This window comes from Anser brachyrhynchus, assembly GCF_964034855.1.
Source record: "Anser brachyrhynchus genome assembly, chromosome: 2".
Classification (NCBI taxonomy): Eukaryota; Metazoa; Chordata; class Aves; order Anseriformes; family Anatidae; genus Anser; species Anser brachyrhynchus.
In genome coordinates this window covers 158,269,115-158,341,203 of record NC_137695.1, presented here as the reverse complement: position 1 = coordinate 158,341,203, position 72,089 = coordinate 158,269,115, and the positions used below count along the sequence as shown (strand labels likewise).

The window sequence follows — 72,089 nt, the reverse complement described above, 5'->3', positions numbered from 1 at the left end:
TGTTTTTATTTTATTGTTATAACTTTTCAAATCTCTGGCAGTGGCCTAGGATTTTACATTTGCTATTTGCTGTACACATTATGAATAATAAAAAAGACTGTGTCCCAAGTATTGTACTATCTTGAGAAGACTTTCCTGAAATATAGACCCTCAGGTACTAGTTTTCCTTTTCTGTAGCTGAAGACACAGGTAGAGACAGATAGTGCTCGGAGGGTTGTATGGTGATTCAAGGTTGGAGTTCTGAGCATCAAGTCTGTCATAATAAAAGTTTCTATGTTCTGCCTCTGATGCTTGATAATGAATTCACTGCTCAGTGAAATTAATTCTTCTGGGAGATGATTAGACAAATCACATCCCATCTTCCTATCAGCTCAGCCCTAAAGAGACCTTCCATTCCATACAGCCACTCAGTGAATGTAATTAATTCCAGTGTAAATACAGTAAGACAAAAATGATATTTGTGTCTTCCTGCCTGGTGATGGACTCATACCTCTTATGTGGTCCATGAGGATGATAGCATTGCTGGCAAATTTAATACACTTGAAATGTGTTGTTCTTTCTAAGGAGCTGTAATTGTTTTTCAGGCAAAGCATCATAACCCAAAACATTTTATTGCTCTGCATATCCTGATTTTCAATTTCCAGTATAGGACTAGTGAGTGCCAGTAAAAGATTTCTACAGCTAATTCTACTGTTCCATTCCTGGAAGAATAACCTAATAATTATAAGTAATTTGATGCCATGAAGGGAGGCCCAGCCAAGAGCTTAAGGCTACGTAACGACACACTGCAGATAGAACAGGAAAGTCATGATCTACCTTTGTGAGAAGATTCATAAAACACAACTATTAGAGAGAAACCACTGTGAGACCAATCTGGCAATCCGACTCCATGTACCTTGAGAATAAAATGAGTAAAATATGAAAAGCTTAGAGATAAAATGAGATCATTTAACAAGAGACGTCATGAGGAAAAAGGAAGCTTCTGAGTGCACCGTTAGTAAGAACAAGAACAAAGAAAGTGCTCATTGTGCTCAAATCATTCTGTGTCATGGAGAAACTGTCAGCAGATATTGTCAGGAAAGCCAGAGTGTTTCCTTTTGTGTGTTATCAGTCTTCACACACACACACACACACACACACACACACACACACACAAAAGGTAGGAGCAGTGACTAGTTCAATAAATACTAACATGAAAAAGCATACTTATATTATAATACAGAAAGAACAGTAGATAGTCTTTTTTTTTCTTTTTCTTTTTTTTTTTTTTTCCCCCAAAATCAACTGGACGTGTTAAATTTCTTCCTACATTCATTTACTGATTTAAACTCAGATCTTCAAGATCTTGTGGAACAAAAGGAGAAAAGGAGGCTGGAAAAGAAAACATCATAAAGCCTGATTTATAAAATGATTGGAAAAAAAAAAAAGGAGAAAAAAAAGAGTGAAAACTTAAGTTCCTTGCAAAAATCCAAGAGAATAGCATTGAACAGACAGTGTCGAAGTACACAGGATGACAATGAAATGGATTTGTCAAGAACAAACCAATGTAGCTTCCTTGTATGGCAAGATAAGAAACATTGTGGAGCATTGTGAAAGGGGAAAAGCCTTCAGTCTTCTCTTCAGTGGAGCTTTGTAAATGTGACATGACATTCCTATCAGTAAACTAGAGAAACATGAACTAAACAAAATTACTCCAAGGGAAAGTAAATCTGACTAAAACCTGTGTCCAGAGAACATGGCAAAGTCACACTGACAAATAGATTGTTGTATCAAATAAGGTTCTTGAGAGATCTGTGCTGGGTAGAGCTCAGTGCTGCCATTAATGTCCTGGATAATGGAATCAAGAGTAGGGTTATTAATTATGAACATGGGAAGGAATTGTGTAGGAAGAACTGATGCTGCAGGACACAGTGGTTAGTTAAAATGCTCTTGACAAATGTGAGAAATGGTCTCAAAAAAAAAAAAAAGTGGCTGAATATTATTCTAGATCAGCATATATCCTCAATTTGGTAAAACTAATTATTAAAATGCAAGCTGGGGGACACCTAGCAAGGTAGCAGTTTTGCTGAAAAGTATCTGGGAATTGTAGCAGATCTAAGACCAAATGCAAATAAAAAATGTCATGCTCTGGCAAAAATGACAAGGGTGTTATGGGCGTATGTGAGAGGCAGAACTTGCAGAAAAGTGGCTTTATGTTTTGTTGAGCGCCGTTAAAATATATCTGAAATATTGGGTCCAGTTTGAGGTTTCTTTTTTTGTTTGTTTTTGTTTTGTTTGTTTGTTTTGTATGTGTTTGTTTGTTTTTAAAGACAAATAACAATAGTTATTAAAGCAACAAAAAAGTTATTAAAAGCAACAAAAGTTATTAAAGCAACAACACACTGAATAATGTGAGACAGGTCACTGTATTTTTTATGGAGAGAAATTCGGGACGCCACCTAAGTACTTTTCAGGAGCTTGATGAATCTGAGCATGTATTCCCAGCAGGCATATGCACAGAGAAATATACAACTCATAAATCCATATATACATGGCTGGCCACACAGATCCAGACAGTTAGACATCTCCTCACTCACACAGACACGGGCGACACCAACAACCTTATCCTGCTCCCATCTCGTGGCAGTTTAAGGATGAAGGGCATATGGACAGATGAGCCCCCAAGGTCACAGTCTTGCTGGTGGTGTCCTGTGCACCCATCAAGACACACACACAGGATGAATTGGTTAGCAACTTAGACACAGATTTTGATCCCCTTATCCCTCTATTTTCCTATGCTTTTTCCTCCCAGAATTATCCAGACAGACTTCTTTCCCTGTCACTATTCCTCTCCTAAACATCCTAAACCTAAGCCTTGTGGAAACCCCAAATGCTCTTTTATCTGCATCCCATAATGTGCCCCATACCTCCGAAGCAGTGACCCCTTAGTCTATGAGCTGACCCTCTCCCATTGACCCACTGGGCCCTTTGGGGCTGAAAGTCTCCTGGGACAGCTCTGGGGTGATCCCTAGGCACGAATTGTTTTCTGACTGGGTCACTGGGGCTCCCCCACTCCCCTTGTTCTTCTGGGCTCCTCTGTGTGTGGGGGGATGGTCTTTTGATGAGCTGATAGCTCCTGTGTTAGGCGTGGGAGCAGCCGGGGCACGGCATTGTTTAGGGCCATGCACCCTCAATTGATCTGCCATGGGCTATTGTGGGTGTGAAAGTAAACTTTTTTAATTATATAACCTGACAGTACTAAATAAATATGCATTTGAGTACTTACAGATTGTCCTGAATGGAGCCCCCAGTTACAGAAAAAGAACATTAGTTTTTCCACTTATTTTTGGAAACGCTGAGTTAAAAAAAAAAAAAAGTTTGAATCACCAGCTGTTAATGAATGTACAGATGTTGAATACAGACAGCAAGCTAATACCCTTGCATGCATACTGGAAACTCAACTGTTAATTTTGCATATTGCACAACTTTTGCTGATGTAGGATACAAACACATAGTAACTGTCTCTATGATTGCCATGTTCCCCTAAATGTCCAGAGTGCCCCTCTTCTGGCCAGTCCCTCCCCACTTCCACTCCTCTGCCAGCCGTAACTTTACCAAGGCCATGGTCTGTATTTCCATGAGAACTTACATGTATTTTGTACTGCAGAATTTCCTTGTATGAGCACGTAAAAGCTTGAAAAAAGTCTATCTGAAATCTCTATTTGCCCTTCCAGGCCAGTAGCTGACAGTCAACTTCCCCACAGTCCACAGAGTAGCCATAAAGGTATAAAAAATGAAATAAATAAAAATGGAGCATTGAATACATATCTACAGCCATTTAGGTTCTCCCACACAGTGAAAAACCTAGCAAACATTATCCTCTGTAGTTCCCCTCTACCTAAGTATTGGACATATTTCTGGTCACAAGTGAAGAGGTGTTGTAAGGTTAATGCTTTATTAGATTGCTAGGTTATATGATGTCAGCAATTTGTCTCAGAGTCGTGTCTCCTCCACCCTTTTTCAGGAGGATAATTTTGCCTCTGGTTCAATGGGACATCAGAGCACAGTGTAAGCTCTCTTGTGATTTGCTTCTCAAGGGCAGGAGGGCTTGCCTAACAAAACAGTCCTCCCTGAACTAATTCAGAAACTGTTTAATGTGCTTAAACGTATACAAATTTACTGGGAGCTGACAGTGCAGTCACACCAGGCTCAACTCTTGCAAAGGGACTCAGCATTCTTTCTCAAAAGAGAAACCAAGTCAGAAGAAAGTCTGGGGCCAGATGATGCTGCCAATGAGCAAGAAATGTATTGGTGTGTAGAGAGAACTGGAAAGTGAAATGGTTCCTTCTGAACGCTTGAAAAGAAACACCTAAGGATCTTGGAGAAGCAGAGATAAGCCAGAAACCGTAGGCTCCTGGAGACAAACTTCAGCAATAGGAAGAGTGGTAGGAAGAGCAATCAAATCCATCTAAGTTTTCGGCATTTTCTTGGCTTGTCTTACAGGGAGCCTACTCTCTAACACTCAGGTCTTTTGGTTTTAATTTACCATCACTGCCATTGACCTTTAGGCTGTTTTCTTCTGATGTATCTTGCTTCCATAGGAACAAGGTTCAACCTTCACAAGTCAAGAACCATGAATTGGAAAAGAATCCCATTAATTACTGTCACTAAAAGTGTCAATGCTTCGTTCTTTTCTTCTTCCCCTCTCTGCAATCCCTTGACCTTTCTTGTGTAGCAAGTTTATGACATGTACAAAGCTATCTCAAGGTAATCAAACCCATATTTCTCAGGCACTGAAGTTCCTCAATATCATTTCTGCTCTAACCATATCAGTAGCTAATTGAATTAATTACAGCCAATCCTTAAAATGCAATCTGGCTTCACTGGGAAATCAACACCTGGGAAATTTGTCTGCTTTTGCCATCAATGTGATTTACAGACACATAACTTTCTTTAGTGTGTTTGTTATGAAGTAATACTTAGACAAATTTGGGCATTAATGAAGTGTGATGATGGGACAAGAAAATGTACAAGAAGAAAAGAAAAAGAATATGATATGCTTGAGAGCAAGGACTCAGAGAAGTACCTTTCAAGTTCATATAACATTATGCAATGTTGTGAGTTTGATGTCTAAAGAAGAAAATTTTTCTCTCTCCAGAGCACTACAGATGGGATTTTATTGTGGCATACTTATTTGTGGAAGAAAAGATCACCTATTTGAGAATCAGATATTAAGTAAAAATGTGCATGTGACAAAAGAAAAACTACCCATCAATATGCTTGACTGAAATGCTGAGCCCTTTGGATACACAAAGGTCAACCTTGATATTGAGTTATGAAGTTTTTTATGTATACAGAGATTCTGCTGTGATCAAAACAAAATAAAAATTGTGAGGATAGAACTGAATAGCCTGGGATTAATAATCTTATTTTGCTGTGTCTTTGGCTGAGAGAGAGAAAAGAAGAATGAATTGTGAGCATTTAATCAATCAGATGTGTTTATATCTAATTGCTAATGTCAGATTTTCCAACAAAAACGGTAATGATATGAAAGTTGCACCTGCATCCAGTTCTTGCAGAGGACACAAAGAAGTGTGGTATTTGCAGGAGTGGTGCAAAATACTCAAAGAACCCAGGGAGGTTGTTGTGACCTCTCCGAACAGTTGTATTTGAACAGGTTTAAAAGAGAGGGTGCAGACCTGGTCAGAGGACAGTGGTCTGACTTCACAATATCATCTGTGGATGCTAAATCCTTTGATGTTTCCTTTCAATGAAAAAACAAAACCACAGTTGCACCTGGAAAAAAAATAAAAAAAATATAAAAAAAAATAAAAATCTCTGTTGTAACCTGCCCTCTGCAAGATAGGATACTCTCCTGTCTGGTGCAATACATATGTTCAGGTCTCTGGTCTTTCCCTCGAAGAAGAAATCATGTCATTGCAGAAAGCAATTTCAGGTTTTGGACTTCCTGTAGTAGACCTGACCTGACACAGCCTTAACATGCATAGGACTCAGACAGCATCAGATCTGGGAAGCTGGGCCAGCTCTAGCAGTCCTGGCAAATGAAACTTGTAGTTGCTTTACAGTCAGTCCTTCCAGCACCTTTTACTGCAGTACCCAGCACAACCTGCTTTCTGAGTTCACAAATTAGCTGGCATCCTGGAGATGAAACACTGTTGCTCCCGCGCTAATTGAAGACTCAATCAGTTTCAAATAGCAAGAGGCATTCTTTAGCCTTCGGAGAGCTCTGAATGACAAGGATAATGTAGCAGCACAGGGTGAGATGACTCGTGATTTGCTAACAAGGAGAGAAGAAATTATCAAACAGCAAGAGCATCCTCAAAGTACAACACAGATATTAAACAAGCTTAAATGTACAAGAACAGACACCAGGATTTGGTGCTGCAGTCGCATCAGGTTCTCCTATCACAGGTAGTACTTCATCTCCTTCCTACACAGACAAGCCTCATTAGGAGAAATACCTGAACCAAAAAGTCCTGCTGATAAATCCCATGCACTCGCTCTCCCCTTTCACATTTGAGGAAACTGATGGGCTGAGTAGGGGAAAATGCAATTCACTCCACTGCCTGTAGGAATGGCTTTAAAAGGCAGCTAAAATACAAGCTAATGGAACTTATCTGTTGGAGACTAGCATGAATAAAACATGTTTTGCTGCCTGCATGCATTTCTCCTAGCTGCCCTTCTGAGAAAGATCCCTGTTACACATCACTATTTGGACAGCAAAAAAAATAGGACCTGGATGACCTTGTTCTGCTGGGGGCAGTAGCAGACAATCCTTCCACAAAATAAGACAAGACTGTTTCTGACCCATGGGACACAGTTCAAAGGCAGAACTTTTCAAGCACTTTAAAGCTGACAATTCCTATCTGAATATGTAGGCCATTAAAATTAATGGGAGTTAATAACAATCAGATTTATAAATATAAATTAGTCACAAAATACTTCTAAGGAGTTGGACCTTGTTTTACGGATATCTTTTTCTATGTTCCCCATCCCTGCAAGAAGCCTGTTCAGTTAAATCCTGATCAAATTATTGCACTGGAATTACTATATGTATATATATATATATGCATATATACATTGGAAAGTTGGAGAAGTTGAAACATTTTATTTCATTATTGTTAGAACAACAAAAAAATATTATTTTCTAGTGAGTTGATTTTTTTCCCAAAGGTCATCTAAATTTAATAATAATAAGAAACAGAAAGAAAGAAAAACATGCCTTTGAAAATGAAAGATTTAACTTGGTTGAAAAGACTCTTTTTGAAGGAATGAGGGTTATGTTGTTGGGCGAAAAACTTGTTGCAGGTCAGCCTTGAAACAATGAAAAAAAAGTTTTGCTAGTGAGCTGAAATATCGATTACTGATACAGCTCTACTGCCAACAGATGGAATAAAGCACAGGGATGAGCCAAGGGGCTACAACTCATGAGCAACTACAGCTCAAAAACACCACTGCAATGTCTCTCTCATGGTACATTCAGATGTATAAACCTAAACAAAGCATAAGCCATATCCCCTGGAAGACCAAAAGAACAAGCACAGCAAATGAGGTCTCATCTTTAAATTGGGGAGCTTCCTCTTAGGCTTTTAGATTTTTCCACCTGTCCTTATTTTTTCATTAGATGCTCTAAGGACTTAGAGCTTTCCCCAAATGTTTCTTGTAGTTTCCTCATAGCACAGAAGGGAAGGTAAGAAACATGCACAGAAAGAGTATAAATTTCCCTAGCCATGTCTTGCTCTTACCCTAGTTAGCACCCAGCTACTTAGGGGCTGGTGGCAAACAACCAGTTTAATGCAACACCCAAACTCTTCTGTCATAGAGGAGAAATTACTACCAGAAAATTATGACTGGTTCCCAGTGCAACTGTGGAAGAAGCTGTAACATCCTCAGATCTGGTTCATCTTCATGAGACTGAATTGGCACTGTACATATTTGATAAGTTATATTTGATATTTGAAAATCTACATATCTGATGAGTTACCAAAGGACAGGGTAAAGCTCCCTAAGATTTCAACAGGTCACTGCTGGATGAAAGCCTCTTCAAAGGTTTTACCACTCACCTATATGAGCCTTGACCACCCATTTTTCAGGGAACAGATCCAAGAAATTCAAGAAGTGCTTGCATATGTGGGGAGCTCCCGCATACCTGGTATTTGAAACAGAAGACTGCTACCTCTTTCAGTGTCTCACACTGAAAATGACTGCTGCACCCAGAGAGAGGAGCTGCCCCTGCCTTCTGTCTTGCCAAGTACAATGAAGCAGCTTCTTGCTTCTTCTTAGTTTTCATGAATGCGTCAGCTTTTTCCAAGTTCATGTCTTTTTTTTTTCAAGAAAAACAGTAATAAAAACAACAACAAACAGAAAAAAATGACAAAAATAGAAAAAATGAAAAAACAAAACTCAGATTTTCCATTGAGCATAGACACATTTGTATCTATCATAACACCTGTTCGAGGTCTGACCCTCCATTGGGCAAGCTCTGTAAATTATGCACTAGGAACGTGAAAGATTTATTTTTTTGTTTACTTATTCATATATTAGGGCTTTTTACACTGTCTTGGGCTAACAGTTAGACTTGACGATCAATGATTGGACTTGATGATCTTAGAGGTTTTTTCCAAACTAGTGATTTTATGATTCTATGAAAAGGGTCATCAGATCTACAGCACAAGAAAGATGGAGGGAGAGAATAAACATATACGATCAGATTCTCAAAAGACAGGAAAAAAACCTACCCTGGTAGACCCTCCTTGTCTCCACTGCTTCCTCTGCTGCTGTCTCCCTTACTCTGCCCATGCTATGAGAAACTATTCGATATTTAATATAACCCAGGAGCATCTGTTGATTTGGGGACAACAAACCAGCTAATTTAATAACTCAGAGTGTTCAAGTGAAGAACAACACCTTACAATGTTTTTAATGCATTTAGAGACTGCAAGTCTGAGCCAGCTGAACCCTCTCCTACCTCTCTGTACATTTATGATCGTTATAAAACTCAAACACGCAGCCTGATTTTCCTCTCCTGAAGCAATAGCAGTTTTCTCTCTTTATTATTTTTGCTGTGTAAGTTTTACAAATGAAAGGTTTTGTTTGGGACTTCCTTGGTATGCAATAAATATCTCAAGAATTAGAAAGTTTTCTATAGCAATTTTCATCAAATGCCATCAAAGCTCCAAAAATGACATCAGGTGCTGAAAAAAAATATTTGGAGGAGTACATAACATGTTGTTTGAAGCAGGTGGCAATTATGGGTGTCCCACTAGACAGAATTTTGCCTGAAAAAATAAATCATCAGAATTTTTCAGAAAAGTAATAATGTTTCATTATGAAAGGATGATTCTGCTTTGAAATGAACTCAGAATTACTTTTTAAAAACATAAACAACCTGCCCAGTACAATGGCATGCTTTCTTTCTCCGTAAGCATCCTTGTTATTTTTCATTATGTTGTTCTGTTTCAACACTAAATATGTGAGTATGAATGATTGGACTGCAAATTATTTCATTTAGTTGTGGTGTGTGTTTGTGCATGGGTATGGGCTCGTGCATGTGTGTTAGATTTTTTTTCCAATTTTGTCTACCAAACCAGAAATCCCATTAGCTGCACAGTTCTTATCTTGGAGTCATGCAATGGCTTGGGACATATCACTTCACCTTCTGTGCTTCTGCTTCTTTCTTAATCTCCTTAGATTGTAAGCTCTTGGGATCAGGGTTTATTTGTTAAAAATTTTTACCATTCCCAGAAAAAATGTGGCCCTAATCTCCAGTAGAACCTTTAACTACTGTAAGAAAAATTTTAAAATAGTAAGAGTAACAATAACAACCGCAGTGCCCGAGAATCAGACTTGATTAGGAGACATCACTCTGTGCCACATGGCAGTTGACCTTCATCTCTTTTTCTATTTTTAATTTTTCTTGTCACTTAATGCTGAGGTACAGCCAATATATGAACACCATGCTGGAAAACTACCAATTAAAACTACAATTTCAATGTGCTGCTGTTTCAATGGGAGGCCTACTCCATATATAGCTACATAATTCAGATTCACCAAATATCATGCAGGGCTTTATAAGCCTGGCTGTGGTGCTTTAACACCAATGGGCAGCTAAGCACCACCACTCTGCTCTCTCCTTCCCCTTCCTCAGAAGGATAGGGGAAGAAAATGTGATAAAAAAGCTGTGGGTTGAGATAAGGACAGGGAGATCCCTCACCAGTTACCATCACAGGGAAAACAGGTTCAAAGTGAGGGAGATTAACGTAATTTATTGCCAACTACCAACAGACTAGAGCAGTGAGAAACTAAAAGCAAACTAAAAACACCTTGCTCACAGAGGCCACCCCTGCAGCCCCTGCTACCTAAATCTTGCCATGTAAACCCAGTACACTCTATCACATAGTGGTGGATTGCAGCAGGAAAAACAAACAAGCAAACATGGGGTAAAGTGAACAACTGGGAGTTTGCTATAGGTCTCTTTATTTTAGCAGTTTTCAGGTGAACAGCATTGAATAATAACATATGCCTCTCTAAGTTTTACCCTTTTTGCTAGGATTGGAAGAATTTATGATGCTTTCTTCACCAGTACTGTGGACTGTGTGAAGTTGATGATGAAGAACTTCTGATACAGAAAGTAAGGGCTTCTCACAAAACTGGTAAATGCACCCTAAGTAATGGAACATGTCAATTTTCCTGGTTATAAGATGTGTCATCTCAGTCATTGGTCAAATAATATGAACAAACACTGAATTTGGCTTGGATACCAGACTTTGGGGCAACTTCTGCATTCCCCCCTCTACAGAGGGGGAAGTTATAGTCTATTTTGGAGGGTCTAATGAAGGGGTTATATTCCCAGTGAATGATGGAGCCAAGAGTAGAACCTTTATCCTTTTCCAGTGTTATAGTTACTGAGCCACACTCTATTCCAGTCTGTGCTAGTAAAAATCTCTTTTTTTTTTTTTCATTCAAATGAAAATTCATAACAATCCACCATGTCAAATGTTCCAACTTTATGGAATAGAATAGAGGAGCCTTTTGACATTTGCCCATTTCTCACTACATGATCTCTATTGATCTTTTTTCTGAACAGCAAGTTAAAGAGCATCTTGCTGTTTACTGCAGAGTGCTGAGAACTAGATTGTTTTACAGAGACTATCTCTAACCTTGATAATAGCAGCTGCAGGGCAAAGACGCAAAACTCTTTGGAATTAAAGTCGCGAGCAGCACTATTAACAAGCATATGATTACAGTACAAATTGCCCTGAATAATTCAAAAAGAGTCCTAGCCAAAGTCTGATGGCAATCACAGCCTGGGAAGATATTATTAAAAACGAAACCTGCTGTCGGGGTCAATAATTCCTTCTCCTCTCCTCTCCTCTCCTCTCCTCTCCTCTCCTCTCCTCTCCTCTCCTCTCCTCTCCTCTCCTCTCCTCTCCTCTCCTCTCCTCTCCTCTCCTCTCCTCTCCTCTCCTCTCCTCTCCTCTCCTCTCCTCTCCTCTCCTCTCCTCTCCTCTCCTCTCCTCTCCTCTCCTCTCCTCTCCTCCCCTCCCCTCCCCTCCCCTCCCCTCCCCTCCCCTCCCCTCCCCTCTCCTCTCCTCTCCTATTTTCCCTTCCCTTCCCTTCCCTTCCCTTCCCTTCCCTTCCCTTCCCTTCCCTTCCCTTCCCTTCCCTTCCCTTCCCTTCCCTTCCCTTCCCTTCCCTTCCCTTCCCTTCCCTTCCCTTCCCTTCCCTTCCCTTCCCTTCCCTTCCCTTCCCTTCCCTTCCCTTCCCTTCCCTTTCCCTTTCCCTTTCCCTTTCCCTTTCCCTTTCCCTTTCCCTTTCCCTTTCCCTTTCCCTTTCCCTTTCCCTTTCCCTTTCCCTTTCCCTTTCCCTTTCCCTTTCCCTTTCCCTTTCCCTTTCCCTTTCCCTTTCCCTTTCCCTTTCCCTTTCCCTTTCCCTTTCCCTTTCCCTTTCCCTTTCCCTTTCCCTTTCCCTTTCCCTTTCCCTTTCCCTTTCCCTTTCCCTTTCCCTTTCCCTTTCCCTTTCCCTTTCCCTTTCCCTTTCCCTTTCCCTTTCCCTTTCCCTTTCCCATCAGCAATCAGAGAAGCCTCCACTTGATACACTATGAGATTCCGAAATTGCTAAACCCAAAATAACTGAAACAAATTCTGGCAACCACTGAAGGAATCATATCTCTAATAAGGGGAATGTTGATTTGTGCCTGGAGGTATAGACAAAGGGCTGCTAAAGCAAACTTCTTCTAACTATCAGATCTAATGGTGCAAATGCAGGAAGTCTCCTAGGTATTTTCTATGTCTTACTTTTTCCAGTTTATTTTTATTTTTATTAAGTGATTTAGAGCTACAGAAAAACACTGGATTGTCATCCCCAGAGACAACAGTCTTTATTTACCCACAACACATAGACAGCACAGCAGCAGCAGCTGTGCCTTGACACCAAGGGACCTCTGCTGGCACTGGTGGCAAGATGTAGCAGAACAGAATAGGCACCACTCAGACTCTTACACAAATGAAATGGCAATTAGTGCTAACCCTTTGCAGGATGGGCACTGGGGTGTTAGGATTTGGTCTGAGGCCACCAGCAGCAGGAGGGCTGAGATGGCACTGCCCTGGGCTAGGTCGGTGTGGACGTGAAGCCCTAAGGGGGACAGTGAAATCTCCCTTTGCAAATCACAGGTCTGTTTTCACCTCTGCTGCAGATCAGCCCTGTGTGGGGTGAGTCATGCTGTCTCAGTTGCCTTGGCCACCATCTATGTCTGTCTTTTTAAACTTTTTTGGGGGGACAGATTTGTCTTTTCTATATTTTTCTTTCCTCCTTTGTGCTGCACTTATCAGTATAGAGCCCAGAGGCTTGAAGGGGATTCTGGGTGATCTTCTGTGTTGTAAGACTAAGCATATTGCTTGTAAAAGGCAAGCGAGCCACAAAAATACTATCACTATGAGGACTTCTGATTCAGCAGAAAAATGACTGACAGCTCCAGTGATGGATTTTTGAGTTCTTGACATATATGTGGAGGGGGAATGAATAAAAGGAGGGAAAGAGAAAGCAGCTAAATGGGTATATTTGCAAAAAAGTGCCAAGCACTAGAGCTTGAAGGAAAGTTTTGACAACGTGAACTGATAGTAGAAAAATGGGGACGGGTATTTCTGTATTTGTAAAGGGTGATAACTGCTATAAACAGACAGGCAGACCTTAGCAGAATTCATGCAATGATTAGAACAACAAGATTTCCTTTCTGCTCTGGATCTACATGTACAGCTCTATAATTCCATTGCCTGTAAGGCAGTGCAGTAAACACCTGAGCTGTTAGAAGAGAAATGACTTGATAAAGCTAATTATTTTTCTCCCATTCAAGCTGTTTATTTCTGCATTGCATTTTGGAGTGCAAAACAAAGCACAGTTTGCTTGGTTTTGTTTTTTCTTGTGGCTGTTTTCACTTTCTGTTCCTCAAGCCTTGACAGTGCAATGTTGAGTTGTCACGACTGAGTATCTAAATAACCCATATTCTGTAGTCTACCTTGAGTAGAATCATACAGATCGAGCTAACTTGCTGAATTTCCCAATTAAAATTTAGTTTTACAGCAAGCAATTTTTCCAACTATTAGTCGATGTTGCAGTTAATGTCAAAGGCTCAGTTTAGGTTATTTTATCTCCCCACACTAAGAGCATCTTGTCAGAGCCACTTTGGGATGGATGACTTTCATCAGAACTGCAGGTTCTTTCTCCCACTCAGCCAAAATTTCCCAACTTTTAAGCACAAAACTCAGCTCATTTCCTCAGCCAAAGGGTAGAATACACCAGGGAAAGAACAAAAAGCTGTATGACTGACTTTAAATAAGTCTTGAATAAGTATTTAATTTAGAATTGAGAAGTCAATTATTGCGTTCTAAATTACATTTAAAAGAAAGAGATAGATTTAAAAAATCTCTATAGAAGACCGACATCCGATTACACTTTGACTAAAAGTCAGTAAATTTGTTTTCATAATCGTTAACACCTCTGTAACATAAAATATCTGTTCTGGACATAAGGACCTAGTAGCTGCTTCACTGGATCTCATGATGAATTGAGGCCAGTATCTATTTCCACTGTTGCCCACTGTTAGGTGCCTTAGAGAGAGGGACAGAAACTCTTCAGCTTACAGTTATAGGGCATGCTGCCCTGAAAAGACATTTGTACCCAATATTTGTGGCCAGTTTTGCTGCTGATAAACTGATAAATTTTCTGCTCTTGTCCACACGCTATCATAAAGCATCCCTCTTTTTCACTCTGTTTACAACTCCTTTCCTGTTTGTGATATATTTTTTTCAGAGGAATCTTTTTAAAAAGAAAGTTATCACAGGTTAGAATACAATCCCAAATCAAGTCTGGGGAGGGGAAGGTTGTAAACATATTTCTGTTGAGTTTATTGATGTACTGATAAGCTTATTCCAATACCACAACAAATACATAAATAACTATTTTTAATGTACGCTGCCATTAAAGTGAGAACCCTGGATTTTCTGATCACCTGGCTTACCAGACTCTGAAATCCTTATTTGTTTACTCAGCCTTGTCTAATTTCACTAAATGAGTGCCCTCTCTTTGCCCTTGATCATTTCCTCTTCTGTCTAATGATAAAATTGTATAAAGCAGCATCAGCCCTTGTGTGACTATCATCACTGGAAAAGAAAAAAAAAATCATTTTGCAGAGTCCCAAACTTTTTTTTTCTTCTCTCTTGGACACTTTTAGATCCTGCTTTATTGCAGTAGAGAGGTGAATGAGGGTTTTTCTGTGTCAAACAAATGGCGTGAGAACCACTCACTTTTTCAGGTACATATTTTCCTTTTTTTTTTTTTTTTTTCCTTTTTTTTTTTTATGCAGGCATCTGTCACATACCATAAAAAGAAGCTCGTGAAATGTTCATCTTCTTGAAAATGACCAGAAGTAATGGCCTCTTTGGTAAATGAGTAGTAGGAGTCCTGATATCCACAGGTCATTTTGCAGTGCTATCTATGTGAGATTGATGATGTAGTTCAAGCTTTAACAGATCATGGTTCAAATCTAAAAGTGTTAGGTCCAGTGCATGAAGAAAATAACCGAACTCATCTATACTTTTCATCTCTCTCAAACAGGCATTGTGGGAACATGAGAAAAAAAAAAAAAAGTTATTCCTATATGTTTTGACAACGTGACAAAGGTCACAGTCAGCCTAGAAAGGGAGAGGACTATAGCCAGCTGCCCACTCAGTTAATTAAGAAAAGCATTGTGTTGACAAGGAATTATTCTCTGCCTGTAAGTCACAGCAAACAGAGAGAGATTGAATTGTGTACCCAGACTTGTTCTAAACAGTAGTTCATAATTATTTACAAAGTCGTTGCTGAAGAACAGAAGGGCAGGGCTTACTTTGAACAAAGGAGACATACTCACTCAGACTTTCTATTTCTTTTAATAATCAATTTATGTAAATTTAAATACATTACATATGCATGTCTGATTTGCTGCTCATAATGATGACAATTGCAATTAAGCTCCCTGTTCTCTTGGCAGAGCAATAAGACAAGACAAAAATAAATAAATAATAGTATTTTTTGTTTCCTGTGACCTTTTTTAAGAACGTGCAGGTGAATTGGAAAATTGATCTTTTAAAACTCTAATTTTACTAAACATATAACATTTTAATAAACACATACATTTGTTAAAGTGTTTGCATATTTCCTTGGGGAAAAGAAAGGGATTAAACATCAGGAAAAAAAAATTGCAAAGGCTAACTTTGAAAACAAAACATCTTCCAATGCTGCAATTGTAATGACAATGAAAATAAACTTCTTTGTTTAGAGTAGTGATACACAAAGAGAGGAACTTTTCTCTTGCTGCTGCCTAATATAGTTCATGCTTCAATGGAGTTGTCCAAAAAATGGGAGTAAAACCTACTCAAATTTACATGGTTGGAAACAAGGAGTGGTTGGATTCATGTACATTATAGGGTCTTCTTAAATGTGTATGTGAGGAAAAGGAGAAGATGGGGAAGGGAAGGGGAAGGAAGAGAGGAAGGGATGAGCCAGTCACAAGTGGTAGAAATTCTGTAAACCATAAGCTAGCCAGGCTGAGGAAGGAAGAGGACTAGAATGTCCCTGCTCACCCAGTAAAAGCCATACTCTTCTGTTTCCCCATGCCTGTCATAGGCTCTGAATCATTGCTCCTTGAGCATTCAGAACCTTTACTCTTAATTCTCCCTTTCACTCATGCAGACCACCAGCTGGTCACATACATTCATTGAGTTAAAGTCCCTGCAACCTGCTGTTGACAAGGTTCCTCTACTGCCAGCTAAACCATGTGTTCCTCCATCCTTTGGCAATTCCTGATACATCTTTATGTCTGTTTTTTAGATCTGGCATGCCTTTCCTCACCAGACTCATGATGATGATGATGATTCCTGTGGGTCCAGGTTTCAGCTTTCCAGGGAGAAAGATTAATGAATGATGAGCTTTTTTGGAACACAGATGAGGGATTCTTCTCTTAGATACCTTACTGTGAATTCAGAGTGAGGCTTTTATACATCCTGGACAGAGATACTGATGAATAAAGAAGGACATGCTCCGATTTGTACACTCTATACTGTATCTAGTTTCAAGACAGTTGGATGTGCCTGAGAGTAGTACCTCTTTGTTCAGATCTTATATGTGGTATAAACATAAATAGGCATATTGATACCCAGGCATCTGTCCTATTGGTTCCAGATGTTTTATACTCTATGTTTTTACCTAGGAGATAGACAAAACCATCTCAAACAAACAATCATTTTTTTGCATTAGACAAGCTGAGTTATACCCTATAATGGAAACAAATTTGTTGAAATGGGAGGAACGAGACTACCTCATTGATTCCTCATCTACCTGCTGACATGGAAAATTACCCGTTTCCAGCAAATCTTTCATCTGCTAATTATCCCCATTGATTTTGGATGGGGAAATGTAGTGGCTGAATTCAGCTCTGTTCTGCAGCATGTTCTGCCAGCCAGGCCCTGTTTGCACTCTAACATGCAGAACAAAGGGAAAAGAGTCAGGAATTCAATTTCTTTCCCCCTTCCTGCCCTTCCCCTAGGATATCTGGGGTACCTTTTCATTTGACTCATAGCAAGTGGTGGTTCCTTTTGATTGCAAGAATAATTGTTTTTATCACACTGTGTAAACTGTGTATGCCACTGACACATAGAGGCAGAAAAATCAAAAAACCAATGTGTGGTAACGTGAGAGAAAACTGAAAATGGGAGAAAATAGCAGGATGACGTGGAGGCAAGGAAGAGATACTTCAGACAATATTGAGTAGCTTGACAAGGCTGCTCCAGTTATTTCTGGAAAGAGAAAATTATAAATCATTAAACTTAACATGATATTAGTCTATTTCATACTACAAGTTTTGGGACAAAAGTGGCCCAAACTCTGTTTGAGCTGGAGCAATGTAGCTCAAAGAAAGCATATCATTCATGTTGGTATAGAAAACAGAACTATGAAAAACATAATCAAAGGACTCTGGAATATTCCTTGTTAGTTAATAAGTTTATCAGTAAAGGAATTTATATATATACATATATATATATATACATAAAAAGAAACATAACAGTTCCAAAGAGTGAATCTAGTGTAGTAAAATGCCAACATACTAGATTGTGCCCTGAGCTTTATGGCTCAGGCAATTAGCTATTAATTAGCTCGAGCTGTTTGTTTTAGAAATTATATTTGCATGCCTTCTGTAATCCTGGTAACTTTCTGTTTTCTGTTCCTAAGGAGTTACTGTAGCAAAGATCACCACAGTAGAACCACATGTTGAGTGGGAAGAATTTAACTTCTTGAAGACTCTGAAGAAAACAGCACAAATTCTTATTCTTACTTCACTTTGCTGCCTTTTTTTAGTCTGAGATGAAAAGAACCTCTTATCTGCCTTCTCTAAATTGTTAGTTTCCTTTTCCTATATTTCTGTAAAATTCAGTCCTTTCTTTTGGTGACATTCTATTTTTCCATCACTAGTGGTATCCAAGTGCTTTTGCACTCCTTTGGTCATTCCTGCTAATTCAATTCAGCCTCTCTTTATACAGGATTTGTGTTCAATTTGATTTTGCCAGTACTAAATCTGTTTCAGGGAAGCTGCACTACTGATTTACATTAGGGTTTCCCTCAGTAGTCCATTGCTTGTGCTTTTTAATGTCCTTTTTGACTTCTTGACTTCCAAAACGGAATTTAGTACTGTCTGTAGATTGTAGTCTCCAAGATAATTCTCATAGCTCCTGTTACAAACAAGGGAGAACGAGTCAACAGAATTCTATACTGCTTCTGCTGACCAAATGTGAGTACTTTGGGAAGCAATGAATTGCAGAGAGGGTTTGTTGAGTCTTTATCCTTGGAGATCTTCAAGACCTGACTGGCCATGTTCCTGGGCAACCTGCTCTAGATGACCCTACTTTGAACAGAGGGGTTGAACTAGACGGTTGCCAGATGTATTTGTCAACCATAACGCTTCTATGATAATGACTTAGAAGATTTTTCTAGTAGTCCTTTGTGTGTGTGACCTTGCCAAAGGCCCTTCAGAAAACTAAATGTGATATTAGTAGCCTTTCTTTCTTTTGACACTTTCCTGGTATTTTTGAAGAATTTTAAAGGCTCTGATACATGTTGAGGAAGACGCTCATTACCTACCAGTAATTCTGTGATGCTTGGCAGCCTGTGAGTTCTTAATCTAGGGCATATATGAGATACTTTTTCCCCAGTGAAAAAGGACTCAAGCAGATTGAATTAGCTATCATTTGGAAGGAGAAACAAGCACCCAGGATCACATATTATGGATCAGCTAATGTGTCACTGATAATACATATAAAGGTTGAAAGACTAAAGAGACACTGTAGCCTTAGAGAATGAAACTGAAAAGTATATTATGTCATATGTTTTATCGTATTTATTTTTCCCTGTTCAATGATTATTTCAACCAATACACTAGGTAGAGCCTTGTAGTTTGCTGGATATTTAATTCCCAGAATCTCTCTTCAGTGTAGAAGTGAAAAAGTATAAATACATTCACAAGTGTAATAGAGATTGGTATTCATGTTGGAATATTTGCAGTGACAATATACTAGAAATAAATTCTAATGGAAAAGATACAGTATCAACACCCAGAAAATGCAGGTCTTATTTTTAGTTTGCTGCTGACTTCTTGTTCGACCTTTAAATTTCACATAATCACAGTTTGTATTCCCTTAGGGTTCTTTGTACATCTGTTAAGACTATACATTATAATCCATAGTCATCCAAAGTATGAATTCTCTCACTCTCTCTGAAGCGTTTATCATTACGGGGTAGGATGTTGGGTTGGATGAATATCTTACGTGTTCAAGATATCTTTAATCAGATACAAATCACCATCCTGACTTTAAGTCTGTCCCATGAAACTTGGATAAATAAAATCCAAGCTTCAAAATAAAGCCTCTCAATTTGACAAAGGAGTGTGCAATATGTATTTTGCAACTCTGCCTGATGAAGTCAGTAAGTTCCCTGTATACATCAGGAAAAGAAATTATTTCATGGAGGAATAGTAATATTTTTAAGCTGATTTATGAGCTGTTTCTTGCTAGTGAATGCTTTGCCTTGAAGTCCACTTGAAAGTGTTTTTCTTCTTGTTGTTGATAAATGCTTTACTATCATAATGAAGTCCACAGAATATGAGTGAACATCTGAAATCTTGGGCATCTATTGAACAGAGACAACACTCCATCATCCACTTCAGTAACGATATATGATTTAGTGACGTACTGGTGTATCTGAACTCATGTTTCTAAGGAAAAGTTTTAATATTGTCATACACTTATGGAGAAATGCTGTTAGCTCTAGTTTGCTAATTAGGAGTACACAATGCTTTCATGTCTGATCACATAACCCAGGGGAAAAAGAGTAGAGAATATATTTAATTTGAATTTTAAAGAATTAATGTTTTTCTTTCACCTTAAGACAAGTGGATCATTGAGTATGGGTATGTGGTAAATGAATGCAAAGACAGGAGTCTTCTTTATGGTATTAACACATTACACTTAAGATGAAGATTAAGCTAGAGTATATATCTGAAGAGTTTCTAAAACATCTCATCCAAAATGTAGAAATATGAGTTTAAGCTTTGCATCAAAGAACAGCCATTGTTTGCATCTGTAAGTGGCACTCCATGAATGTGAAACAGATGGACATACCACATGGTTGTCGGTGTTGAAAATGATATAGTTTATTGTTTTAGGCTACCTAGACCCTGATGAAATTTTGACCTTGATCCTTGAAGGAAAACTTATTTCCACAAATAAATTTCTGCTATTTTGTATTTGTTTAACACCACATTTAAATATCTTTGTGTGTGTGTATATATATATATATAAATATATATATAAATAATGCTTATTATTCTCCTCATTATGTAGACTTTTTTTTTTCCTGTTCTTGAACAGGCTTGATATTATAGGGGCAACCGAGATGTAAACGATGAAGAAACAATTAATTTTTCATGGTTTGGATTTCTAAATATTTGTTAAATGTTATGAATTCAAAGCACAGTTTACAAGGCTATATCTGTTGTTTTTAAAAATACTCTTTCATAGGAACATATAAAAAAGAATTAAATGTTCTTTTTGTTGTTGTTAAAAGTGTATTGAAACCAGAAAATATCAGAGTATTTTCTCCCACTTTAAACCCAAGGCTATTTCTGTAAACAAAATATTTTGTTTATTCTGGAAGTTTTGTGGAACATACTGTTTTATGACAAATATATTTGACAAAAGGCATATACAGTCAAAATTCGGAAATACGCCTGCAGACGTAAACTCAGCTAAGATTAATTTCATGTTTTGATCTAAAATGTATCAGAGAAAAACTTTAGGATTGCCATTTAGGATTGCCATTGCCATTTGCCATTTAGGATTAAAAATGTTACTCAAAAGGTATGTTACTTGGTGGCAGGTATATTGCCATGGGTTTGGTGCTTGCCTAGCAGAAAAGGACCTTGATTCTAAACAGGTTTTCTGCTTAGTTTTGTGTTACAGGAGATAAGAAGTGGTCATGTTATTGAAATTAAGCATTAGCTGCCTCATAGGGTTTCTAAATATATTGTGAGAACATTTCAAATTATAGATTGATAAGTAATACATGCTTTATTTTGAAGCTAGACAGGATCTTTTGTGACCTAAGTTTTCGTTTGTATAACATACAAACATTCTATAAAACAGCTATAATATTTACTTTGAGACATTTCTGTTCGTGTGTCTGTGTAACTACATTTCTCTAAGAAAGATCTCGTCTTAATGTAAAGATGAGTGAATTGGCTGCATCTCTGCCTGCATTTAATTAACTTCTCTGTTGAATATATATATATATATATATATATATATAAAATTCATACTCCAAAATTGCCTTGTTACTTGTTGTCTTGTTTTCTCACATCTGACTGCTTCATTGGATCTTGCTTTCTGCAGGACACCATTTATCAGCAATCTTTTCTTCTACCAGTGAAGGAAATTTTAACACATACTTACAGACCTTAATCAAGTTATTTGCTAATCTCCCCTTCAACGTCTTCAATGAGTTTCACACTCCAAGGAAGCTGAATTACTGTTTTTTAAGCCCTTTCTAGTGATCTAATTTATTTTTTACAGGGTGGATTTAGAAGTGTTTTCACTGATGACACACATTATCTTTGTATTGCTAATAGTTGTTTGCTGTCTAGCATGCTCAGTGATTATATTTATCACCATACTGCAGTCTGACTTGAGGAATTGTGGTAAATAGCCTATTAAAGACCTGGACAAAGCAGATGTGCTCCACGCTTCTATTTAATTCCCCAGTTTGGTATTAGCACATGCTCTGAACACATCTATGATGTATTAAATATGTCCTCACACACTTCAGTGTACTAATCTTCATGACATTCCGGTGAGGTAGGTCAATACTGGTCAAAACAGAGGTAAAAGCAAACTAAAACCAAACCAAAACAAACAAACAGAACCAACCAAACAAAACAAACAACCCCCTTATCTTTGAAAGACATTTAAGTAGGCAAAAGACATCATATTGGAAAAAAATAATATGCATGACTCAGGCAAGTCTATAGCAAAGAACTGGCACATGTTTCTAAAGACTCAGTCCTCAGCGCAGGATGGAGTAGGAGGGGAATCACGGTATAATTGGGGTAAATGAGAACAGGGAACTCAGGGTGTCCCCATACAACACGTTAGGATTAACAAAACCCTCCACAAAAAAAAAAAAAAAGGTAGTCTGAAACCCCACGTGCAGCAGAAATAGAGCTTGAAGAGCCCTTCTCTTTCCAGGAATTTGGTGCAATTTGAGTCAATTTTTCCTGGGGTTGGTTCCACAATACAACTCACCTACATCACTCAAAATTTGAATGCTTTTGGTCACTGGGCCCTCCCACAATGCTTCCAGGCTGCACCCTGCAAGAATGGCCTGGGGATATCCTCCTGATGTCAGATATCTCTGAGGACCCCATTTCTATACAGATTTTGGAGCCACTGTCCTGATACTTCTGTCTTCTCTGAACCGCATTCCCTTTCATGAATTGGTTCTATTCAGTTTTTGTGTTTACAGTAGCTGAATCAAGTATTTGTAATAATGAGGTTAAAACAGCCAAATGCTATTTCAGTTTTGAAGAAGGGCATTTGAACTGACAGGGAGTATGGAGCTAAAATTCTCAGTTGCTATAATTCAGGTTTCATGCCTTAAGTTTAATTCAATGAGTTATATTAATTCCAGGCAGAAGTTATTTAAAATGGGTACAGTAACACCACAGATGCTTTGGTCATTTTGAATTCTATTATTTAATTCAGAAATTCAGTGGAAATTATTTTTAAAGAAAATTCTCTAAGCAATGTGGTTTTTTTGAGCCTGAAGCTTAGATTCAGGCTTTAAAAAAAATCATGCAGATTACTTATTTAGTTTAGCCTTTTCATACAGTGATTGTTTCTGCTTCTGGAACAATCATGAAGCACTGATGAGCTTGTCAGAGGATTGTTTAGACTTGTTCAAGGTCATAAAAAAAAAGTCAGGTAGGGGAGTCACAATAGGGAACTCAGGATGAATGTCAGGGGGAATATCGCATTAGGCAAATTAAGCCAACAAATTGCATCCAAGGAGAAAAAATGGAAATTTTAACAGTAATGTCAGTTAAAAGAGACAGATCCTGGAGTGAATCTCTTTTCTTTTACAACAGAATGAGCATGATTCCCTTATCTTCTAAACAGTAGATAAAATCATATATAAACCTACAGTTGCACACACATCTGTGATCCAACAAGTGTTAACCCCTTAATTCCATTATTTTATTTACAGCCATAAAAGCAAGTGTTGAAAACTTTTTTTTTTTTTTTTTAATGTGTGTCATAGAGGATATCAGAGTAACACCTAAAATGTATGTGCTTGAAATGCCACATGCCAAAACACAGTGAGGAAAGGACAGAAGAATACCCCTGTCCCTGAGTGCAGAGTCAATGAGGAGCAGATCATGCTCAAGTATGACTGTAAAACCTGAAGAAACCACAATTAGAGTCCTCCAAGAAGGATCTGATTACTCTAAAAACATCATTTCCAGTGATCAAATTCTCCAAAAGTACAATTTTAGCAGGAAAGAAGAGATTAAAATGTTTGAGTTTAGTGTTCTAAACAATTGGACTTGAAAATGCATCATTTTTTGGTTGTTTTATCCTACCCATTGTGTTTGGGAAAAAAAAAAAAAAGTTACTTTTGAAAATTTGTGAAATTTCATTTGAAATATGATTTTAATTTAATTTCTTTTAAATATTACGTAGCAAGGCAATAAAATATTTTGATTTGGTTTGCATAAAATATTTTATGTGGATGTGAATTTTGTTAATTCAGCACAGAAAGCTGAGAAAACCACTGATCTTTCAATTTTTTTTTTCTGAATCATTTACTTACAAATTTATTTTGCATTTACAAAAGTTAAGAAAAATGCATACAATTTGTTACTGCAGCTCAGACAGAAGACCTTCTGACAATTAAAGCCCTTACAGTCTTATGAACAACTTTGCAGATAATTAACTCTCCTTTCTTAGGAGCCTGAAAGCTGTTGTTGCTAGGGTTTTCTGTCGCAGGCAACTTGCAAAATACATTTGAAATGAAAGTTATTTATGAACTGCAATATGATTTCTGTATGTTCTAATCTTTGACCAGTTTACTTCTCCATCTAAATGTGTAGAATGTCAATGGCCTCAGTGACTGATGTTTTTTTCTCATGCAGCTAAATCTTTAATTGTCCAAATAATTAATTAATTTTCTATCTGTTTCTAAAAATTCCAACCCAAGTTTTGCTAATAGCGATACTTGAATAAAAGTCTGGATAATGTGTTTACATAGATTTTGTTCTTATACTATATGCATTTAATTTTGCTTTTGCTTAAGTTTTCCCAGAGGGCATAGGATATGTTTAATTTATGTATATGATCTAACAAGCAAAAGTTTCTTCTGAACTGTGACCTTAAGGAACATGCCTCTGATACTGTGCAACAGTCAGACTTCTGGGGTAAAGCATGCATTTTCTGCAAATAAATTAATTTATCGTAATAATTAGAAATCATCATAATAATTAATACATGGACATATTCCAGAGAATAGCACCAAACTTAACTCATTCTGATTTTTAAACAATTAATCTATATTTAGTTTGTAATAAAATACTATAGTGCTCTTATCAGCAGAGATGATCTCATTTTAGATAGCTAGACAGTAAGTAGACTGTTAAAAGATTTACAAATAGCAGAAAAGTTACAAGGCCTGGCTGGTGAAAAGAGAAGAAAGGGATGATGAAAGCTTTAGGGTTCAATTCTCCATGGTCTCTGAGATGTGATGCTAATTCAATATAGTACAAATTACTATTCAAATTCATTAGCATCAAACTAAGTAATATGCAATCACAGCCAAGTTCACAATTAGCATTAATGATATTCTCAAAGTGGGGAGAAAAAAAATGAGGATTGAGTTTTACACTACAGACAAGATAATACAAGGAAAATAATGCCAGGGATTAGTGTCTAAAATGGGAATTTGTTGCAGACATGTTTACAAGTCCCAGGGCACGAGGAGCCTGAAGTTAACACACAGATGTCACGTTTCTATTCCCAGCTATTCACATCCAGCTTCTCCCAGTTTCACCTGGTCCTCACCAAATGTGTTATAAGTGGAACTGAGGACAAAGCTGGGGTTCCTCTGAATTAGTGTTACCTTGTTTTATGGTCCTGCTGCTCTTCCCACCTATGTTTGTTGCTTTTTTGGGAATGAAAAATTCAGCTGCTAGAGGTACCTATCTGTCTGTACAAACAACACAGAGAATTTGATACAATATCTTGTAGACTAGACAGTGAAATTTAGATTTCTACAACTGGTGAGATATATTCCTCTTTTGGGAGTGAGCGTTCATCAAAAGTATTCATAGATTTTTGAAATGCACTAGATTATTGTAACCATATAGATTAGCCTCCTCCATTGCACATTAAATATTACCATTCAATGTCAGTCTCAATAATATGAGAACTGATGGGTGTTGAAACAATGGGTTGTAAAGTTGGTCTTCATTTGAAGGCATTTAAGTGGTTGAGGTCTTATTATATCCCATGGCATATTATTTAAAAAAATGATTGCCCTCCATGGTAAAAGTGGGTGTTTCCATTCAATTTTAATTAGTGTTCAACTTCAGTTTCAAAGTGTTTATTCTTTCATTCCTTTTCTCAGTTTTGTTATTTTTGTTTTCTGTGGAGGTGGTTGGGTTCTACCAGTTTCTCTGCTACCTCTAAAGACATTATTTAAACAAGGTACCTAGAGTTGGTAGTGTGAAATCTCTCTGAAGTGCTCATTGAGTTCTGAGGACTTCAGATAGATTGTGTAACTTCATTTTCAAGTAGAACTTTCCAGGGCTGATGGTTTAAGACACGCATGGGTACAGCTATATAGAAATTAATGTTTTTGTTGTTGTCATTTTGATTTGTTTTATTTTGTTTGTTTTGTTTTTCCAAAGCATTACACAGGAGATCATCTTTATACAATTACACACTTTGACCACAAGGATTTGTGTTTTAGTGAGGTTAATTTCTTAGAATCATCGCTTTTCAGTCTGCCAGCACCTGTGCATAGTTTACATACTTCTCCTTAGGAAAAGCCATTTATCTTTTCTGAACACTTCTAGCAAACCGGCTGGCAGAGTGTATGATTGCACAGAAAACACAGAGCAGAGCATTTGCTGAAGACAGGCTGACCCAGCTTGGCACAAGCTTCCTGTGTTCAGATGGTTAGTGTGGTGCTGGGTTTAACCTTAGTTTGACTTCCAGAGAGGATTATTATTTTGGGTATAGCACTACATAATGCACTGATATAGCATCTGGATAGACACTGTCTGAATTTGCAAAGATTCCTTTGCAAGTCTTTTGCAGCTTGTCACAAGTTGCAATTAATTTTACATGATCACTGAGAGGCATTGCTCTTCAAATTAGTGTTATGGGTCCCGAACAACTTGTTTTGAGAGTTCCCAAGCTCCAAACTGAGATCTTATCTTGTAACAAGGAAACTGTTACTTGTATTTAGCCCAATTCAGTGATGAGGCAGTCTGAAGCCTCCGTCAGGAGGAAATATAAAATCTGGGTTAACTGTTTGTAGCAGATGTGATAAAGCCTCCTATAGGAAGAAATTAGTTCTCCTTATAACCCAGAAGTGTAGAAAAAGTAACTGATGGAGACAGAGGACTGGGAAAGAAATTGCCCTGAGATAACAACTTCCAAGTACAGCACAGGGTCACAAGAAAAAACACAAAAACGTGGATTCCTCTACTGATTCTGATCAAGTCTCACTTAACCAAAGCTTTGCATAATTGTACTAGTTATTCATGTAGTTCAGGACAGTTGGCAGATTAAATGATTACTAGCAGTGTGACAGCCTGATTTGCAGTATGATGGTAAAATAAAGTCCCTGACTACTACCATGTTAAGGATTTCTTTGTCCAAGTCTTTGAGAAATCAAGGACTCCCTTGAGGGAGTTCCCTAAAGGGAGTTTCAGTAAAATTCCCTTTACTGATTGAAACAACTAGTGCAACAGCCACTCTCAATTGCTGTACAAGTGATGGCAAAACCTAGCCTGAACCACGATATGGTGTATGTCACCATGGGCTGGCATATTTGAGAATTATTTTTTCATCAATCAATGTAAGCTTTTAGCCTGGAAAGAGAATCTTTTGAGAATATTATTGATTTTTAGACCAATATAAAACTTCCACTTCCATTGCTGAAGAGAATAGAAATCTTTATAGAAATGTTAATAACATTTGGTGTGAGTTCTGTGTGTGATCAAGATATTTGATGCACACTTTCTGCTCTGACATATAGCCTTTCTTTTATGGTGTTGAAATGTGACTTCCCCTTTTATTGTACAAAAGAAAAAACAAACAAACAAACAAACAAACAAAAAACACTCTGTGGCATGGAACTAGATGTTTTTGTGTCACACACTGTTTATTCCTTCTCTTATAATATTTTAAATGGTTTAAGTGATTTAAGAGAAATAAATAAATAAATAAAAGAAGAAAAGGAAGATTCCTGCGTAAACAGCTTTCTCAAATATAGAATAGTTTTGGAAGTCTACGGTCAGCTGCTAGGTAAGCTGTTAAGACTTATGTGGTATAGAATACTAGTTTCCAACATATCGAAGCTAATACATAATTTTGATAAACCTATTTTATCCTAATTTTGAAAATGTCAAACTTTTTTTTTTTTTTTTTTTTGAGTATTGCTTTCTCCTTCCCTGCTGTGTGAGACTTCAGCCTTTTGGAAAAAAAGTTTCTTAGTTACAATGCAGCTTTGTTATCTCCAGTATGTCAAAATGCGTGTGACTGCAAAACAAATAACTTATCCCAATGATTCAATCCATCTTCATAGCTTCTTTCTAAGAAGATGAACTGGGAAATCAATTTTCAGGGACATCTTTCTCAGATCTATTCACCCTCTCCCCAGTTCCTCTAGTAAAACGCTCACCTCAATTTAGGATAGACTGAAACACCTTCTAGGAATGTCATTTTTTCTTTCAGTATACCTTGGACCTAGACAGTAGATTAATATTCATAGAAAATCATAGAAATCCAATAGTAGAAATTTAGATTCATAGATGCAGCTCTCTGGAGAACTCAAAAGACCATCTCTGCCATATTTCTCACCTAAGGCAGGGTCAAATTTTATCTAAGTCACTCTTGACATATGATTGACTAGCCCATTCCTAAAACCTTCACTGAGGGCAGAAGGAGATTTCATGCTCACAAAAACATAGTGCAGGGTGTAACTACCCTCTCTGGTTGAAAGTTTTTTCCTGATGTCTCGCCTGACCAGAATTGAACACATAATTATCTGCTGAAATGACAACCAGAATTCCAGGTACAATGAAAATCTTTGTTATTCAGATAGAACAGAAATTTGACTGAACTTTCTGTGTCCTGAGATGTACCACAGATTTTCAGGTTTACACTCTACTCCCACTAAAGGACATTTTATGGTGAAGGAGGGAGTAGGAAAAATAATGGCTAAAATTCTTACATATTCATTTTTTCTTAGCTGGGAAAGATATATCTTTCTTATGCCTATTCTGAACTTCCCAAGAAGCAGCTTGGAGTTATTGTCCCTTGTTTTACCTTCTGTCACTAAGGAGAGAACTATTGTCTCTTGAATTCACCCTCCAGTAGCTGAAGGCTGTAGATTCCCCCTGTAGCTCCATTCCTTCCACTTCTCATTAGACAAGTCCCAGGCCCTTGATCACCCTTCTTTGAGCCCTTTTCATTTTTTTTAAACATCCTTCTAGAACAGAGGAGTCAAAATCAGAGATTTATTCCACCAGTGACATCCCCAGTGCCAAGCAGAGGAGAATAAGGATTTCCATGAATTGTTGGTCCCATTCCCCTTACTGTAGCCACATATGCATTTGTGTTACTTAGAAGGAAATTATGGTGTTGGCTTACAGTCAACCTCTTGTCTACCATAATTCCCATGGCCTGTTTAACACAGCTGCTTCTCCTCAGCCAGTCAGGTCCCAGTCCATGCTGGCACACTGTACAACTTTTCACTCTTTCCTGAACTCCATGAGGTTTCCTCTGGCCCCCTTACAAAGTGTTTCTTGATTGAAGCTCTGTCAGTAACCTAATTAACCCAATTTATTTAGCATCATCTTGAAATTTGCTGGGTTCACATTCTGTGTCAGTACTCATGTCTTCTTCTGAAATTCCCAAACTTCCTGCACAAAGGGATGTTTGTACCTCAGATTTGTTTGCAAATTGGCTAACTCGCTTGCATTTCCCCTTCTTGAAGTTTACCAGGGAATTTTGTCTAGCAATTCCCCGAGGAATTGTAATCTGCTCTCCGAAATTCAGTCTTGCCTCTTCTGCTTGCCTTCCCAGCTTTCCACAACATCAAGTCAGTCATCTCATGCTCATAGTGGTGACCACACTTACCACCAGTTCTTCTCTGTTTCTGTGCAGCAGCTCAATAACCATTACCCCTGGTTGGACCCTCTGGCTTTTGTATTAATAAACTCTGACCAACACCATCTCGAAAATCCCTTGACTGTTCTCACTATGCCACATTGCCTTTCTATCAGATGGCTGGATGGGTGAAAAGATCCTCATTGAAGGCAAGGAGCAGCATGCCAGTTTTCTGAAACAAGGGTCTTCCAAGTCAGACAGCTGCCTGTGTATCCGTAGAAAGTCTTTGTGATTGAAGTATTCCAGTTTCCTGCTACTTCAAAACTGAGAAAGACAAAATAACCAGAATATCACTAGACTTATTCTTTCTTTATGACTCTATCTCATTCTCTTTCTTACACTTCTCTTAAAATAAATAAATAAATAAATAAATAGATAGATAAATAAAGCATTGCAGCATTAATCTTTCCCCATAGGTACAGAAAGTGTAAATCAGTGGGTGTGAGGAGGCCAATGCATACATGTGCAATTCAATTTTACTCCCTGTGTCTTTCTTTTTAATGATTTTGAATTTGCTTTCCTTAAATCTGATGACATTTTCCACTATTTTTTTATTTTATTTTTATTTTTACCTTTGGTATCCAGCTGGCATTTAAATTAAGACATCAAAATAAGCAAAGTCACTAGAAACTGCACAAGGACACTGCATATATATCACGGTGTAACACCAGTGTGTCTCTGTTGACTTCACTGCATTTCTTATTTAAATTAGAGTGGATGAAAGAGGCCAAGTCTCTGATGACTGCGTTAAGTCCACAGGATCTCATGTCTACCTAATGTAGAAACAACAATCTAAAGAACAGAGAACAGAAAACTGTTTCTTTAACATCTGAAGCTGTCTACCAAGGAGAAGAATCTTGTCTTCATGCACCTGAAGTCAACAGGCATGAAACTGTGCCTTTCAGATTTCCCACATGAAAGACAAGCAGCAATATAAACACATTCATTATCACATAAATGATTTTTAAGAAAAAAAAAATCATGACATGCTCTAATTGCTACCCTTTTATCTGTCCTTACTTGCACTTTTGCTTGAGGCTCTTGGCAGATGAAATCAAGTGAATGGAGAAGTGTATTTTAGCTAACAAGCTTCCTAGTCTAAAAATTCCTCTTGAGTGCATGATTCAAGTAAATTAGAAGACAGAGAGGGACGAGAAAAAAAAAGGAAATGGAAGACGATTGCCTTGCTAATTTAATATTTTTGGTACACAATTAGTACACATCAGACTAGTCGATAGGAGACTGCCCTGCAGGTCAGGCTTTTGCAGAGCAATGGGCTTCAAACGGCTCATTGAACTGCTCCTACGGCCCTCTTGCATGCCGGGGAAGCACTCCACACAGTTTGCACCTGACAGCTTGCCAGAGATCAGCTGTCAGGAAAGTGCCACTTGGAATTTCCTCTTTCTTTGGTAAACAGCAGCCAAAACATCTTATTCTATAACTCACCCTAACTCTCAAAATGATTTTTCCAGGTTAGTGGATTGGCAGGCTGGATGCTGAGCAAAGTTCATTCATCCTCTCTGTTTTGGGTAGGTATGTAATAGAAAAAAAAAATAAAAAATGCACACCTCCAGCATTTTCTGCATCCTTGCAGCAGAGTAGAAAAATTGATGAATGGCTGCTGGAAGCACATGCTCACATCTTTCAGGTTATAGACAGGAGTCTGGACAGCAAAATCCCATGTGGAATTGAAAACAGCTGGTTGATGTGACTTGCTGCTACGCTCAAAGTTCAACTGCTACTTAGATTTGGGGTCAGAAGAGAATGTGAGTGTTCCCTCCAGGCTAAATTGGCAGGCATGATTGTTTGCTTTTATGTCTTCCTCTGCAGGCAGCACATTGTCAGCTTTCAGTAATCACTTTTTTTCTTTTTTTCTCTTGAATTGTCTAATTGATTAACAGAATTAAGTTTTCACAGCAGTTTATCTTTAGCCCAAAGTTTGCCACTTCTGCTTTAAGCCTTAAAAAAGGGAACATTCAGAAAGTCTTATCTTTTCCCTATCTGCTGCACTAAAAGATTTTCCCTGTCCCTACACATTCAACTTTACCGTAATATGGCACTGTAAACCTCCAGTACATACACAGACACGTAGATGTCCTCATCTCAAAATGGGTTACACTGCTAAAATTAGATGAAATTAACTCTGCAGTGCAGAAGTTTACATCTGAACCAGTCAGCATCTGTTCTCCTTATGGAGCCAATGCATAGGAACAGACACACATCTGATCTGTTTTAGGTGTCTATTTTAGTCAGATGTATCACATCCCAGAAATGCCTGCTTCTTTCTGTTGTTTCCTTTAATTCTGAAAATAAATAAATAAATAAATAAAATTAAAACATTTGATTCTGTAGCTCAGAAGTATATAAATACATTTAACCAGAAAATGCTAAATTCCTAATGACTTTATTTGTAGTTTTGCCCTATTGAAAACTTACTTACTCTTTTGGTTTATTTTCTAAATACATCAATAATAACCTCAGACTTTCAGCAGCAACTGAGTTCAAGTACTCAACAGAGCAAAGCATTCTGGAAAAATTGGACACGGGTTTTTCTTACCAGGCTTCTGAACCATGTTGAATCCCTGGTTTCCCGAGAAGATTTTGGTGTTTCATCAAATACTGTGTCAGGGTGAAAGGATCAATGTAGAAAAAGTTGATGAAAAAAATTTGATAACTTCTTTCTAAAATCATGGAGATGTCTGAATTTTAGACAGTAAAAGCAAGATCAGAAGCCAGCAACTTGAAAGTAATGTTTCTGGTGATTGAAGGCAGATTTTGGAGATCAAGGTTATTAAATACACAATATTAAAGTAATAACATTCAAAATAATAGTTAAAAAAAATAAAAAGCCTAACACCTCTCTTTTAGAAGAAATCATTGTAATCAAAGTGATATGAAACTAATTACTTTGGGGATTCAGTTATCAGAAAATACTAATAGATTCATTTTCCTTAGATCACTTTAGTAACCAAAAAAACTTCCGAACATAAACTGAGAATAACCTCGTGATAATAAAATCACATCATTTAAGCATGAGTGGGCTGAAGAACAAAATAAGCCTGATAGAGATCTGCCTGATTTTGACACTTACAATTAAAAGTATTTTTCCCTTCTTGCCTTTTGTCCATGTCTGATAGGTAATAAGTGTGATGTAATGGAACGGTAGTAACGATTTCTAGAAACAATCGAGGGCCAACTGTAAATGCTACCTATCCTATCTGCATCTCAGTCAGCAAAAGAAAAATAAATAAATAATTAAATAAAAAAATTACTGCCCACCCCCAATCAAACTAACTAATAAACAAAGAAAATCCCACAACTTGCTGCTTATCATCATAGGAAATATATGCCGTCCGTGATATCTCCATAGGGCTAGTAAACATGACAGTGACCACATGAGAGCCATTCCTTTCTGGAGCAGTGACTGGAGAGCAGGTGGGACAAGTTAGCATACCTCAAGGAGTACCAGGAGAGCTCTGACTCCTTCATGGTCCCTGGCTATTGGAAATGCCTGTCCTTTCCCAACCTTTGTCTTTTTAGGCGATATGCCTCTATGAGAAAGTATTTTCTGTTATTATGGTTTAGATTACAGGATTTAACACAATGAAACTTCATTTCTTCAGTGGATCTATGAGTCATAATGTAACAGAAATTTTAAATAACAGCACTGTATGAATGACAGTGACTGCAGTTTTCAACCAATGTAACCAGAGGGATTAATTAAAATTTAGAGCCATGCATTTTTTGTATAAATTTATTGTGATGTTGCTTTACTTCTCGCAAACGTGAAGTGTAGACCCTTTTTTTAATCAGTATTTTGGTGGTCTTGAAACTAAGAAAGGTTTAGAAATCCAACTTTTAACACTGTTGTGCAGCTCATTTAACAGCTGTTATGTAAATTTGGACATAGTCTTCTCTGCACATTCACTTGATGAAAATTGTTTTCACTAGAATATAACAGAAATATTACTATTACTGATAGCAATAATAAAATATACTATAATATGTTATTATCATTATTAAAGTATTGTATAACATTTTAATAGATGAGTAATTGGCAAAGAAGGAAGAAGGTGAGTTTTCCAAATGCTGATTGGTAAGAGAAAACTTAGAAAGAAGGTGAGAAAGGGTCATCAACATTACTAATTTTCACCACTGCTTGAAGAACTGTACATTCAAAATGGGGACCTCTGATATATAAGTATTTCCAAGCTTGCAGAGTCTCTGAAAAGAGGATGCTTTGAGCATATTTTCTTGCTACAACGAAACTTTAACCTCAGAGGAACTTTCTGATCTTTGGGTTGGGAGGAAAGACTTCCAACTGATTTATGGTGACATTAGAGGATAACAACATGCACAGTAATGAATTCTCTTTAGCCTTTGGGCTGTAGGTATGATTTACTCTCTCCAGGAAAATAAAAGGGAATGCATGGAAATATTCAGCATTTTTATTTTAATTGCCCTTGAGGATACTAACTTTTGTAAAGAATGCATCATTCAGTGAAATAAGAAGAAAAAAAAAAAAAGAATAGACTGATGTTTCTATGTTAAGTCCTTATCAGAATAAGATGCCATGTCCAACAGCAGGGGTGAAGTTGCTATAAGCAGAAGACAATAGAACTAGTTTCATTTATTACCATTTAGTGTGACGGTTCAGGAGATCACTCCTGTTTTTGAGTCACAGTAAAGAAAATCAGGTATGAATGATGGGATGTAAAGGAGGGACATAGCCACTTTTCATATTGGAGAATCACAAGGAAATTTTTACAGGGCTTCTTGGCTAAATTAAATAATCTACACAAATGAAAGGGTTTGAAAAGGAATCAGATATGATAAGACTGCTTTGGAATCAACAGGTGACCTGTGTTGTTCATGTCCCCTGTAATGCAAGTTGTAGGTGTTGTGGTTTAACCCAGCTGGCAGCTAAACACCACACAGCCGTTCGCTCACTCTCCCCACTCCCTCTCTGGGATGGGGGAGAGAAACGGGAAAGTGAAGCCTGTGAGTTGAGATAAAGACAGTTTATTAAGACAGGAAAATAACAGCAACAACAACAACAACAATAATAACAATAATGTGTACGAAACAAGTGATGCACAATGCAATTGCTCACCACCCGCTGACCGATGCCCAGCCTATCCCCGAGCAGCCGGCCCCCCCACCCCGGCCAGCCACCCCTATATATTGTTTAGCATGACGTCAGATGGTATGGAATACTCCTTTGGCCAGTTTGGGTCAGCTGTCCTGGGTCTGTCCCCTCCCAGCTCCTGCTGCACCCCCAGCCTGCCCGCTGGCAGGACAGAGCGAGAAGCTGAAAAGTCCTTGGCTTGGTGTAAGCACTGCTCTGCAACAATTAAAACATCAGCATGTTATCAGCACTCTTCCCATCCTAATCCAAAACATAGCACCCTACCAGCTACTACGAGGAAAATTAACTTTGTCCTAACTGAAACTAGGACAGTAGGTAACAAGAAAGGAATAGGCATGCACTGTCTTCAATATTATTTGCTAGTTGGATTTAAATGGTTTGCCTTTGACCTTTATTCAAGGCACTGTATGTATCCTCAGGGATGATTTTGTGTTAAAAGGTAGTCTTTTGTTTAAACAGAATTTTTTATGCTTTAAAGCATTGCTAGTACTATGTCCTGTATTCAGCCATCAAGAATATGCTGTTGTTAATTTTTGGCATATATTAATAAACACTAGGAGGAAGGAAAAAAGGAGTGTGAAAGTAAAAAGATTCCTTGTTTTAGCTTCCTTCCAGCAGCCCCAATATCAAGCTTGTCTAAGAACATGGCTTCAGACAGAGATAAAAATCTTCCTCTTAAACCAGTTTCTTTTAACAGAGATAGAATGGATTTTCCATTTCCTTTAATAGAGTGGAATGGATTATCCTAGTCTGGAGACCAGATCAGGCTCCAAATCACAACAAAGTAGAGACTGACATTTTCCTAACCCTTCCTGCCATTTAGGAAAAGCTGGAAGTGTAATTGGGGTCTTGGCCAGTCATGCTGTCTTGCTTATGTGTTAGCAGTTCATATAGACAGAGCTTAAGGTCCAAGGTAATATCACTGATCCATACAAACTGGCCTGTGGCATTTCACAAAGTTCTCTCCAACCTGCCAGTTTCATTAGTACGTGTCCTCATCTAAATGAGTTACTCTTGTAGAAAACACTTCCACAAGCATAATATATCTCCTGTGGTCTCCAAGCCACAGTCAAGTGGTCTTTGGTGTTGAGAGTGTGCATCAAAAATCACTCAGTGCTTTAAAAGATCCTGAGAATAGATCCTGTTATTTCAACATAACATCTCCTTCTTCCTAACTCTGAGTCACAGAGCTTCAAAAAACATAAAATGTACTCTGATCTGCATGCTGTTAAACCTCCAGCTTCCATTGACCAAAAGACTGGACTACAAGGCATTTTATTTTGACTGCAAAGACCAAAAACCACAATGAGTTAATAAGATGATGAAAATATAAGACCTATATAGAATTAATGGGGAGAGAAAGGGAAAAATAAATAAATAAATAAAATTGCAAGACGTGAAAAATCCTAGCTCATGTTCAGGTTTTCATCCATCAGTACCCACAGGCCCTTATCAGAGTTGCTCTCCATCCATTCTTCTCCCTGCCTGTGTTTGTACTTGGGATTGCCCCAACACAGATGCAGGACCTTGAACTTGGCCCTGTTGAACTTCATGAAGTCTGCACAAGCGAATCATAGTATCCTAAAAATAGTTTGGTAAGTGTTTCTGTAGTAAAATGTGGACTGCTATGTGAAATAATTAGAAAGGAATATTAATATATCTGCTTGAAAGTATTTTTGTATACGTGTATGGCTTTGCACTAGAATAAGCATATATGCAATCTAGGATCAATAGGTGAGATCACTGCAAAGTCCCACCTCCCTGCAGGTCCAAAGGAACACTCAAGAAAACAACTCTGTGTGTCCCAAATATTATATTTTGAGTGAGTCTGTGTTCTTTTGAAGAGACATTCTGATGTTGCTAGTGAGAAATATGAGCTGACCCATTAGACCACAGTAACTTGACCTATATATGGCTTAATGGCATTACTTCGGGAGCTGAAGAGACACAACTGGATGTTGCAATGACCCAAGCATGGCACAGGGGTAAAGTTCCCTGTATGGGCTAACCACTATGGAAAACTTTTTTCCCTGTTGCAGAAACTGCTGACATTTGGTTATTATTTAGAAGACAAGGCAGGGAATAGAGGACAACACAAAGGGCAAATGAAAAGAAAGAATAAAGTACAGGAAAAATCTGAAAGAAATGTCATGTTCTCTTTGCTAGGTTATGTGATTAAAGGCTAATCTCTCTGAACACAAAGACCCAGGGAGGCGAACAAACCCTTATAGCCTTAATCAGTGAATCTGTTCCTGGTAGATGAGTCAGCCAAAGAGACACCTTTCCAAGAATGCTTTGCAAACTTGAAGGGTTATTGCCTGAAGGTGTTTAAGATTATTAAGGGATGCAGAAGGGGCAAGAATTTGCAGATTCTTTAAAACATATTATGTGGAAGTTTCAAGCAGATTGCAGGAACGTGCAAAACTGATGGAATATTTAGGAGAAGGACCAAAAGTAAGGGAGGCAAGCAGGTGGATCAGGCAGGAGATAACGTGGGAAAAATATTCATGAGTAAAGAGGTTGCTGGTCAATATGGTTATATGAGCCATTTAATCACCATCCTATTTTCTTAAAACCCATTGCTGTTTTCTCGTGGTGAACACACTGTTCTGAACTTGTGTGTGAAAGAGGTGAGCTGGGAGACTGGCTGGCTGCAAGCAGGGTAGGAGGCCTGTTTGTGTTCTTCAAGTTTTTGTGAATGCTGTGTGGGTTTATGGGGTACTGGTAAAGTGTCCATATTCGTGGCTGGTCATGTGTGTATTTTCTGTTTGTGTGTGTGTGCGTGCACATATTAGGAATATAAGTTCAGCTTGGCTGCTGGCTGGACCAGGGAACACAGAGCCACAGCAGCCCCACAGTTATCACACTGGGAAAGAAGGAGTCTCCTGCATTCTGAATCCCACTGAATTTGGTTACCTGTAACATGCACATCTTCACATTGTACAGGAGACAGGACGGATACGCAGACGGTCAACCCAAGGTACACAATTGTTGCATGAATATCATAATATGCTGTCTCTGACAGCTGTTTGCTTTCCTTCATATGCCAACGAGTTGAAGATGCTCGTTGTTGGAGATAAGCAACCAACAAGATCAAAAGCCAAACCTTCCACAGGATGACTATGCTGCAGGAATTGCACCACTTACCCCATGGATACACGTTACTACTGTAATAAATTGGCACCGAACTCATGACCACAATGGAGTAGTACCAATTTATCCCATCCTCCCAAGTAAAGTACCCGGCTTTTCTCAGACCTTCATTTATAGGTGCTGTACATCATCCTTTGCCTATTACACAGTTTTTGCTTTACTGTCCCCCAGTTTATTACTATATCTTTGATGTTGAATTAAATCAATGTCACAAGGTTCTAAAAGGCAGTTAAAAGGCTAAATTTAATTGATTCCCCCCCCCCCCCCCCCGCCCAAAGGCAAGAAACTGGACAATACACTTCCTTGGTAATGATTATTACATTCTGGAAGCATTAATGACATTCCTTTGTCTACATTTAATATGATTTTCTAATTGGTTTAATTTACATTTGATAATAAAAGCCAGTCTAAATATTTTAAATCAAATCTCTATCCTGCTGGTGACCTTTTGGCTGACTTTCAGAAGGTTTTGCCCCATGATGAACCTGAGAATCTGGTGGAAATATAAATGGCTTCTTTTATCCTTGACTTTTAATTTGCCCATGGAAAAGTGCTCTTTTGTATTGCTTTGCTCCCTCTACCTTCCCCTATAAAGGACTGTACTTTCCAGTATACTGTTCTTTTTTCCTAAAGTCATATGTTTTGATTTTAACACGTTTGATCTTGGTTGTCAGCAATTTTGCAGACTCATATTGAGGCTGGATTTGCTTTCACCTAACTTCGCTATCTTAAAGCTGAATACTAAATCTGAGCCAGTTGTCTAAGCTTCCTGTATATTTACTAGAGACATCTCAACTCTGTTTCAGAACAGGATGAAGCAACGTCTGGTGCTGAATCTGTCAGTCCAGCAGGTACAGAGGGAGCCTAGATCACTAACTTGAGCTAGGCACATTACTCTTAGGCAGCTACAATAAATGAAAAAAATTCTTTCCTGACACACAGCCGTGGCAGTAACAGCTGCAGCTTATCCAAGTTCATTCAAAGTAATGTTATTGCTCTGCAAGGAATGGGGGGGGTGATGTCATTTTGCATTTGGGAATCCATAATGTGCAGAGAAGCATCAGAGCACACAAAATACAGGCTCTATGTTATGTGGTGCCTTCAGGGAGAGGGAGACTGGGCTTGGCTTGGCCCTTCCAGTTCTGCAGCCCCAAGTAACACTTAAGTTGTGTAAGTATCTGATGGGGCATACAAATGGGGTTCATGGCCTCAATTCAGATCAGAGTGTCTGACTGGCCAACTGAAAGCCAACTTCCTAAGCTGGGAGCTGGCAGACGCAGTGAGAGCTGACTCGCTATCTCTTCCCTGAGATTTAAATATATTTCGAGAGGAATACTTATAGAAGTATGACTTTGTTCTTTCTCTTAAGCAGATAAAGAGAAGACTTAGTGACTGAGAGTTTAATGCACACCCACATCATTGTCTCCATTAAAAATCTCTTTATATTCTCTCTGTATTTTTAAGTAGTCGCACTTTTAAAGTTCTTTGACTGTGAATAGTCTGTCTGGGTGGCTATTCAGTGCCTGTTTAGCGAGGATTGCGATAGCAAGATGAGCACCAGATTATAAGAAAGCAGTTTTCCAGTTCTCCAAATTGCTGTCATTTTAAGCAGGACATCAAGTACTAGATAGTAGTTTCACAAAGAAGTTAAGTGTTGTTGTAGCTGACTTTTTCAGTCAAAACCTGGACACCTTCTGTTAGCTTTCTGTGGGTGTATGCTGTTGAGACAATACAAAGATATTTTTTCTGCTAAGAGAGCCTTGTTTCTTTTTCTTTGGAGGGCAGTGCACACAGAGCAATGGGCGTGCTGGATGACATTTTCTTTTTCCTGTGGTAGAATATCCAAAAGTGTCACCCAGTCCCTAATGGATGGACTTTTTTTTTTTTTTTTAACCTTCAAGAAATTTTAAAGGCAAAATGTATGGCTGCATTGCAACCTCCCTGTTTGGAGGGGATATGTAGGTCATTCAGCTGCCTGAAATGTTTGAAGCCACATAAATTTCAGCAGCAAGGGGGCACTGCACTTTGTAGTCTCTAAATATAACCTCGTGCCTCAACACCTTTTGAAGACAACAGAGAGGAAGAGACTTGTGAGAATGTGATCCCTTTGACCTGTTTAGACATCTGCATGAAGATAAAATGGATCTGCCCTCAAAGCACCCAGTTCTTTCCACTGAGTATAACAGAAGCCTAGACAAAGTCTGGCTTCTCTATATCACTAGATGAACCCCAGATAATAACTAGGGAAATACATTCTCCATCATGTCTTCACATAAACAGGTTTCTACCACTTTCAGTGAATAGAGAATTAGGGACAGGCAGAGACACAAAACTTAGATACAAACTTCCACAGATTTAGAAGCATTAGGGCTTTAGGGGTTAGATTTATCCCTTTAGAATATTCAAGAAGGAAACAGTTGTGTTTCAGGCTTTAAACAGGCACCGACATGGGGCAGTGAATACAAAAGGTGAAGGCCTGAATAACTATTCATTCCCACAGCATATTGGTTTTAACTAAATGCCAAGCAGATTTGCTTTAAGATTTTGCAATCCTGTATCTCTGTCTCAAGTAGGATGCTCTCTAGTAATGTGCACTTTGGGGCCAGGCGCTTCGCAGTGTTATTGCTGTTTGCTGAAAACACGCATTTTTACTCAGATCTCATAATTGAAATTCAAGCTGCACATGATGCAATTTGACATTAATTTCAGTTATTTGTGTCTGAGGTTTGCCCCATCCAACAAGAGCTGACAGTAAAGAAGAGCACTAGAAATGGAAATACACAATGCCATTAGATGCAAGGCCTGATTTGTAAATCACTTAGATAGTAATAAAACTAGGGATGGAAATAAAAGTGGCAAAGCTCAGCTTTCTAAATGCTAAATAATTCAAGGGGGAAAGGTTGAGGAGAAAAAGAAGTACAAAGCAAGATCTTCATGTATGAAAACAATGTCCTCTGAGCAAATCAGAAATTTCAAGCTCTGACTGAATGTAATTTTGGTTCAATTAAAGCATAACATCAAGATTGTGGACAGCTACATTCTGGAATGAAGCATGTCATTGCTGCATGTAGTTATAAAAGAAAACCTGAATCTGGGAAAGATATTCTCTGAAATAATGCCACAGGGCTCTAACTGAACAGAGAAATATGTTACAAAACTTGGCTGTAGGGAGCCAAAGACAGCAAAATTTGGGACACATTTTTTTATTGGTATGTTTGGGAAATTAACATTGAAAGAAAGTTAGCTCAAGAAACAAACTAATGATGAAAAAGAGAATATTTTTTGTCACCTGAATTTAACAAATTTGGTGTTGAGTTTAGTGGTGTTACTCTATTTTTGTTCTCATTATAGATTTTAGTCCAATTACGGACTTTTGGTTTTAGCACAAGAGCTGCTGAGAATAATGTTGTGGGTTTAGTTTAGCAGGATGTTATTTCAGTATGGAATTGGGTGAGGAGAAGGGAGGGTGGGTAACAAGCAAAATGTAGACCAGATGCAATCCACTAGATGTCATCAGCTACTCCACTGCCTTTTCTCCAGGAGAGACTGAAACAAGTGTTTAAACAGCAAAGGCTGCCTGAATAGCAGAACAACTCCTCTAGTTCTCACAAATAGTGTGATACAAAGTTGTGGAGTATCACAAGAACTTCATGACATAAAGGCTTGCTGATGGATGCAAGAGATATACAAGTGACCCAACAGTGATCTATTCCTGGCATTTTGACCAGTTCTGGAGAGCTCAGAAACTTGGCCTGATTTTTAACCACATTTGTAATTATAATAGTTCCTTTGGAATTGCAAATCTAATAATTGGTACTGTGCAGGAGCCCACCTAACTTCTCAGTGTTGTAGTACTATGCTACAACACACAAGGGACAAGTGAAACATCAGTCATGGAGAAGAACCTACGTTATGAGCAAAAGTGAGGAAGGAAATGTATTTGGATGTCATCCTAGTAACTCCTTCAGATACATCACAGTTCTTGTTCCCAATAAAGAATGGATGATTCATACAACACTGCTGAGATTACTTATGAAAGGAGCTGCAAAGACCGCTAGTCCCACAGACAGAGCTGAACACATCAGAGTCTATTTGAAGAGAGTCTGTCTTGTACCTGTAATTTGAAAACCTTCTGGGCTCTTTTCTAGTTTCTTTGTTTAACTAGACAATGAAATAGTATTTAACTGGATTCTATCATAATCAATAAAATATGCAGAGGAAACAAAAAATCTTATTATTCTCCCAACCTCTGAAAGAGTTAAAAAAAAAAAAAAAAAGTGAGTGTTTGTTGTAGTAAAGCCATGGCAGGCAGCTAAGCACCACACAGGCATGCACTCATCCCCCCACTGTGGGATAGGAAGAGAATTGGAAGGGCAAAAGTGAGAAGACACATGGGTTGAGATAAAGACATTTCAGTTAGTAAAAGAGGGATGAAACAAAATAAAACAAAATAACTGAAAGTAAATGTAATCACTTGCTAGTACCAGCCAACTGATGCCAGTCCCCAGACAATGGCAGCCCGGGCCAGCTCCTCCCAGCTTTTATTGCAGAGCACGATGTTACACAGTATGCTGTCCTGACTGCATTCCCTTCCAGCCTCTTGCTCACCCTCAGCCTACTTGCTAGGAGGGACAGTGAGAAATGGACAAACCCTTGGTGCTTTTCAACAACACCTAAAACATCGGTGTGTTGCCAACACTGTTTTGGTCACAAATCCAAAACTTAGCACCATATGGGTTTCTACAAAGAAAGTTCATTCTATCCTAGTGAAAAACAACATAGAGTTATTCATATAAAACTGATTTCTAGAGTCCTCAAGGGTGATCACTGAACAAATACTGTACACATAAATGTGAAAGGATGGGTGGTTGGGTAGTCTTCTAAGTAGACTAGTGTGATAGTCATCTTTCTTTTCCATCTAGACACCTATATCTGATGTAGTTCTCTGAACTCTGTTTACAATAAATGGAGAAAAATAAGACCCATCAAGTGTGACTCATCTCATCCCAAAACAGACATATAAGTCAAGTCAGAAGACTTGTACCCCAGAAGTACTGTTCTTTCTGCTTTGGCTGTGAGGATGATTCAGCCCTGATGGAAACATCAATTCACCAGAAATACAAAGTGAAGAAAGATGTGTTTTCAGAATTGTAGTAAACAGAGAAAACTAAATATAGGAGAAAGAGAAAGATCCAAGCACTGAAACATCACGCCATTTGCCCCAAGTCTCAAAAGATAAATATATCTTCACCCCAAAGTTTTTACAGTTGAAAAATTATTGAGTAGCCTGCCCATCTCCAGATATGCTGTACAATTATAGAGGAGAGCCTCAGAGATAGTGAGAAATGAGAGACTAAGTGAAATTCAGAGAAATTGTTTTCAAGCTGGATTTTAGCTTGAAGGCTGCTGCTTCTGAGATCTGAAAACAAACAAACAAACAAACAAAAACACAAAACAAACAAAAAAAAAAGAAGAGGACTAAAAGCATCTGTGTTTTATTCAAGGATATCATAAAAGGTATTTCCTATTTCTACTGACCTTGCCTCACCTCTATTCACAGCTACAAAAAGACCAGTAATACACCTGAGGTAGGAAGTGTCAGAACTGTTGCATTTCCTTGCAATATCTGCGCCACCTTTCCTCTTCAGAAATAATGACAGCTGAAGGTGAATAGTCTGACAAAAAATGTAGGCAAGGTGACAATTCTGCTGCAACCGATGCTACCTGACATCTTTTACATTTGCCTAAAACCATTCTGAATAAGCTCATTATAATTAAGGGTGTAGCAAAAGCTGAAACCATGCTTCCATTGGAAAAATATGTGCTATAAGTGCCTGTGCTTATTTGTTCATTTTATGTCTCACATTTCAGAGCCCCAAACATTTCTCTGGAGAAAACCTTGAAGAAACTAGAGGAAATGTAATGTTCCTCTCTGCATTTCCCGATTGTTTTCTTTGCCCATTTCATAGTCTGTAAACAGCTTGGGAGCTTATAATTTCCAGACAGCTCTAGGGAAATTAGCCACATAAGCCCTTCTTCATTCAGAAAGGTTAATTCAGTCACATTCCTCTTCCAGCTAAAAAATCCTTTCCCAAAGTCATTAGAGATCTGCTCATTCAATACATGGTCAAACATTCACCTGACCCCTAAGCAAGCAGCAGATTTTGTAGAAACATAGGCATGTCCATGATCTGTGGATAACTGTCCTATGTTTTTCTCAGACTAGGAAATTTCTTTCCAGTAGTGATAACCACACATTGCTGCTACATCTATTTATTTAGGCAATTACTTATTTTTATGTACGTTCATCTCTGTTTATGTTCAAATTCTTAAAGTTACTGTATTGGTACACACTGATGCCAGATAGTACTTGTTGGCTGACTCTCGTAGGAATTTGCCTGGAGGTGGCTGCACTACTTATTAAGTTGCTTCTGGTATTCAGTGGTTTGTCATTGTAGGGATGCTCTTTGATACAAAGTTATTGACGGGTATTTATTTTTCTGTATTTTTTATTTGTTTTATTTATTCCTTGGTTAAAAATATATATAATATATATATTTGTGGATTTTTTAATTTTATTTTAACAAATATCTGTTATGTAAAAAAAATAATAATAATAATAAAAAATCATAACATTACCTCTAAGAATTAGTCATCTACTTGTGAATTGAGTAAATGTAACATATTCTGGGTAGAAAGCAGGGCTTTCAAAGCATCAACAAAATATTAAAATGTTTTTAATTTTAAAAAATGTTGAAATAATATACATTTCTGATTTCTCCTGGCAACCTTCATCTGCAGAACAGCACAGACAGCATATAGTATCTTCAACTGTTTTGCTATAAAATGTAGTAGCCTTCAGAGCAGGGGAGGATATATCTCACTGACTGATAGAATCAGAATGCCTGGAGTCATTTATTTTCTGAAACACACACACATCTTCCAAACCAGTTAAAATATGTAAACTTCAGTGAAGAAAACAGCAACACTAAATAAAACTTCTCAGCTCTGCCAAGGTCAATAACACCACAAAAAAGCCCCTGGAGCTCAGGAAACAGAGCAGACAGAGCTGTATTATATCATATCCTTCTACCCTGACAACTGCCTTACACTGTGAATGATAGACATAAATTGGAGCTATTTGTTGAGCAAGTCTGCTTCTCAGCCTGAATAAAGGAAGGGACAAGTAGATTTCTGGAAGCAGCAGTTTTGGTCTATTTTTGAGGAAACAAATAAAACAAAGTGAATTCATTTCTTATATTAGGTCAGATAACCTTCAGATGACCTTATAAAGAACAGGGAAAATACAGAAATGGAAGAAATGCACAAACAAAGAACTAATAGATGTAGAAAAATGAAAACTCCAACTGCCTCTGCAAGGAATTTATCTTGAGAAACTGGGAATAACATAAATTCTGGAGCATCCAGCAGTTTGTTTCAGGTGTTGTTTATGAATGAGGAAGGACAGTTTTGTGTTTCAGTTTTGACCTCCCAAAGTCCACCCTCATTAGTATAGAGAAGCAATGTTTTCCCAGGTAACCATTTTCCTAGATTACCTTGACCCAATTTTGCCACACAACTGTGGGTCTCCATCAACGCTATTTATCTATTAATATGAAGATCACTGGGCAGTGATAACTCACCGGTATGTTTTGACTATCAGTGTGCACTGGTTTTAGTTCATTTTATCGGGACTACGTTCTAAAATTGGTGGATGAAACATTCAACCAGACATGAAATGAATCATTTCACCTTTCTTGGAGAGAAGGGTGATTTAAAGGGTTCAAAGTTCTTGGAACAGGTGAAATAGCAGAGTTAATGAACTTGTTTGTTAACTGAAAAGAAAATAAATGATTGACAGCATTAAATATCTTGAACTGCTAGAATAGGAATTAATCAATCACTCACACCCGGACTGATTAGACATCATTTATCCATTTCTCTGTCTAAATACTTTATGGGCATTGTTTCTCCTTTACAATGTTAATTTGATGTCTTGATGAGGGAGAAAAATTACTTAAAATGTGTAAAAACTACCAGCAGACTGATGGTTACGGCTGCAATATGACTTGAAAACATTAATACAATGGGAGAGAAGCCCAGGTGTTCCACATTAAAACGGGAGACTTGTCCATCATCCACTGCTACAGTCTGTGGAGTTGATGGAATGGCAAATAGCTAACACAAAGGTAGAAGAGAGGAAAGAAATTAACACAGTGCTAGGGTGTTAAAGAGCTCATGAAAGAGCATATAACTTCTGTCACCTTCCATCCTTTCCTGGTGAAAAGATCCATTAATTTCTGTTCATTTACAATGTTGCAAAATTGACCAGATGTGATATGAATGTTTTTCTCTCCTTTCTTTTCCTCTAAACCTCCCACAAAATTCCTCTCTTTACTTCCTGTAAGGCAAGTACATTCAAAGCAGAAGATAGCTAAGTGGCCTGATTCAATATAGTATTATCACTGGGCAGTCCCAGTTTGCATAAAATAATTAAGAGACCTGAGATTAGGAAAGGAGTGGTACCATGATGGTGTGGGAAGGCTGAAATAAATTTGTTCACAGATCAACAGCAAACAAGCAGAGAAAATGTGATCTTTAAAACCACAGTTGATAACCAGAGGGAGAAGAGAAATGTCCCATTTTAGATGCCTTAAAAAATTTTCCAGGACATCATATAAATATTTTTGATAAGAAGATTACTTACTGGTGATCTAAAGCATGCCAGGCATTATTCCATTTATGTAGCATGGTATCACCTTGTAATTTTTAATGTAATTATCTTCACAGCATCTTTCTGGAGCTGGATAGTACTATCATTTTTTATCCTGTTAGTGAAGACTTAAGCCCAGAAAGACTAATAGCTAGGAAAGGACTTGGGAAATTACCTGCTGCTCAATTTCCATTTTACATACCTAAAAGTTGAATTAAAAGTCTCACAACTTATAATTTGCCACTGAATAACCCTGAAAGTTTTTACAGTTTTCAAAAACATGAGGAGCAGGACACACACCTTTTCTCAGTTAAGAGGTCTATAAAATAAGAAGTCTTCATCTGAGCTGTTTGCCCAAATCAGCTTTTTGATTAGAAAATCATTTATGGTTTAAGATTATTATTATTACTTTTATTATTAGAATATCATTTGTTTTTCTAATCAATGGAAAGAAGCACACAGGCTATGATTCATCTGATTTACTCCAAACTTTTTATGATGAAGAGAGTCCTGTCTACAATAATTTATTATCACTAGTCCTTTTGTTACCCATCAAGTTAATATGACAGATTCATCGAAGGTGTCTAAAGTTAGGCAAAAGGAGCAGATTTCCCCCAGGTTTCAGGTTCCTTCAGAGGCAGTCTGTGGGCCTGCGACATCTGTTCTTGTGCAGGTTGAGAATTACCAAAATGTTGTGAGTGCCTAATTTCCACTAGTACTGTCAAAACTACCCATTCTTTTCCACCTGTAGTTTTTAGGGCCCAGCCTCTGGGCACTCTTCAAATTAAACAACTTAAGGGACGTTATGCAAAATAACAGTGAAAAAGGAACTGGTATTGTTTCTCTGCTTTTATTTAATATTCCAGAGATTGTTCTCTTAGCTCAGGAGAGACTTGGGATCTAGTCTCTCTGCCAAGCTAGTTAACAGTTTCATAGGTTTCATTCCAGCTCCATAAGAGTAGATCTAGTACTTTAATAAGTTGTCCATGCTAGCAGACAGTGGACTTTTTGCTTAGTAACTAGCACTTGGATGTTTGGAAAACAGGCAATTACTGGAAAAGCACAGTGACTAATTTTGAAAAGAGCAATTAGTCCTGGGGATTTGTCTCTTAAGCAAAGAGTCTTCCTGGTTTTCTCTCTTCTTTCTGTTTTCATATTATCCATTGTTTGAAGATAGGAGTAACTTTATTTAGTTGTTTTAATACAACTCACCTAATGAACTCTTTGCAGGAACCCACTGCATATAAAAACACATAGGAGATAGAAATAGGAAGGTAGGACAGAATGCAATGTCCTGAATAATTTGAATCCAGTCTATGTCTTGGGAAACATCCATGTTTTATCACCTTTTTCAACATTGATTTTCCAGTGGCAGCTTATAATATTTACAATAATTACGTATTTATGACCAAGATAGAGGGCATATAGAAGCACCTGTCATTTACAGAAACAAATAGGAGATAGATCCGTAATTTTGATGGATTTAGCATTGTTCTGGTTGAAAAAAATAAAAAAATAAAGATATATATGCCCGGAAAAAAAAATCACTTTTTTTTTTTTTTTGAGAGGGAGAGAGAAAATGGAAAATTAGCTACCATGTAAGTTTTCAGCTTCTTGAAAAGAAGAAGTTTCAAACAATGTTTCTGGGTCAACAAATACATTTTTCTGTGGTTGTGAATGGCTACTTTCTATGCTAAGTTAAAGAGAGCTGTAGAGGTATACTGTGCAGTGGGAAGGCCCCAGCTCCCTTGCATGGAAGCAAATTGGAAGAACATGAGCTACGTAAAGTCAGAAGGTAGACAGGAGAATTACTAGGAAGCATTTAGTGGTCCCAATGTTCTCACTTAACCCAGGCAAGAATGTTTCTTTTGGAGACTCATTTTGCTTCTGGTGAATCCTCATTGAAAAGGAGACATGAGAAATGGAAATTGCATTGTAGACTCTCTGATTTCACAGTACTCGAATTGCAGTATCCTAGATCATCTCCCCTGTCCAGATTGGTGGAGGTTTTGCCAACAATTTCACTGAAACTAGACATAGACCATATCATGAGATGAAATTCTATTTTGGCATTACATTTAGATACTTCCTGAATGTAAATCTCAATAAAGAAAGAATGCATAGGATGGCTGTGACATAATTATGCAGGAAATGTGAAACCCAGATGAATAACACTCTATGCATCTTGGACAATTTTTACATGGCTTTAAAGTAGATCTGAGTTACTGTAAGACATGCTGTGCATCATAAGAAAAGTTGTCAGCTGTACAGGAGTGGGTGTTTTTGCTAGTAAGTTTTCAGCTGTACAGGAATAGATGTTTTTGCTACTGTGTTCCTACCCATTCACATCCAAATGTCTCCTCTCTATCCTCCCCATCCAAGTACATTCACCCCCTCCCCATAATGCTGTAGAGCATATTAAGACGTCTCCTACGTCTTTAGGATCCATACTGCCAACACATTTCATCTATTTCCCAGCTTGTGGGTGGTTTTCAAGAGAAATATCAGTCTTATGAGACATATTTTATTTTCCAAAAGGTTTCATCTGCCTGTTTTTAAAATAATCTGAATTCTGAACTGGAACAAATTCTCCTAATTACCAGGAAAACAAACAAATAAATGATAAACAAAAAAAAACCTCTTTTACCCTGCCGAATATTTCCATGAAAATAATGGAACAAAAGATTATATAATATATTTATTTTCCCAAAGTGAAGCATGTAGTATCCCAATATTCAAAGACAATCATGAAATCTACTAGAACATTGAAGTCAAGGAGAGTCCAAACCCAGAGAGTTCTTAGGACCAAGAAAAACCCTCTGTAAGACCTGAAAAGTCTATCTCAAGCTTGTGTTTCTTGGATTTCTTGTTTCTAATCTACATGGCAGGATGCACAGGAGGCACAGGAGCTCCAGGGAGTTCTGAAAAGTATGTCTTCCCTAAGTCTCTGTTGAGATCTGAGCTCCTTCTGGTAGAAACTACTTAAAATTGACCAATATATCTCTATAACAAAAACAATTCTCTAGTTGTGTGGAACTGTTCACTGAATTGTTTGGAGGCATGGAAAGATGGACCTTACTTCTTTCTAATATACGCCAAAAAAATTGCACAAATGCACAACACACACTCATATTCCGTTGTGTTAGCAGACACCAAAACATGAGGTTAGAATTCCATTCCTGGTGAAGTTTTGGATCTGCCTCTGTCTAATTCTTTGTAGAAAGAAATTCTGCTTCCTTTGGCTTGATTAGATCCTTTCTTTGGAAAGAGAAAATCATCCAGGTGTCCTTGCTCTTTCATGACTGCATTTCATTTCACATGCAGACTAACTGCCTAGTTTCTGCAGAAGACGCTTTTTTTTCTTTTTTTTTCATTGTTGGGGAGCAATTGAGTGGAAAGACGAGTGGAGAATGTTGTCACTCCTAACCATTGACTCCAGATGTTGCAGAATTAATTTGGTGTTCTGGAGTTTCGGGGACGGGAAGGATTCCATTTTGAGTAGAAGAGAAGAGGTGAGGTGGTTATGTGCTCACATTTTAAATGAAAATAATCCTGTATGCAACGTTGACAAGTACACAAATGAGAATAATTAATCCTACATGGATAGAGACAAGCCTGATTTGATGGCTTAATACATACTGCTTTTTCTCTTTTCCTAAAGAAATTTTTATGATCCTTTGCTTGTTATGTGCACTGCAGCAGCATTTTCCAGGTTTCAGCATTATGCTGATCAGGCCAGAGTGATGGGGAAAAACAGAGATTCAGAGCTCAGCTCAACTGCCGAAATATATGCATCTGTTGTGATTTGAGATGCCCTAAGGTACTTGAAATATCCACACGGGGCTGGCAGATTTGACAAAGGTCTTATAAGAAGTACACATATTTTTTTGAACTGGACCTGGAAACTGTGGCTTATCCTTGACTACTTCAGATGGCTCTAGATCCCTGTGCATAGGTACTTGTATGATAACATATAATATCCTATTTTGTTATTTTATAATTATATAATTCAAAATTTATTTATAAATGAAAATGTAAATGCATAATGGTACATGTATAAGTGAAAATGCAGTACTAAATTATGTAAATAATATAAAATTATTTTTATTGAGCCCAAACTGATTTGCTCAGGATTACCTCCAGAGACCAGCTGCAGAGCCGAGTGCAGTGCCCAGTTCCTTCTGAGTGCTAGTGTGTAAAGTCCTAAATCCCCAACACATCCTATGCTTATCTACAGATGTTCAGGATCAGATAACACCAGTGTAAAGTACTGAGCTGAGGCTGCCTCTGTACAAAACAGAATTAAACAGAGATGGCTATGGAATAGTGTGTGATATTTTCCAGTTTTACCTTGGAAGTTTCTCAGGCATTTGTTATAAAACAAGTTCAGGGGAACTAAACCTGGGAGCTGCTAGGAAAGGCATATACAAAGCCTTATTCTTCAGTGAGCTCAGTATGGTCAAAGGTACAGTGGATGTTTACAGTGGATGGTTTCTCTGCTTTCCTGCTGTGTTCAGTTCTGAGCGTGATGGAATTACAGCCTAGCATTGCTCTGTGTTTCTAAACACCTCCAACTAGACTCTGGTCTGAAACAACACTAATTGATGGCTTATAGTAACATTCAGTTAAAACTTCTGAAGTCTGTAAATTACAGAGGCTGGGAGGACGAAGTGTGAAAGGAAGCATTAGCTGGTGCTCTATGTATGTGGAGGATGGATAGGAACCGAGGTCTAGAAATCCAGGGCTGTCTCCTCTACATGAAAGTTGGGTTTCTTCCTCATCTCTTCCAGTTGGGAACTCCAAGGAATGAAGTCATAGTCCTGCATTTGAGATATCCCATTCAGTATCACAATCTTGGTAGAGGGACAATAAAAAAATAAAACCTTCCCAATCTGCAACGTTCTTATTTTAAGGGTCACTTGACTTCTGTTTCTCAATGGCAGAAACTCAACAACAATGAGATACAAAAGTCCTCTTGGTGCTGGGAAGGGAAGTGAGCTGCCATTAAGTTGTAAATGCGTTGGATTCACCTAAGTCTCATTTTTACCTTTCTTGAATATGGTTATCCTGTCAGGTAGAAAAGTGTTTTGCAGAGTGTCTATGCACATCTCATGGTATTCACTAATCAGAATATGCACATAGCTCTAGAATGTCACATATCTTTTTCTTTTCCTTCTTTTTTTTTTTTCAGAAAAAAAAAAAGAAAAAAGATCCATGACAGAATTTAGGGTGAAAAATGACACCTACTGTTTCTGGCTGAAGCATAATAATTTTAAAGCAGCAGCATATTATGGCAGATATAGTCTATTCTTTCAAATAACAGAATGTATAGTTATTATTTATAGTTCACAACACACAAGCAATTACAGCATCCATGAGAGACCTTAGTCTCCTTATTAGACATTGTAGAATGCGTTCATAGATGATTTTGCAGTTCTTTGGAGGTAAGGAAGGCAGTGAGGAAATGAAGTGTTAATACTCCCATTTTAAGCTACAGCAGTAAGACAAGTTAAGTACACAGTGACTTACCCAAGGTTACATGGACAGTTTGAGGCAGGTCCAGGAGCTGCAGCCACAGCTCAGAATCCCAAATAGCTTTTTCTCAGGTAACTTTAAGTAGTGGTTCAATGCCTGTTTGGTCTGTTCTGTCTTCTTCATGCCGTGCTTAGCATAGGGTGATAAACCAAGGTGAGTCCCCCTAAATACTCTAAAAAACAAAAAACAAACAAACAAAAAAACTGAGGTTGTTTACTTGCTGTAGAAATGTTCCAAATTCTAGAACCTTCGTTGCATTTGTGTGCTGATGTATGTGCACAGCTCCCAGTTCAGGGATGTGCCTGACTGGGGTTGAAGAGGGAACTCCAGGCTGTGCCTGCTGTGGGGTAGCTGTTTCAACCAGCTGTGTAAAGTTTTCCTGCATCATTCATCCACTTCTTCTAGGTAGCCAGTTTAGCCAATGACTACCCCAACAGAACATGTGCACCCCACCTGCCCAGTCCTGCCCCTGACAAATCCTCATATTTATTTGACAACCAAATCTATTCTAGTTATTGTGACTGAAAATCCATTTTGAAAGCCTGACTAGTGGGTATCCAATGTAGAAACAGCTGAGTTTCCAGAGGCTGAAACAATACCCAGAAAATAAAAGTAACCTGTGTCTCTTCACTGGTACAGAATTGATGGCTGAGAACTAGATATAAAATGTCAAAATATTAAATATGTTATTGCCAAGACAAGTGGTTAAGGGAAGACCAAAAATATCACATAGTAAAGAAAGGATGACCCCAGGTCACTCTGATTGCTGTGCAGGAGTGGGGTCTTAAGCAGGGTGTGATCAGCTGGGGAATGGAGATAGGATTCAATTTTTGATTTCAGAACAACAGATTAGCTTTCAAAAGTTTCTGAAATTCTGTTTTAATCCAAGTTTTGTATGTCAAGCCTTTGGATCCATGCACTGCAAAGTTATGTGCAGAAAGATTCTTTTCAGTTCTAACCCCTAGCATAAAAGGTAGACAGCAAGAAATGTCAGGTTCTCTTGCTTCTTTAGTTTGGATGAAGCATTGTATGTAACTGGGGTTTTCTTCCTCCTGTCTATCTAGCTGCAGAGGAAAAGAATGTTACCCCTCTGTCTGTGGCAAAGCAGAATTTATTTTGGATGACATTATACTCAGATCCGTTCCGAGGAAATATTATGTATATGCACTCACCTTACTGGTCAGCAAAATGGAATGCATAGTGAAATACCACTGAAAATTTATATAACCTATTTACTGAGTGAAGAATAGGCACAGATCTATTTTGCATAATCCTCTATGCAAGAAATCTTTGAAGAGTAAAGCATTTGAATACAAATTATTCTGAGGCCTACCTATTGCTATTGTTTAGAGCAGCACTTCCACCTGCTTGTAATGAGAAAAAGTATTAATACCCACAAATCCATGGCTGATATTTTTTCTCTTTTTTTTGTTAGGGCATTTCACTCTCCCTTTCAGTCCTTATTTTCACAGGAAAGCATGATAATTATACTGGTGACTGCTCTTATCCTGTTGCAAAAGTGTCTTTCAGCTTATTTTACGTCATTTTAGAAAAAAGTTTAAAAAGAAATGGAAAATAAACAGCAAGTCTGACTTCAGAATAAGAGCGTTTACAGAAGTCTGTGGTTTAGAAGTAGATCCTAATGTTTTCATAATAGACTAACCTGTCTAGTTTCTGTGTCCAATTTAGGTGTGTTGAATAGGAGTCTCACAACCCTAAATATCCAATGGAGAAAGATTAGTTCCTCTAGAAGGCTCATTCGGAACAATAGCTAAGCTCAAGTGTCAATTTAAGTGGTATAAGTACCTTCCCTGTATTTTTTCTGAGTGAAGTTACTCTGGGACTGTCACCACAGGTTAACCACACGTGGTCTTCAACTCCTTAAACCCCTTCATCATTGTTTAAATGGTTGAAAACTTTGTATTGTAATCTGTGCGTGTTCCCATAGTATTTGACATCCCATCATCCACACTCAGCTGTGGTTTCCACAGATATTAAGCCAGCCTTGAGACCATTTTCACCATCTGCAAACTAGTTGATAAAATAGACCCTGGATACATACAGCTGTATTTAAAACACTGAAGAAAAAGACCTTATAAATATCTTCACTGGAATACAGCCTCTGAGATGTTCAGCCAATGTATTAATGCAGTTATATTTGGCCACCATGGCTTTATGAACACTTAAACTTTCTTGGTTTGAGCAGGTGACAATACTGACTTTTTTTTTTTTTTCCTAGCACTGCCATGTTCAGAACGAGTGTGTCTCTCCCTCACAATGAGAATTTTTTCATATCTTTTCTCAGAGACTGAGCCTTGTGGGAACTCTGCAATCATGGTTTGTTTCTTGAGGGCGGTATAATGATGGCAGTAAACATGCATGGAACTCACCATATTCTGATCCAAATGAAGCATGCACCTCTTTTTCCCCTCTCTCTCTTGCACATGAATGGACAAATCAGTACAAAGAAAGCCTATAAAACCAAATAAACAAATGAAACAACAACAACAAAACAGCCTACTTTGATTACTTACTGCTGTGGGAAGAGGTCCAGAGAAGATACAGCACCTGAGCCATGATAATCATCTGACTTCATCATCATGGAGAGATGTGCAGCTGTCACATTTGTGAAACTTCAGAACTGTAACTTCGTAAGTACTAGAGCAGACCAAATATTCATCCAGCCCAGGGTTTGTGTCTTTGGCAGCAGGAAATAGCGTACATTTAAAGGGAAAAGAGAAAGAGTCCTAAGAGAAAGTGAGTTGCCTGAACATGCACATACTCATTGAATAATAACAATTAGTAAAAGAAAAAAAAAATCAAAACTGGTAAAATTGACAAGGTCTCAGACCAGGTGCTCAGACTACTGGAAATTGTCATCCTGCTAGAAGCCACTGAAAGCACACCTTGCAATGGAACTCTTGCTCAGTGTGCCAAGATAGGAAGCCAAGATATTAAAATATCCTAAAAATATAATATAATATTAAAATATTATAATATCCCAAAAGGGATTTTTGTGCATTTCCCATAGAGAGACCAAAATGTTTCCCATATGGGTCTACACAGTAGATCAGGCTAGTAATTCTTTGTTTTGCTTCGAGTGGATAGTTGCTGCTGGCTTGAACAGTATTGTATTCTGTAAAATATTTGAGCCTTGAACATGCTCAGCATTCCTCGGGATGTATGGAGTCTCAGAAAGGCTGATGTCATACTGAGCTCTGAAGCGAGCTCACTTATTTAAGTGGGAAGGGAGTGGTCCTCATCTCCTAGCATGTCCATCAGGACTTCTAGTGGGTCCAGAATAAACCTGAGAGCCAAATGTCATTTAATTTAAATTAAACTGTGGCCAAGTTTTTAGAAGCCTCTTTGATCATCATCTTCATGAACACAGGGGTTTCTTCTGGATATGAGTATGAAGCTGGACTCTTCTGGCCTAAGACCTCCTCAATAGCTCTGTTCAAAAATGATGCAGCTGATCTGAATTTTGCAACAGATTTTTTTTTTTTTCTCAGAAATGATTGCATGCCAGATTACATACAGGGAAAGCCAGCTAGTTTGTTCAATGAGTCAAATGTTACCAAAGTCCTGCTGCCAATGTATTAAATATTTAGTGCCTTCTCCTGCCTTGTTCCACTGTATCAACAATTTAATCTCCCATTCCCTATTCATAAAACAATTTAGCTGGATTAATAGAATTCGACTGACTTCTAATGCAAACACAACTGTATCAAATAGAATTCTTGTCCACTTCTGTTCAAGTACTCAAAAGCTGCTGGAATATAAAGCCTGAAAATATTTATAAGAAAATGTTTTTATCTATGGAAGGAAAATCTAGCATTAATATTTCACACTGAAAAAATGAATACAGCAAATGTAAACATTTATTACTTAACTATTTTTTCTCAGTAGAGGAATTATGACATGTTTATAAAACATTTTAGATAAAGGAAATTTCAAGGTATTTTTTAAGCAAAATCATTAAAAAATAACCACGTCCTGTTGCTGTTTGACGTTCAACATATATAAGCACTGCCAGCCCATAGCTCAGGAACCGATGACATTGTGCCTAATTGCATATTCAGGGAAGATACATATGCACTACTTTCTAAGGACTAAATCTGTGGGACCTGATTATTACCACTGAATTTGATGGAATTAACATAATTTTGCCTGTTCAGTGTTCCTTTTTTCTTTACAATTTTGAAAATTAAATTAAGCTTTGTGGCATTTTCTTTTCATTTCTCATTCTTTTAATTTCAAAGATTTCCTTTTTCTTTTTCAAGCATTTGGTGAAAAGGATTGAACATTGCTGGCAGTGCAACAATATTTGTATCCTACTCCCATTGCCTCTTTAGAAAAGCTTCCTCTTTTCTTTATCCCAATGGCAAAACAGTAATTTAGATCACTGAAGTTGTAACAATGATACTTTCCCATTCCAAATAACTACAGCTTAAAAATGATTTCAGATAAGACTGAAGTGAAAGAGAAAGTATTTGGCAGAATATTTTCATTAAAAAGTTTTCATTGGAAATACACTACTCAACTTCAAAGTGTCTCAATGCAGATACTGTTTTGGAATTACTTAAAACATTCTCAGAAACCTGGTTGTTTTGACTTTTTCAAGCACAAGTTTTATGGCTGGGATGTTGTGTTACTTTGAAAATATCCATCTCTGGGAACAGAAAGAGGCAAATACAAACCACTGGAGCTACTGAAATTATGAAAGATATACCAGTTCTCCCAGTTGTTCCGGTATCACCACAACCTCAAAATGTTGGTGAAAGATGCCTCATATGTCACTTTGCAGCTTGTCCTATTGGTGTATCTCCATTGGCCCTATTCAAAATACTAAGTTCTGATTCTCACTTTGTCCCAATTAGGGGACAATCTGTTCAAACAGAGCCATGGGGAATATTGCCTATCCAACCACATGCTTGAGAGGGCCACATGGCATTGTTGTCAGCAAGCCAGACATTTTCGAGAGCTAAGGAACAAACATCCCATTATGCAAGAAGGCAGGGAATTTTGGAAGAAGGTCATGTATCTAAGTTTCTTGAGCACTTTTGACATGTAGGAGACAGAACAGCTCACAAGTTTTCCTTGGAAACATAATCACAGAATGGTTGCAGTTAGAAGGGACTTCTGGGGATCATCTAGTCCAACCTCCCTGCTTGGGCAGGGTTCCCTTCAGCCCATTACCTGGGGCTGTGTCCAGACAGCTTTTAAATATCTCCAGGGAAGGAGACTCCACAACCTCTCTGGGCAACCCTAGCCAATGCTCTGTTACCCTCACAGTAAAGATGTTTTTTTTTTTTTTTTTGTGTCTGTGTGTGTTCAGACAGAACTTCCTGTGTTTCAGTTTGTGCCTTTTGCTTCTCGTTCTATCACTGGGAAACACTGAGAAGAGTCTGGCCCCATCTTTTTGCTTTGACACCTTCCCTTCCAAAACACATTGATCAGATCCCCCCGAGACTTCTCTTCTCCAGGCGGAACAGGCCCAGCTCCCTCAGACTTTCCTCACATGAGGATCCATTAATCTTTTTAGTAGCCTTTTGCTTGACTTGCTCCAGCAGCTCCATGTCTCTCTTGTACCGGGGAGCTCAGGACTGGACACAATACTCCGGCTGAGGCCTTGCAAGGACTGAGTAGAAGGGGAGGATTATTCTGTCCTGTACTCCTTACACATCCTTACTCCTGACCTGCTCATCATCCACCCTGAGGCAGATCTCCATACATTCCAGGCATTCTCTCACAGACTGTTTTAAGAAATAACTCAGAGAGCAGGAGTGGATCTGCTCTTAATAACGGTTGTTTTTTATGCATGTTGAGTTCAGGCTATTCATATCTTAGGGCTTTTCACTTACCCCTACTCCAAACTAACGCCACGGTCTGCATGCCCATTTGCAGCTGTAGTGCTTTGGCTGAGGCCCTAACTTCTTCTTGTCTAGTTTCTTCCGGAGTTCAGTTTGTGGTCTTCCAAGCTCTGCAGTAGAAACCAAAGTATGACACATAGGGTCTATTGTGAGGTCGTCCCTAAAACTTATCTCCTGATTCAAACTAGAACACTGATGTAAGAACACAGACTGCCATGATGACATCAAATCTCTTTTCTACCCTGTACAAAGATATTTTAGCTAAATACTGATTGGTGCCAGTTCCATGAGCTGGTTTCCTATCTGTATACGTCAACTAGAAGTTATGACATGAACTGCAAGTCTGAAAGTGGTTAGTCAGGTTGAATGCTTTTATGTTCAAAAGCTTGTTTATGTGCACAGAGGAAGCATACTTTACATATACATTAAGTACAGCCAAGAATTTATTGTTAGCATAATTTAAATCTTAACAGTCTAATTCAAGAATCATCATAAATCTAGTTCTAGTTATTACAGAAAAACAAAGATAATAATGTAGATAGAGTGCTTACGTACAGAAAAAGGTCACAATAACAGCAGTAATACAATTGAAATTGTTAATGCTTGCATTTCTTAGCTTCTATCCCTTTTCTGGTGTTACGCTCACCCTTCCAATGCTACTCTGGAACAGTGTCAATAACTGGAGTCGATAACCCTCAACCTGATACAGCAGACATCTCTATTTCAAGAGTTAATTTCTTAAGAGAAAAAGTAATCCATTCTAAAGAAACTGATAAGACAGTGCATTTCCCAGGAACTAAAGCTCATCACAGTTCCTCATTGTGTGCTGCGATGATTTGGACAGTTTTGCAAAACAACAGTAATAATAGAAAAATAGGATCAGTCACCCAACAGACTATAGCATATCTTTCTTTCAGCATGTTTTTGTGAAACAAACTCAGACTAATGCATACAGGTGAAGCAAGAATAAGATCATAAAAAATAGAACACTCTACTGGATGTTTGTTTCCTTAAGGAGATCTTCAGAAAGGGACCAAACATTTCATGACAAATATGAATGATAGCATGTAATGCATGATTGGAGGACTAAATGCTAATTTGAGATTGGCCAGAATTATTTTGAGAAAAAGAATAGTCCAAGCATATGTTCATACACGAGAGAAGTAGGGTAAGTTGTCATATTTCTTACTTAATAAAGTGTCTTATTATTTCTTTATATCCCAGAATGTATTGACACTGGCAGGTATCCAGTATATTAGATTTACTGAATAGAGCACAAATTTCTGTTAGGTCCTACTGTATTTCACTTTGTGAGGAAGACATACAAAAGGAAACATTACAATTTTGTTGTTCCGTGGAGATGAATACAGAGTTTTCATCAGAACAGATGCACCATTGAGGAATTCAAAAGGCTGAGGTGGGAAAGCAAACAGCACATGTAAGGGTCAATAAGCCCCTGGGGCATCAACAAAACACTGGGGCAGTTAATATTCAGATAGAATTAGTAGATCTTTATTCCATCTCTAGTATGAGATCACATGATTTTTTCATTTTATTTTCTAGGTCTTATTTTTGGTCTAACACTGAAAAGGATGACTTTATTGAAATCTTGAACAGACTGCAAGAAAAGGAAACAGCTTATTGGTTAGGGATAGAGATCACTCCCTACAGAATAATACAACAAGAAAAAGGGACTTTAGAGAAAAACGAAGAAAATAAAAAGTGATCAGAAGACAACAGAGGTGGTTGACTTTTGGAGAAAAGATAAAATAAATGGTTCTTAACCTAAGAAAAAAAAATAACATAGGCTAGAAAGAAACTGTATCCATAATTCCACACCTGGCAGCTTACATATGTTATCATATGTAAGAATATCTTAACCATTTAGCACTATCACCACCTGAATATGTGTAATTGATTAATTATTTAAAATAATTCAACTGAAAGGAGAAAATACCAGAGACAGACACAAATGATTTTGTCTACATTAGAAAAAAAAAAATAAATAATAATAATATATCCTTACATTAGAAATACTAATCTGGAACAACTGAATGAATTTATAACAGAGAATATGTTATCTAAATTTTGGGAATAGTTCCGAGCTGGTAAGATCTGACACACTGTGAAATATCTTCACTGAGGAAGCAGGGGCAATGTTACTGCTTGGGAAACTTAAATAGGAGAGGGCCTGCTCTGGGGAGCCACAAGGAGGTGATAGAAAAGTGGCAGCCTGACCTAAAGGGTCTTTTCTATCTAGTGCAACCATGGATCTATGTAATAGACTTGCCTGCTTTTCAAAAGTGAAGCATGAGCTGAATCAGTCTCAAAATGGAGATGGAAAAATGCTGAAACCACATCTCAAGGTGATATGAGTAGGAACGACAAAATGGAATGAATGCTGTGAGCCAGCTTCATGAACTGAAATACAAACTATAAAACAAGCAGTTGGTCTGCAAAGCAGTGTTGCAGTCAGTTTTGTGCAGCTGTGTGTACAGGGAGCAACATTAGCAATATTAACAATATTAGCAATATCAGCACGACAATATGAATAGCTCAGTAAACCTTCCTCCATGATGATGATGATGATGATGATAATAATGACGATGATGATGATACCTGTGTGCCTTAATAGTGTGTTTCAACCAATTATGCCATTTCTGTTCCTTAAGGCAGCTTGAGCTGTCTTTGCAGTGAATGGCACGCTATGTCATTGGGATTAGGCAACATGTAGTGGCAGAGTGATTTTGTTTGTTTTTCTTGTTAAGCATAAACAACTTTGTGCTTCCTAAGCAAATGGAACTTTGAACTTTTGACTTCAGAAATTCAGGGATAAGGTTTCATGTAAATGCAGCTGTGTCCAAAGTTCTCAAAGCATTTGAATATCTGCCCAGCATCCTTACTTGAAAGATCACCCAACCTTTCAAGTAAGGTAAAGTACTTTACTTGAACAAGATTTCAAGTAAAGTAAATACTAATCAACATATTATTGTACCCTGGATATTAGGAGAAAATTGTTTGCTGAGAGGGTGGCTGGGCACTGGAACAGGTTTGCCAGGGTAGTGGTCACAGCACCAAGCCTGCCAGTTTGATTTTTGGGTGGTCATGAGTGGAGCCAGGAGTTGGACTCGATGATCCTTGTGGGTCTTCCCAGGATCCAATTTGGGGTCTTCCATGATTCTGTGGTAAGTACTGGCTTCTAGTAAGTGTAGAATCATATTCCTACTGTGAGAACCACAGAAGGGAAGGAATTGAGTTCCTTGATTTCACTGAGTTTCTACAGAGAACATTTGCTTTGCAGTCACCTTCTACATGCTTTTGTTATGTATACAGGTTTCATTCACCTTCTTCTTAAATCATCTCTTTTCCTCGTTGAAAAGCACTTCTATTTAATTTTTCCTCCTATGAAAGCTTTTGCAGACCTTGACAATGTGTAGAGTGATTCCTACTGACCCTACTCTATACCTTCATAAGTTAAACAGAGCTTTCACTAAACATGAGGGAAAGCAGGATGGTTGCCAGCATGTAAAAGGTTATTGGAGTTTGGGTGGGCCCACGAAAGCTACTGTGGTCCTCATTAGCCATGTTTGTACACACCAAATCACTCACTAAATCAACACTGGCACAATGTCAGAATAAGTGGGAAGTGTAGAACAACTCAGTGAGGAAGAGAAATACAGATATTTAACCTCTTTCTTGCCACAGTCTCACAAATGATGCAGAGCAAGTTAGCTCTTCCCTCACCACTGCAATAATATTTTTATATTCTCTATAGGCCTTTGTAAGGAAAAACAAGCAGAACTTTTTTACTATTAGAGTTGGAGACCTGCCTTTGCCATTTTGCCCAAGACTCTATGGTCCCCTTTGTATCTGTGCTTTGTACCACCTCCTGGGTTGTGCCAGTTCCTCTCTCGGGATATATGATGTTTAGCATGTTCTTGGAAGACATCTGATAGGAGTTTTTCTTTTTGTTCAACAGAAAAGCAGTTCCTAGTTGGTAAACTTTCTCAGAACAGCTGGTCTATCACCGTGTGATCTTTGGACTCAGTTAAGACATCTGAGCTATACAGGGAAATTTAATCTCCTACATGCTGTAGGAATTCAGAAAGCAATTTCAATAGACACATTTGATCATGTTCATTGTGAAAAGAAATACTGGTTCAGTGTTTTTCAAAAACTGCCATTTATATTTGTTCGGATATGAAAGCAAACTAAAGAGTAAAAAAGAAAAAGAAGAAAAAAAAAAAACAACACACAACTATGTTTCAAGTTTAACTGTAAAATTTGTGTTGCCTTTGCTGACAAAGGGGCAGAAATATGGCTTCTGTTAATTCTGTAATTCCTGTTGCTATCTGACTAAACATAAAAGAAAAAAACTAAAATGCCAGTTCTGTAAAGAGCTCCTATCTTCTTCAATAATAACTGAACTTGTCTCTCTAAATATTGTACAAGACATAACTTTTTCTTTAATTTCTCTTCATTTTTCTCTTGAATTCGTTATTTTTCTACTGGGAACAAATGCCAGATTTGTTCGAAGTTATTACTTTCCCTATGGGTCACCTCTAAGCTTTTTTGTCATGTACTTTTTCCTTATTCTGACAGAATATGAGGCATTATCAGATATGCCCTCTGCTTACTGAGTTCTGCCTGATACTATGATTGTAATATACATGAGCTAGTACTTCATGCTTACATTGTGCCTTGCATTCAAAGATCTAATAATAATTCAGAAAGAGGTATAAAATACTAATGACCTTAATAATGAAAGGAGAAATATAAAATAAAGAGGAAAAAGACAGTAAATTTTATTTTATTTTGATTCTTGAGAAAAAATAGAATATTCCAGTCCAGAGGAAAAGAAAAAAGAAAAATATAAATATAATTTATTTGTAATGAAAATAAATAAATAAATAAATTGAAGAGCCTTGATGATAATTTCAATTTTCAGATAGTAGTTGGCTGAAAGTCTTCCAGCCTCTGCATTTATATATATCACTCAATTCATTCACAAAGCAACATTGATAGACTGTGTTATTCTTCATGTTTCAGAGGTTGGGAAAACTGTGTATGTCAAAAAATATACTAAGTCACACATTAAATCTGAGGAAAAAAAATGGACAAAGAATGCAGGACTCCTGAGTAAAAAAATCAGTCTTCTACCATGTTACGTGCAAGCTGATACATACATTGTTTGCTGCAGCCCCAAGAGATAATTCTAGCTATAGAATAAAACCATGAAGATGACTGTTGGACTTTGCTACTTATGGTGTATGACTTGATGTAACCTTTGAAAGAAAAATACACTAAAACTTTAATTAAGGTGAAAAATAATGCAAAGAAAACTGAGATATTAATATCAACTCTTGAAGTCTCTATGGAACTCCTTGAGTAAACAGAAGACTATGTTTAATAAAGAATTATCGATTCATTGCCTATATAGTTCTGGAAGGCAAAAAATAAAAGGAAGGATTGATAACAGTCCATCAATCTGTTTGCCATCATGTAGGGGTTTTCCTTGTTTTGGACTCAAAATCTAAGGTGTGGTTGATGTTGCAAATGTCTTTCACTGCAAAGTATGTTGGTTTGTAAAGCCATCATTTGAGAAGCTACAGCTTTCTCTACAGACTTACCACACGAAGTTTTATTGAGGTGCTTTTGACAGCATTTCACACTTCATTTGCTGCCAAAGTTATTAGATTTTAGTCAATGGTCAAAGAGTAAATTGACTTTAAAGGGCTCCTTTAAAGCACTGAGGCATGAGATTAGAACAATTTAGAAATTATCTTGATCTTTAGTTCATCTTGTGCTTAAAGCAGGGGTGCCCACCTCTTCTAGCTACCATCCCGCTTATTTAAATGGAAACACTTAAGGTAACTATAAGCCTTGAAATGATTGCCATTTGTATCTGGCTTCTGGCAGTTGAATTATTTGGAAGGGTACCTTTGATAAAGCAACTATTTGAATTTAGATTGGCTATAACTACTTCCAATGACAAGAAAAACTGGGCAAATCTGGAATAAAGGTTGGTGACTGATGCTGAGTGCCCTTCCCAAACAATGAGTTCAGCAAAACTTAATTACAAGGGTGAAAACTGGGCACAGGGAGGCACATCCTGAACTCTAACCTGTTAGCACCAGGATTTTATATATCCATAACACATATCCTCCCTTTCACCTTTTTAGACTGATCTAGAAATAGTACTCATGCTCTCATTGCTCACTTCACAAGGAGAACACCATATTTCTTACTTTTTCTGCTCTTCTTTGCAAATGTTCTTCTTTCATAATAAGGAGCACTGTGCATTATTGTTCCCTCAGTGTATAATCATTAAACCCTTTCACTATTTTCAAGTCCTGCTAACGTATCCATTGCAGAGTCCACCAGGATTTGGCATCCTGGAGTGGAGCGGTCAGTATCCCTTGAAGTACATACGTGGCTCTTCCCTCCAGTCATAGACATGCATGAATCTTCCAGGTCACTTAAATTCAGAAGCTCAGTACAGAGTTGTTTCAATTAATGCTATGAATATTCAAAATTGCTGCTCCTAGATGAAGTACTTTCAGATATTCACTTCAGCTACTGACAACTCAAGGTTAAAAATAAAAGTTACTTCAGCAGGTTGCTTGGTGTTCTGAAGTTTGAATGCATCTGGAATCAACGTTGTGAAGGGCATAATTTACGTCTAGGCAGACAATAAATATGCTGTGCATTTAGATGCTAGAGGATAGAGGTGAAGGTCTCAAATCTCTCTGTTACTTGATCTTTTTGTCAAACACTCACTCTTTTCTTCATAGTGAGGACATGCAAGAACATCAGTCTGCCTCCCATATATTGAGGAAGACATGTTAGTTTAAACTGTGTACACAAGGGGACAATTAAGCCTCCAGTCTTTTTGCCTGTCTCCCTGCAGGTATTTTAAATATCCTGGAGGAATTCTATAGCTCAGGGCACTTACTGTCAGCAATGATAAACTCCCCACTCAAATCATTTAGCCTCTGAGAAGTTGCCACAGCACCTTAACTGGTTTCATGATGTTGTGTTACCTAAAAAAAAAAAAAAAAAAAAAAAAAAAAAAAAAAAAAGCTCTGAATTGGCTAAAACAGGAAAGGCCCCCCGTTTATCTTCTCTTTTTTAACAGTGATTTAGCATTTGAGGACACACTTGTTCACATAAAATCCCAAGCCACTTTCTAGTAAATGAATTTCTGTCTGATAGTTTACTGATGGCAAAATGTCTTATTCCTTAAAAGCTTCCCACTTGCACTATTACTTCTCTTCCTTGGCACTAAGAAACCATTGGAAAAGGATGGTTGTCACTGAAGAAAAAAAAAATCTTTTTTTCACTCTGTAGCAGAGTTTCAGGAAACTATTTAGTTAAATCAATTGCCGGTAATTAAAGTACTACTTCTAACTGTGCCTAAATCATATTTGATTGGGGCTATTGTGTTAGCTCTTGCCATGAACTGTATTTCATTTCATCTGAATTATTCTAAGTGATCCTCTAATCCTCTCACTTTCCTTCGTTTCAAAGATGAATGTCTTAGCATTACACTACTGTATTATCAAAACCTCCTTTTCTAGACTAATGTGTTGGCAAGAGTCATTTTTCATTGAATGTTAGGCCTGACAAAGAATTATTATTCTAATGTGTTGGGGAGATTAGCTCATTTTCACTCAAATTCTGCCTTCCCATTCATCACTCTCCTGCTGTTGGGACTTCCACAATGATTTATTCAGGCAGAAAACTTAAGTATGGTGGAGGAAAGCTGAAAATACACAAAATGGCATGGGAAATGCCATTTCTTTCCACTATGCTCTGCTAAATGTGACACACAAGTTGACAGTGTGTCTCTTCCTCTCAATTGCTATGAACTGTGACCTTAGGGAAGTCTTAGTCCATCTTGTCTGTTACTAGTTGTGTATCTCTAATGCGTGTAAAGTAAGGCCTCCCTTCTCTATCAGGTCAATCAAAAACATCTTTTTATTGCCTTATGTTGCTAGCATCAACCCATATTGCTGATACATTGCCGTCTTTTAATTAGATTTCAGTTTTTTTAAAGCTATCACAGAGCACAAAATATGGCCATGTTTATCCCATGAATCATCTGTACAACAATTCCATAAGGCTGTTAAAACTATGAATAAAAATAATGTATTTATGGTAACTTAGAATGGTTAACAGAAATCCGTATGTCATATTTAATTGCCCTGGTCAATTGTACTACAGGAAAATTGTTATAGTGAAAATCTAGCAGATGGAACTCTTGACTGGAGTTAAGTACTATAAACCTTGTCATGATGTCAAATAGAAAAAATGTCACTCAGGATGATGGAGGGGAATAAGAAAAAAGGGTAAAGGTTGACACAACATGAACTCTTCTGACAAAATAGACACTGGGAAGAGGACATGAACCAAACCAAGAGAAGAATGAGGTAGACAGGAGCTTGGGAAGCTAAGATGAAACTCGTAAAGGAATCCAAAAGATATCTTAAGTTTCAGTGAAATTTGGGCAAATGAGCAAGGTGAGAGTTTTCAGCAGTTGTTCAAAAAGAGGTTATATAAGGAAGAAGCAATAGCAGAAGGGTATCAAACCTTTCTTACAGTATATGCCACTTGAAATATGGGCAGAAAGGGAGCACAGGTTATTTACAAATACAAGAGCAAGCAAGAGCTAGATTACAAGGGTGACTGCTTCATTCTGCACCTGGGATGGAGTGACCCTGTCTATACTGGGGGACAAGAGGATGAAGATAAGTCCCACGGAAAGAGATTTGGAGATTCTTGTTGACAGAAAGATGAGCATGAGTCAACAGCATGCCCTGGTAGCCAAAAGGGCCAACCATATCCTGGGGTGCCTCAAGCACCACATTGCCAGTCAGTTGAGGGGTGGTCCTGTGTGAAGCCAGGATAAGGACTCAGTGTTCCTTGTGGGTCCCTTCCAGCTCAGGATATTCTATTATTCTATGATTCTATGAGATCAAAGAATTTCTTGACACATTGTCCATTGATAGTTTAATCGAATAAAAATATTCTATTTGTTCACAATATAGATGCCTCTCTCTGAGGTGTCCAGATGTGCATTATTGAGCTTTGTGGTAGATATGTCATAGTCAGATTTCAATTCAAATGACCAAGCATAGATGCCTCTGTAAGATGACACAAATTGTGCCCTAAACTCCATTTACTTTATTGACTAGATTCTCATTGACAATAAAAGGGGCCCAAGGTGACCCATTCAAGTCTGCTGCAGTGCCCTCATTAAACCAGATGAATCTCACAGTTGATGTAAGAGATGAATCCCAGCTTGTATTAGAGCTCTGTCATTGTCATTTTGTCTGTTTCTGATATTCTTCAGCTAATTTAGTAACTGAGCCACCTTTTCCTGCACCAAACTATTTCATGCATTGGAACAGGCTGTAAAGCCCACCTACTTGCTGCCCAGTTGATTCTTACTTGCTTCCAAATTTGCAGTCTGCCATAATTATTGCTCCCTTGGTTTGGTCTTTCAATAAAGTAAATGCCTTTGAGAGGACAAAGTGTTCATAAATAAACTGTGAAGAAGAGACTCCTTTAAAACAACCCTCTATAGCTATTTCCCAGTTTTGCTCTCCATGATTAATTCTGGTGATCTCCTTACCACAACCTGCTGGCTTCCTTGCATTGGGTACAAAGTCCTCCTGGCAAGAAGCCATAATCAGGATGTTAGCACCTGCATATATTTCTTCTTGAGGAGGCAGAGTATGACTTGGAGTTATTAAAAATAAATAAATAAATAAATAAAGTTTTTAAAAATGGATAAACCTAGTGTAATTTCAAAGTTGGTCATACTTTGAGAACACATTAAATTAGTTCACCTCCAGAGGTCCCTTTGAATGTAATAAAGAGTAATAATTCTATATTTCTAAAGTAAGGAGAAAAATAATAATAATAATAAAAAAGACAAATAACATAGAAGAGTATTAGGAAATCACATAATCTGGTCATCTAAGAGCTAAAGAGGAATTCTGTATGAAGATTAAGGTATCTTTTCTTTTGGCAAGCAGTGTGTTGACATTTATACATTAGTTCCTGCATTCAGTATCAAGCTGTCTTCAGTTTTCTACTTTTCTCCACTGAATTTTGGGATTGATTGCCATCAGCTATCAGCAGAGTGTGGATCATGTTCCCTAATATATCTATAGCACAAGAAGAGAGGATTTATCTAAGATATTAAAATAACTAAAAGAATAAACAGGCAAATAATCCTTTATTCTTGAATATTTATCTCTTGAAAAACAAAACTGTGAAGTCCGGCACTAAGGGCTCCCCAGGGGTGTTCCTTATCTGAAACATATTTCCATTTGTTCTCCCCCACTGTTCTCTCTCCCCCTGACATAGGGCCAAAGAAAGCTAAGGACTTCTAATGACAACATGCAACGTGGCAGCTGGAAAAGTCCAGATCAGTTCAGATTGGATTCCCTGCCGGCTGAGAGAAAACGGAGGAGTTTACAGATTGAGTGTTTGTGGCAGGGATGCTTTCCCTCCCCTTTGCTAGATTCAGCTGATTAGATCGGAACACAAACAGAAGAAAGGGAGCACATCTAGACTGACCTTGTCATCCTAAGTGGTTGTGGCATTTCCAAGAATGCTCACCCCACTCCAGCTCTTCATCTCTAGCTGCTTTCACTTTGTCTCACAAAAGGTTCCTACAACAGTAAATGAAAAAAGGAAAAAAAAAGAAAAAGAAATTCTAGGGGGAACCCCCCAACAACCATTCTACTTCCCAACAACCCTATATTGTCCTGTCTTCTATATACCCATTGTGGTTATATGTTATGACCCTGCACCCTAAGCTGGAACACGTTGGAGATCACAGATCACAGCATGGTGATATGCTAGGCTCTGAAGACGGTACTTGTGGGAAGACAGTTTTAATGAAGTTAAATATTGCCTATTTATTGCACCATATAGGAAGCCTTAATAATCTGGAGGGAAAACAAGCAAACAAACAAACAAAAACAAAAAAACAGGTATTGTTACTTGGTTTGGGGGAGCATCTTTCTATAGCCAACATTTGATGACTGTCTTACATAGTTACATAGTAAAGTTGTGAGATTCATTAAATGTATGCCCTCTGTGACTCTCACAGTTTACAAAGAGCAATTCACTGCCACAGAAATATTTACCACATTTTACTAGAAATACTAGTTTGATTTCTATTTTTGCTGAGGTAGCTAAAAATTTATATTCCGTGGCTCTGTTCCTCAAGGGAAGAAGCTTAAGCACTTCAACGTTGCTTTCTGGTGCCGTTTGAAATGTCCTAGTGTATCCTGCCTGGCATCCATTTACTAACTAAAAGCTGTACAGGTCTCCTTCAGTTCCCATGCTATATTTGCTAGCAGATGTCTCAATAAACTGGTAGCTTCTAAACTGCTTGTAGACATTTCTGTGCAGGTACCTGAATTCCTCTGCAGATATGACTGAAATTTTTTGGCACCCTAAGCTAACTCCAACGTATTTTCTTCAAATTAATACAGAACAAAAATACATTTAACTTTGCTGGGATATGAATAAGACGTGGACAGACTGGAAACCGAACATCTTTGTAGCCAGTAAGAAAACGAAAATTTTAGTTAAATTGAAGTATTATGAGTGTGTGAAAATAGCAAGTCACAAATCTAGTCACAAATTTTGATTTATCCTCTGTGCCCTTGTCTACATCCAAGCAGAAACTAAAATGTAGACTGGGTCCAAACTGCAGAGGGATAGAGCCCAAGCACACTCAGCATCTTAGTCTACAGATAAGTTCTTGTTCAAATAGTCTGGCTAGAAAGGAAACAAGCTGAACAGATTGCCCTGCTGACAGCTTTATTTTGATTCTTTCTAAATACAGGGTTTGCTGATGTTGAGCTGCAGCCAGCCGCATGGACCAGAGCTGTTTGGTGCAGCAGAAACAGCATGTGCAAGCCCATGATTGATCCTGGCCTCCGCTTTGCATTGTAGAGAGAGCTTTTAAGCTAGCATGCATGCTTTGATTATTTACAGTCACTTCCCGGATGCCTTTCTTGGTAGATACTATGATTGGAATCCTTACTGCAAGCTTGCATATAATTTGTTTAACTCTTCATCAATAATGCTTTCCAAAGAGGAACATGGTCATGCCTCTTTAGGTGCCCATGACCTCTGTCAGCACAGGAAAGCTTTCCATTTGAAAGTATTGTGGATGCTAAAATACAATATAAATCATAGTGCTAACTTCGCATGAAGAATAAGAACAGAGATGTTTAATTTTTACCAGGGGATAAGATTGGGGATTTTTTCCCCTTATTCCCGATATATCATATCACTTTTAAAAAGTGATTGTGATAAGCATAAAAACTTCTCTTCTTACTGCTACTATTGTTATTAACTTGAAAATAAGTAAACTTTCAAGTTTTATACCTAGCCACACACATTTGTATTTCTTTGTCACTTAAAGGTTGACTCATGCTAGGATTTCTGAATCCCCTCACAGTGAACCTTTGGTTATTCAATTTAGAGGACTTGTGGTGGCCAAGTGTTGTTCTTTACTCCAAAATTTGTGTGTTCTGTCCTTCTACTTTAATCATAAAAAAAAAAAAATGTAGTCACAGTGTGTCTTAAACCTGTCAACTCAATTTCATCCTTTTTGTTCATAGCTGGAGCTAAGAAAAACAATGGTCATTGAACCACAACTGCTAGGTATTCATCTCTCTCTGTGTCAACAACACATCCAATCCTCACTGGCAATGTTCTCCACGGTCTCATCAACACTACAGGACAAGCTGGTCTTCTGTGTCTGATGGCCATTGAGTTCATCAGGACAGTCTAAAGACGCATCAGTTTACATTAGATGGGGCTGTGGATCAGCATATTTGGTAAGAAGATTTATTTCAGTATGGTTATCCCCAAGATGGAAATATAAAAACAGAATGAAAGAAAATAGGAATAAGAATAGTGTTGCCCCTCTCAGTTTAGGAGAATGAAAGAAAGTTTAGTCATGCATTTGAGTTGGAAGGGAAAAGGTCAGGTTTTAGGCAGGACCCAGAACATCCCAGAAATGTCACCCAAGACACGGTGGGGACCAGGTTCCTCACCAAGTTTAGTGATTGCTGATTTATTTTTAAAACATTTAAAAAATCCCTGCTTCTAGACCAGCTTTGTGATAGAACACATCCCTGGGCTTTATCATGATCTGTCTTGGTACTTCATGGACTTCAAATGTGTATCACCCCCTTTGGAAGGGCAATTAACAGCCAAGGTAAAAAACGCTATGCTGTCTTTCTGAATCCCTTTATCTTTAGAGAATTTTGCACAATGCTCTGTGTTGTAGACCCATTGTTGTAGCCTAGTGGCAAGAGCACTCTGCCAGGCCCTGAAAGCTAGTTTCCGCACTCATGGTAACATCTATTCACTCTCCCAGCCCAGTCTTGATTGTTTAAATGATCCCCCATTGAGCATACAATATGTAAAGTCATAACTCAGATCTTAATCAAGCTCAAGGACATCAATGGAAATAATTGGCCTGACTTAAGTATCTAGTTCTCGTGATTGATGTACTGAGCACAGGGCTGGGAGATCTGGGCTGCATTCTTGAAATTGCTTAGAGATTTAATTCCCTGCTCTCCACTGCTGCTAAAATGATTTTTTTTATTATTATTATTATTTCTGAGGAAGTCCTCGGAGGGTGTCCCTTTAGGGTTTTACCTAAGCACAGCCCTGGAATGGCTGCTTTCCTCTCTGTTGTGTCTGAGCTCCCCCACCTGTGCAACAGGTTACCTACACCAAACATCAAAAGTCCCAGTTCACGTGGCTTATTTGATCCTTAGATTTTTTTTTTTTCCCCCTTCTTCTCATCACTAATGGTGATTTAATCGTCCCAAAGGTATTCTACACTTGGAACAATGTGCTTTAGTAAGCTTTGAAATATGGTACTTATTGGGGAGTAATATGGTACATTTGGGAGTAATCACGCAAGTGTTTCACAATCAACATTGTGATGTCTGAATTTCTGATGAGACAAAGGTCACTTATGGCATTTCTGCTCCCTGATTATGCTGTGAATTTGAAATGCTTGCCCAAAGTAATGCAAGTGTGGCTTAAAATTCATTGCTCCTGTATTTTTTTTACCAGTC

At 37.9% G+C, this 72,089-nt stretch overlaps 1 long non-coding RNA gene across 1 annotated transcript; it reads right to left on the bottom strand.

The window, feature by feature from the left end:
- Positions 1-52,207: 52,207 nt before the first annotated feature.
- LOC308190589 lies at positions 52,208-54,668 on the bottom strand. The gene is made up of 3 exons (XR_013947354.1): positions 54,653-54,668; positions 54,475-54,557; positions 52,208-52,256 (listed from the first exon to the last, which is right to left on the bottom strand). It is a non-coding gene; the product is annotated as an uncharacterized lncRNA (long non-coding RNA).
- Between the last annotated feature and the right edge of the window lie 17,421 nt (positions 54,669-72,089).